This window comes from Haemaphysalis longicornis, unplaced genomic scaffold (assembly GCF_048455015.1).
Source record: "Haemaphysalis longicornis isolate Haplotype H1 unplaced genomic scaffold, Haemaphysalis longicornis Haplotype H1 scaffold_7, whole genome shotgun sequence".
Taxonomy (NCBI): domain Eukaryota; kingdom Metazoa; phylum Arthropoda; class Arachnida; order Ixodida; family Ixodidae; genus Haemaphysalis; species Haemaphysalis longicornis.
This window is the reverse complement of record NW_027526422.1, coordinates 87,154,728-87,225,905: the sequence shown is the minus strand read 5'-3', so window position 1 is coordinate 87,225,905 and position 71,178 is coordinate 87,154,728. Positions and strand designations below refer to the sequence as shown.

General features: G+C 47.5%; 2 protein-coding genes across 3 annotated transcripts in view; one reads left to right on the top strand and one right to left on the bottom strand.

The window, feature by feature from the left end:
• L(3)80fj (lethal (3) 80Fj) overlaps window positions 1–21,035 on the top strand; it is a 140,807-nt gene extending 119,772 nt beyond the window's left edge. Inside the window, exons 45-53 of the mRNA XM_077677967.1 lie at window positions 1,706–1,849; window positions 3,665–4,162; window positions 4,748–4,888; window positions 7,038–7,231; window positions 9,871–10,082; window positions 11,031–11,179; window positions 12,407–12,514; window positions 17,334–17,585; window positions 20,805–21,035. Coding sequence (XP_077534093.1) covers window positions 1,706–1,849; window positions 3,665–4,162; window positions 4,748–4,888; window positions 7,038–7,231; window positions 9,871–10,082; window positions 11,031–11,179; window positions 12,407–12,514; window positions 17,334–17,585; window positions 20,805–20,933 — 1,827 coding nt within the window. The 3' untranslated portion in view covers window positions 20,934–21,035. The remainder of the gene's footprint in view (window positions 1–1,705; window positions 1,850–3,664; window positions 4,163–4,747; window positions 4,889–7,037; window positions 7,232–9,870; window positions 10,083–11,030; window positions 11,180–12,406; window positions 12,515–17,333; window positions 17,586–20,804) is intronic.
• A 3,381-nt stretch (window positions 21,036–24,416) lies between these two features.
• On the bottom strand, window positions 24,417–66,832 carry LOC144146043 (dermonecrotic toxin SPH-like). 2 transcript variants are annotated; one of them, XM_077677966.1, is made up of 6 exons: window positions 66,700–66,832; window positions 50,134–50,371; window positions 39,069–39,200; window positions 38,462–38,587; window positions 37,540–37,780; window positions 24,417–24,645 (listed from the first exon to the last, which is right to left on the bottom strand). In XM_077677966.1, exons 1-6 carry the CDS (start codon window positions 66,745–66,747, stop codon window positions 24,510–24,512), a joined length of 921 nt encoding a protein of 306 aa, XP_077534092.1. In that variant the 5' UTR covers window positions 66,748–66,832; the 3' UTR covers window positions 24,417–24,509. The 2 variants fall into 2 exon arrangements, with proteins under 2 accessions (XP_077534092.1, XP_077534091.1); XM_077677965.1 differs by lacking the exon at window positions 66,700–66,832 and adding an exon at window positions 65,652–65,811.
• Window positions 66,833–71,178: the final 4,346 nt, after the last annotated feature.

Sequence of the window (71,178 nt, the reverse complement as noted above, 5' to 3'; positions counted from 1 at the left end):
CGCACGCAACGTGAAAAAGCAGACGACGCGAGAGCGCCATCCACACTAGGAGCGGTTCGTCCCGCCGCCGCCAGGGGCCGACTGTGTTCGCGCTCGGGGCGAATATACACGCAAGTGCGCACATGCACAGAGGGTCAAGAAAAGGTTGATGCTGCTGTGCATACAATAATGCACTAAAAAGACGAGAAATCACAGGAAAAAGCATTTCCTAATATTAAGTACTCGTGAGTCGGCGCTTTGTGTTGTCCCTGTTTCTGTTGTCCTGTTCTTTTGCGCACTGTGTTGTTTTGTGGGAACCATCACTGCCCCTCAGTTTGTGTGTGTGTGTGTGGGTCTGGTAAAAGAAGTCCCCCCGCGCTCTCTCCCTGTTCTTCCCTTGCAGGAGAGCCCTGTGCGATCCCCTGAAGGAGGTGCGCGTGGCCGCAGCGAAGACCTTTGACAACCTGCACTCGACGGTTGGCTCCCGGGCTCTGGACGACATTCTGTCCCCGCTGCTGCTGCAGCTGGTGAGCCTCTCCGCCCTCTGCACTTCGAAGTGCTGCGGATCGGGACACCGCTCTTTTGTTTACACGGGCCCCCTCCTCCCCCTTCCCCCCCCCTTGACACGTTGCAGGGCCAGGGAGACGCCGCCCTGGCCGAGTACACCCTCGACGGTCTGCGCCAGGTGATGGCCATCAAGAGCCGAGTGGTGCTCCCCTACCTGATACCCCAGGTGAGGCTCCAAGGAGGAGTAGCCCGCCACCTAGAGTTGTTTCGTGCTTAATATTGCCGCTGTTAGTAGCTCGACTTGTTGTCACCTCGCCCTAAAGGCCAGCTCATGATGGTCGTCATCAGACCTTAATTTCAACTGGGTGATAGAAGAGGAGGATGTAGACTGAACGCGATCGGCGAGCACAACAGCCATTCCTCGCTTGGCATCAGCTTTCTGATCAATGAAATGTTTATTTATTTATTTAGTTGTTTGTTTGCTTGATAATTAATTAATTGACAATGTTTATAATTAACAGTGTACTTAAAAACCAATGTTTGTCACTTAATTAATTCATAATTTAATTAATAATTGGTTGGTTAATTATACTTCAGAAACCCCAGTGCAGGGTGTTACGTGAGAGGTGGGCTTTTGTACAGGGTTCCTTCGATGTGCGTTTTGAACAGAACGGGGCTGGAGTGATGCACGACATGGGGTGGGAGGTCATTCCAATCCTTGGCTGTTTGAGCAAAACATGAGCATTAAGTTCTCAGTGCTGTCCATGACGATATGTACTATAGGAAATCTGTGTCTAGTGTCTAGGCAAGCCATGCTGCAGCAAACGCGCCATCATGTACTGGGTAGAAATGTTCCATTGCTTCTTGGGGTAGTTCACCATCAGCCTCAAAAGTTGCCTTTTGCCGGAAAAAGAAAAACAAGTTATTGTAAAAGATAACTCAAGGTTGTTTTATTAATATAAAAGTGGAGCTTCAAAAAATTTATTTGTTAGATTATTTAGAAGCTTCATGCAAGATGCACAAGAAAAAAAAAATTTAACCTTTTTTTGTTGGGTGGGGGGGCTTCAAGGGCGAACAGAAGCCATGTGGCCAGCCAGGCCTAGTAGGAGAGGAAAGCTTTGGTGCTACGGTGGCGCCCATGATGGCACCTGATTGTGGCGACAGTGTTTGTATGAATGCGTGTTGTCCATGCTCTAGCATGTGCCCGTTCTCTGCGCAGCTGACGACGCCCCCAGTGAACACCAAGGCCCTGTCGCACCTGTCGGCCGTGGCCGGAGACTCCCTCTCACGGCACCTGCCCAAGATCTTGCCTGCCCTGCTGACCGCCTTCAGCGCCTCTCTGGACACGCCCAAGCAGCAAGAGGTGGGTTGGCCTGCCCACAGGTGTGGTCGTGAGCTCATGCGACATCCTGAATATCCGGGTTCTGTACAGCACCATTCAGACAGCCTACTTCAGTAATTATCAGGATTAAGGGAGTAATTTCATATCGAATTTGGCTTCAAAAACAATTTTCTTGGAAGTCCAGTAGGTGGTATAACTTTTGGATTTTTTTTGGCGTGTGTTGGTGGCAAAGTGGTGTCTCGAAAATGCGCGCGTATTTTTGCTTGTTCAGGGCTGAGAGCCCAATGTGCCGTGTCTGTTCTGACTGCACAATGGCAGTTTTTCGTAGAGTCATTGAGAGAGGGTGAGGTGAAGAGTGGTGCGGAATTGATGAGCCTAAAGCTCGGTAATTCAGCAGCTTGTTTGAACTGCAAGAGGTGTGTTCAAGCAGCTTACACTTGTATACTGACAAGTTGCACCTATGTCTTGCGACCATGAGTGTGACAAGGCAGTTAAGGTGAACCTAGAGTGACACAAGAGTCCGTAAGCGCATGCAGTTGGACCAGTTATCTCCATTTATGCAATTATAATGATTACAGGTGGAACTTCCGCTAAATCTGCATTTTTGTGGAAATGCAGGGGGTTACGCGGTCCTGGCTGTGGGGGTACTTGGCAAAGAATGCTATGCATTGAAAACGTTCAACGGGAGGAATTGCTCATCTGCGATGTGTGAATGCGAAGACGGCATGCAAACGTGTAGAACCATGGTGGGGATTCAAAATAACCAAGGGGAGGTGGTTACGAACTCTTCAATGATTATGTGCTCCTTTGCTGGTCATGAAAAAGTTGCGCGTAGCATATCGTTTGTTGGCCACATTGCCTGATAGGCGTGTTATTTCTCTGGCTATTTTTGGAGCATCTTTCCTTTTTAGGAACCATGAAGGCAACCTTTCATCTTGGTGGTCAAACCACTGGCAGAACAGGGACAAAAGAAGAAAGACGATTCAGTGCTAACTGGCTGTGTCATCTTCCTGCATTTGTCCCTGTTTTGTGAGTGCTTTTATGAGGAGGACATCCATCCATGAGGGATGGGGGAGTAGGTGGCGCCCAGAGGGTGTGGTGTGTGTGCGGTATGTGTGTGGTATGGGGAGACTCTGGACTCAGGGGAGTCACAGAGTGAACGAGCGTGTGAGTGGTTTTGTGTATAGGGACAGTCCGAATACGAATAAACCCTGACACTTTGATCACCAAAATGCCTGCCTACCAACTCTTCCAATTGTCTATTCTGCTGCAGGACAACCTTTGCCTTGTCCAGAAAGATTTGGCTGCAATTATTCTCTCTGACTCTGTTGTGATCCTCCACAGTGGCTCAGTGAAGGATGAGGGTTTGATTTCAGCCAGGGTGGCCGTTTTTCTGATGGAAGTGAAAAGTGAAAATACTGGTGTGTGGAGATTTTGGTGCACTAACGAAGATCCCCAGCTTGTTGAAATTAATCTGGAGCCTCCACCACTATGGTGCTCCTTATAGCCCCGCTGTAGCTTTGGCGCATTAAACCCCGCAATCAATCAACCAACACCATCGTGACGGCATCTCCTCCCTCCTCTATCCTCCTCGTTTCCTACGGCCATTACTGGAGGTGGAGACAACCTTTGCCATGTTTAAAAGATTGCACAGTTTCTGCCTGCTGTACCTTTTCTGGCCAGCAGGAGCCACAGGGTTTGTTGGCCACGTTGCCTGATGACTGCGCTGTTTCTTCGGCCACTTTCGGAGGAGCGTGTTTCGGGGCCCCTTTAAAGTGGTGGGCCGTAAAAGGTGACTCCGTTCGAAAGATTCCCCTTCCTTTCCGGGCACTGCAGGAGCTGGAGCACTGCCAGGCAGTGGTGCTGTCGGTGAGCGACGAGGCCGGCGTGCAGACAGTGGTGGAGCAGCTGCTGGCGGGCGCCCGGCAGCCGGAGCAGCGCCGGGCGGCCGTGGCCCTGCTGTGCGCCTTCTGCGGCGGGGCCAGCGGAGGCGGGGGGGCGCACGCGCGGGCGCCCCCCCTGGCACCGCACGTACCGCAGCTGCTGCGTGAGCTGCTGCGCCTGTTCGTGGACACGGACCGGCACGTGCTGCAGCTGGCGGCCGAGGCCCTGGGCGCGGTGACGCGCACGCTGGACGCCACCCAGCAGCTGGAGTGCGTGGGCGACGTGCGGCAGGCGGTGCGCTTTGCAGCCACCGACCTGCCCCGGGGCCAGGAGCACTTGCCGGGCTTCTGCCAGGAGAAGGGCATTGCACCCATCCTGCCCATCTTCCGCGAGGCCATCCTCACCGGCGTGCCCGAGCTCAAGGAGCAGGCCGCCCAGGGGCTCGGCGAGGTGAGCGCGTCTCTCTCTCTCTCTCTCTTTCTCTCTCTCTCTCTCTCTCTCTCTCTCTCTCTCTCTCTCTCTCTCTCTCTCTGTATGTGCCTGACTGGACTCACTCACTCACTCACTCACTCACTCACTCACTCACTCACTCACTCACTCACTCTCCCATATACTGTCAATACATTTGCTTTCTACGGGACGGAAATGGACGGCCCCATAAGACTCTAGTCCTTCCAAGTTCTGTTCGGTTCATCATTGCAAATCAGAAATTAATTTTGTTTCAACCAGTCCTTGATCTGTGCCTAGCTTTGCTGGTCATCCTTCTGCATGGAGTTGAAGGGAACTGAATTTTCTTAAGCGTTGTTTGTATCAAACATTTGTGCAAACCCCCTCGAAAATTCCACTTTCTAGCCAAGCCATAGATCCACTGTGTGCCAATGTGGTGCCAGCAGAGAAGGTGTAGTTTGTAGTCAGTACCAGAGACAACACACAGTGGCAGCAGTTGTGTCAACCAGAGGGACGGTAACCCGGACAATTTGTGACGCTCACCGCAGTGCGGGTGTGCTCAGGGGGAGCTGTGTTGTGGCCACGCAGGTGATCCGGCTGACAGACCCAGGCTCCCTGCGCCAGTCGGTGATCAGCATCACGGGTCCGCTGATCCGCATCCTGGGCGACCGCTTCAGCTTCAGCGTCAAGGTGGCCGTGCTCGAGACGCTGGCGCTGCTGCTGGCCAAGGTCAGTGGTGCTCAGCCAGGCCTTAAAGGGACGCGCAACTGATTTTGGTGGAGTTCTTCCTTTAGCTCGTATGAAGACCTGTGTTTTATATAGTGGGGTAATCGCAAGAAATTTCTGAATAAATTCGTTGGAATAATTGTAATTGTAAACATGTTTCACAACTAGAAACTTACACCACGTAGACAAAAACTGGCTGCATATTTGTGCTGAGGATGTTAAAGTACACTTACTGTGCAAATCTCAAGCCCGTAGGTTGAAAAATACAAAAATATCCTGAAGACCAGTGTCTCCCCTTAATGGGGGACAGCTCTTACAACTATTTCTTTTAATTTTTAAGTAAACTCTTTGAAGCTTGTCAGTCCTGCTGCTTTTTTCGCACTGATTTCAAATATGGCATTATTTTTTTCAGTTGTTGAATTAGTTCCCGAGATAATTAGAGATAATTAGCCATTTTTGGAGGAACAATACACAAAATATTGTTGTCCGTAGGACTGTAATCTTTACATTTTCCAATGGGCATTAACAATGGTTCCTTGCCACTGGTGCCACCAAAGTTTAATGAGCTGTAAAATTAGTTCCAAGCGGTGCATCGTAAAACCGATTCTCTTTTTGCACTCACCAGGGTTCATAGTGTTGGAAAATGTAAAGAGAACAGTCCTACGGACAACACTATTTCGTGTATTGTGACTCCAAAAATGGCTAATTATCTCTGATTATCTCGGGAACTAATCTACCAACTGAAAAAAATAATGCCATATTTGAAATCAGTGCGAAAAAAGCAGCAAGACTGAGAAGCTTTAGAGTTTACTTGAAAATTAAAAAAGTTTTTTTAAGAGCACTGGGACGTGCTGCTCGAAAACTTGTCCTCAAGGAATCGTGCAGTTGTTCAGTATTATATTTGCAGCTTGCGCTCCAGAGGTACTCAATATGCACCAGTTGTATCAACAACTGGTCTGCAGCTGGGCACAAAGAGGAGCCAGCATGGGGCAAGTTGACTAGCCTGCCTTTATTTGGTAGAAAGTTGAAGTAGTGCTCAAGTGCTTACGGCTGCTACCGTAAGTCATAAAAAAAAAAAACAGTGGGATTACAAGCAAACGTTGTCTAATTTAGTGTTTCCTAATTTGAAAAGGAAGCTTTATTTTATTGAAGGAGTACTGACATGAAGTTTTCGTGTTACGTTTTTTTTTTTTCCCCGCTGTTGTGGGTGCCTACCAGCCCAGTAATCATGGAATGGCACGATAGACGGTCGATCACAGCGTAAATAATTTTTTATAGCCTCGTTTATCCGTGCCCGTTTCTGTTTCGACTAAACGAACACCGAGGCGGCCGCCATGGCAGGAGGGCGCGCATGACGTCACCGTTCTCGTCACACCACTGCCAGTCAGGATGCGTGCATGTCCAGTCTGGCTTTGGTTTCCACCATCTCCGCGTGCCCGGGCAGCATGACGTCAGTCCCAAAACCGTGACCAGAACCACAGCCAGAAAGTGGGCCATGTCACAGGGGTCCTCATGTCGGCAGTTTGGGGCTAGAAGGAGTAGATGGCATCATACCTATGGTGATTGCAAAAGGGTATCCATTCTGAGGTTTCTCATGTGCGCAAAGATTAAAATGGACTTGTAATACGTTATACTGGACGGTTACTGTTGAAGCTTGCTGGGAGATATCTCCGTGTACAAAGGAAGCCTTTTACATACTTATGTAGGCTTTGAAATTTTATGTCGGTAAATGTTTGGCAAAGTCGAGCACTTGACCCCTAGGTATTCCGCCAGTACACCTTCCCCTCAGCTTCAGTGAAGCAGGGGTGCTCGCGCCAGCTGGGCTGTGAACTGAGGTTTCAAAACTGGTGTGTATCGGAGAACTGTGCTTTCGCTGTGGGTTGTACCACCGCACTCGCAGTGCAAAGTGCGAAAGCCTTGCCGTAACAGTGCTGAATTCGTGGTCAGAGTCCCCCCCCCGTTTTAGAGCGTCCCGTATGAAACCTTGTCCTTGTGGAATCATGGCTGTCGTTTAATGATACAGCGGCAGCTCTTGCTGTGGGTGTTGTACCGCTGCCGTGCTCGGGGTGTGCGTGAAAAGGAGCCTTGCTGGAGCAGTGTCTCATCTCTTCCCTCCCCTCCTCTCCCTGGGTGGTGGTGGTGGCTGCCGCAGGTGGGCGTGCTGCTGAAGCCGTTCCTGCCGCAGCTGCAGACGACCTTCCTGAAGGCGCTCAACGACGGCAACCGGCAGGTGCGGCTCAAGGCCTCGGTGGCCCTGAGCCACCTGATCGTCATCCACACGCGCTGCGACCCGGTCTTCCTCGAGCTCCACAACTCGGTCAAGGGGCAGGACGACCCCGCCGTCAGGTGCGGCTGCGGGCTCCTTCGCGCTGCAACAAAGGGAGCGTTCAGCTTCACGGGGGGATGCGAGTTTGGCTTCTTTAAGGGGTCACAGGCATTAAAGTTCAGAAAAATGTCCAAAACCCCGTTATTTTTTAAAGCAACATACAATTGATCCCATTACAGTTAAACCTCGATGTAACGAACTTCAATGTAACGAAACCCTCGATGTAACGAACCACGGAATTTTTCGTAACTTCAAGTGTATGCACACCATGTATTTTCACCCTCTGTGTAACGAAGTCCCGTTTGCCGAAATTTCAATGTAACGAAGTTTCACGGAGAACTAGGCACGAAATTTAAGTTGTAGAGGTATATTTTGGGAGACGCAAGCGCCGAAATGGGATCTCAATAAAACGCAAACGGCAACACGGGCCGCCCGATGCCGCGGATGCAGCGAGCCGCGGAGTCTGAGCGAGCCCCTTGCTTAAAAACTGTGTGGCGTGCATACACGGGTGGCGCACTGTTTCTGTCGGAGCCTAATCGTCTACGCGGGCATCAGCGTGAACGGCATGGGGCGTTTTCTCACCGCAAAAACGCGCCCCGCAAGCCATATGCGCGCTGACACAGTCGCGGAGACCACCCGCGCGATGTGGGGTAGCTGCAGCGGCGGCTTATAACCGCTCGCTGGAACGCAACTCAATGGGCAAACGAGAGGGGCACGCGAGAAAAAAAAAGCGTATAACGTGGGCGAAATTTTCACAGTAAAACCATAGTAAAACGTCATGCGCGCCTCTTACGAAAGCGCCCACCAAACATCCTCCGCGTGGTAAGCCTAATCGCCTCTTGCGGGGCCGCCGCCGCCGCATGCCGCCGCTTTGCCCTTCGTTCGAGTTCGCTCATGCTCGTTGGGTTTCATCGTTCCATCAAGCATTTGTGAAGCTTTATGAGCCTTGTGCGGGCGTTTTTTTTTTTTTTTTACACCCGCGTCTGCGATTGGGGAGGCGCGCACCCTATGGCGGGAGCTTCGAAGCGCTCGGGGATGCCGAGGATATTCGATTGGCGCTTTCATAAGCGGAGCGTAAGACGCTTTACAGTGAAAATTTTGCCCACGTTATCCGCTTTTTTTTTTTTCTCGCATGCCCCTCTCGTTTGACCCTCGAGTTGCGTTTCAGCGAGCGGAAGCGCTCGCTGGAGATACATCGCGCGGGTTGTCTCCGCGGCTGCGTCAGCGCGCCTGTGGCTTGCGGGGCGCGTTTTTGAGGGGAGGAAACGCTCCATGCGGTTCACTCTAATGCCCGCGTAGACGATTAAGCACCGATAGAAACAGAAATAATGCGCCAGCCGTGTATGCGCGCCACGTTTTCTTTTGCAGGAAATGCTTCACGGGATGAACACTTCATTAAAACCGCGAATTTCAATGTAGCGAAATTTCAATGTAACGAAGTAAATTACGAATTTTACCGACTTCGTTACATCGAGGTTTAACTGTATAACAAACGCAATTGTCACGGAGAATTTGTTTGTTATAGTTGAAATTTGTAACAAATGTAATAAGCTTTTTCTGCACGCAAACGTAAGCATCCCCTTAGTGCAGACAGTTTACGTTTTATACAATGCCTCTAAACAAAATGCTATCTAGTTCTAATTCCCCCCCCCCCCCCCCCATCTCTTTGTACTGTTTTTACTAATTAGCTGTCTTTTCTTCCCTTTTCCTTTTCCCCTTCAGGTAGAATAGCATGTCAGTGAACACATCTTGGCAGACCTCTCTATTTTCCTGTGTAATAAAGAGCCCCTCCCCCCCCCTCTTTTTCTCTCTCTCTCTGATTCCCTCTCTGAGCGATGGTGGAGTCATCTTTGTGGCCAACTGTCATATGATTGGTTTTGGCGAAGTTGTGATAAAACAAGGGTTACAGCATGTGCAGTAAAGTTGGCTTTGCCACAAGGCATTTTTGCTGTGCTCAAGACAAGCGAAGCTTCCCTTGAAAAAACCATCCTTTAAAGGGACCCAGAAAAGCTTTGTGAAGGTGGCAATTAAATGCATTCAGGTGGTAGAACACATAAAGGGGGATTTTTGAGCCAAGTGTGAGCCCCATACATTGTACGGATAATTTGTAAACAATTTTTGAAGATCGCCTTTCTCAGCCGATGAGTGCGCCGCCGCAGTGAGCCGACCGCGACTGACGCAACGCCGACCGCGGCTGACGCAACGGCGAGGCGCCCCCTTGATTCGGCCGATCGTCGGCCGCTGGCAACGTCACTGCCATTGGCTTCCGGCTGCTCTTCCTCCTTCCTGCGCGATCCCGAGGCAAAGGCGGGCCCGCAGCGATTGACGCGTGCCTAGGCGCAGGAATGTAGCTAGCGGAGAACGGAAGTCGAGCGTCGCGATGTCACATGGCTATTGCCAGTGTTTCCAGCTGCTTTGAAAGAAGCAGAGAGGGAGGAGGAATCGATCGGCAAGGGGGGAGAGGTGCACTTAATTGCTTCTAGCGCAGCTAATACTGAATGTAGATCAATACTTCCAACGGCATTGCATCACTATATCGATACTACGCGACAATAAAGGCCTTTTGTAACTTTTACAAAAGGCTTTTCTGGGTCCCTTTAAGGATGGAATGGAGCTGAGGGAGTCGCCAAAGGCCAGTTCCTTCCTGCCAACCCCGCAGGGAGACGATGCTGTACGCGCTGCACCGGGTGGTGGCGGTGGCGGGCAACAAGATGACAGACCTGATGCGGCGGAGCGTGACGGCCACCGTGAGCCTCTACCTGAGCTGCTCCGAGGACGGCTGCCGCACGGCCGCCGCCGGCTGCCTCGGCTCCCTCTGCCAGTGGCTGCCCCCAGAGGAGCTGGCCGTCTTCGCCCGCGACCACCTGCTCAGTGAGTCTCCCGCTGCTTTGTTGGCGCTGCCGGCGCTTCCCTAACGGGCGGCCGGGCCTCACGTCGCGAGCACTCGGCGCAGGGTACCGTGTAATGCGGAATGCAGGTCGAGCCAAAATATAGGTCGATCCCCTTACTTGGTAGCCAAAAAATGCAAAAAAATAATTCGGTACACAACATTGTTTTATTAAGGCTATAACTTGTTTCGTCTCAGGTTGCTCGTTATAGTTGTCTGAAATGTTATCGGACGACTGCTCCTTTCTGGCTGTCACCTACACGGCAAGTCGTCCTCGGTGCAGTCCAGGGGATTGCTTATGCAGCACTTCTTAAACACTCGCAAGACCATGTTATCGTGAAGCAAGCGCGAAGCATGGGGCATTCGTGTGGAGACCATAGCGAGAGCCAGTCTCTGCAGGCGGCCAGCAAACATCTTGGGGCATTCATTCGTAGAGACGTTGCACGGTGCTCGCTGATCGTATAAATTAAGGAGAACCCGACGTTTCAGGGCCAGCTCGGCTTCTTCTTCAAAGGTAACTGGAGCCACACTGTGCCCATTGTGGCCCCAGTCGCCCCTGAAGAAGGAGCCGAAACATCGGGTCTTCGTTCTCTCTACAATTGGCTGGAGTGTAATTATATTTCTCAGAAGAGAGAATGTCCTGCTCTTCACTAGGTTGAGTAGAGTGTTGACTGGACCAGCACCTCCTTTTCACTTTGAGGAAGAGTACATTAATCTGTTCTCTCTCTCTCATTGAGAGGGATTACAGTGTTCTCGTCCTTCTCAATGATTCTTTTTGAAGGGAAGTGACTCTGGATTTTTCTACTCCCCGTTTGCCTTTGTCTGGGTTGTTTTTGTCTGGAGCTGCTGTTGCCCCAGTTGTCCCTCATGTGCGGGACGGGGCGACTTGTTGGGATGCCGGGTATGATGGGATGGGGCCTCCTCCCCTGCAGGCGATGATCCGAGCGAGGACTGGATGCTGCGCCATGGCTGCAGCGTCACCCTCTCGGTGGCCCTGAAGCAGGCCCCCGAGCGCATCCTGACCGAGGAGTGGAGGGAGCGCGTCTTCAAGACCCTCGTCAAGTACATGACTGCCGACCGGGTAAGATCCGGCCACCTCTCGGTGGCGTGCTTTCGTGAGGAACACCCGTAAAGGCCAACGGCACTCAAAATTTCAAGCTCTTGCAAACGTTATTTCCGTATAATCTGCCTAAAAAGACTCCATGTTACGAAAGGGAAGCTGAAATACGAGTGTGTATCCGTGGCTGAAACGATCATCAAAAAGCAGAGATTTTGAAACTGAAATAGAGAAGAGCGCGGTCATCACAGCCAGGCTGAAGTGATGTTCTAGCCGGCCCAGCTGGCGATCGAGCGGCTGCACACGGCCGACCGGCCGGAGCAAACCTGTGCACAATGCTTCGTCCTCGCTGCAGCTTTAGGAGAAGCGTGGCCGGCAGAGCTCAACCGGTTCTCCTGGTTGGCCGTGGGAAAAAGCGCAGGGCCAGCCGCAATGTCACTTCCGCTTCATGGCTGTTTGCGCGATCCGCCGGCATGTGCAGTGTCGCCTGCGACGGAGCTATTTGAAACGTTTATAACTGATTAACAACACATCTTACGGGGCTACCAGTCATATTCCAGTTGGTTTGGTGGTATGTACTGTACGTGCAAAGAAAATTTGACCGAGGTCAAATTTGAGTTTGAATTTGAAATTTGAAATTTGGCCTTTGACCAGGTGTGTTGTGGGAAGTGTTTACAGCAAGTAGAGGGCATTCAGTTGAGTAAAGGAAGCAAACTGCGTGATAACGTTAACCCCAAAAATTGGTGTTGTTAATCTAGGGAGTTCACAAATTATGTGAGGATAAAAGTGACACGAAAAACGTGGCAGTTTAAATAATTTCTTAGCCCACCTGTCACATAACACAGTGGGACTGTTCTCGGTCTGGCTGGGCTGTGGACTCTCAGAGAGGCAATCCGGCGTTCGGTTTTCACACATATTTCTATGGCATGGGGAATCGCCTGACTATCCGCAGGCTTTCTGCGGTAAGTTTGAGACTAAGTGTAAGAGCGCCTGGTATGCTAGGTGGTATTTGCCCACAGCCCCCTCGTACAACGTTTTCGTGCGAGTGGCCAAGCTGTTATTTTACGTTAGTGTTGCTGCACACTTGTCATGCAGGATTCGATAGTCTCGTTGCAGTCTGCGACTTTGAGATCTCCTCCTGTGTATCCTAACCATGTGCTCAGCCTTCTGTGTACAATTAAGTCTTTTGACTTGGCTTGACTTGACTTGATGCCCCCCCTTTATGGAGTGCTCCCTCGTGCTGTGTTGCAGGTGCCCATTGTGATTGGTGGTGTGCGGGGCACTGGCCACTGCCTGCGCCACCTGCTCGCCACCGACACCAAGGAACTGCCCCAAGTCCTGCTGACAACATTTGCCAAGGTGCGTGGCCTGGCTGCCTGCCTGCCGAAGCACGACACAACACTGAATTGCCTTAAGCGGGGGGCCTTAATTTCACCCGCCGCAGTGGCTCAGTGGCTAAGACATGCTGCTGAGCCCAGGGACCCAGGTTCCGCTCCCAGCTACAGTGGCCACCTTCCAGATGGAGGAGGAAAACAAGAATGCTCACGTGTCGAGATTTTGGAGCACATTGTAGATCACCTGGTGGTCAAAATTAATCCAGAATCCTCCACTACGGAGCATTTCATAACCCAGTTGTAGCTTTTCAACGCAAGAACCCCAAGTTTTGAATATTAGATTTTCGATTTCAGGCGTAACACTTGTCTGGGAAGAAAAATTGCTGCAGAAGCGAAAGGGAGGTATGTTGTCACATCTGCGCCAAGAAATGAAGCGGCCGACGTGGATCAGACCCGAAGAAGGCGGCATTTACTTGCAGTCACAATGTGTGATGTAGATGCTGTTGTTGCTACTGAAATGTTAATCTATGTCATGAGGAATTTATGTGATTGATAATGCCAATCTCGAATGTGGTGAGGCCAGAGTGATGGGCGAGTAAACTAGAACTGCTGCACTAAAGTTTGCTCTTCAACCAGGCTAAGGAAACGGGTCCAGCATATGAGTCATAAACTATTTGATAAGTTTGTCTTCTTTTTAGCTGTCAAAGCCTGGCAAAATGTAGCAGGTCTTTCTAACTGGACCATAAAGGACTGGTGACTAACGAGAGAGGACTGGTACCTAAGTGCCATGGTAAGATGTGCGGGACAAAGTCCAACAAGTGAAGTTTGGTAGAATGCAGAGGTGATGCTGCAGCTACTTGCCATTCCACGCAGCAATGCTGAATGTGGAAGTATGTTTAGCGCCACGAGAGTCCTTCAAATCATTGAAGGACGCCGGCAAGGTTAAGAAAACTAGAACTGAATTTCGGTCCTCGCTTTTTAAGAAGGCTGTCCGAGACTTCTTACAGTAAACTGTCACCAAAGTGGACATTCTTTTGAGCAGATTTATCCTGACAAGTTTTTGAAGCTTGTGAAGTCCGCGACTTCCAGGTCTCTTCACAAGTAACGAAGTTGGCGCTCTCCATTTCAAGAACCAGGAGTAGAGTTTTTCATGATGCAAGAACTAAAATACACACCCTAAAAAACCACCTACCCCCCCACCCCAACCTTACCCCGCAGTCTCCAGAATTTTCACGTTGCTGGGATGGCAGGTCTGGAAGTATGATAACCCGTATTTACACAATTGTAAGTCGACTCAAATGTAGGTCGACCCCCACAAAATTGCATCTCAAAAAAAAAAAAAAATGTGAGCGCAGCCTAGAAAATCGTATCACGAAGAGAAGCTCTACCGTCAACCCACACGGCGTCTCTACTCTACCATCAATGATCGATGCTCCCACAAGAGCCGTGCGCTCGCGGTATGCGCGGTAGATGTTAAAAAAGAAAAGCTTTTGTAAAAGCACCCAGAATAACCATGCGCTGTGGGTTGAGCGGGAAGAGCACACCCGCTGTGAGATGACAACCATCGAAGCAACCGGCAGCAGCCACAGCCGCGCGATACCAAAACAAACAACATGGCGGCTGACGGAAGCGGCCGCGCCCGATTTACTAACCTTCCACCATCGCGTCGGCGTTGCGCGGGCAACTTTTTCACGCCGGCGTCGACGATTCCGCGCGTGCGGCAGCTTCTGCTGCTTTGAAGTTCTACCGTTCTACCTTGCTATGACACGTGACGAGCGCGGCAGTGGGAGCAGCCTGACAACTTGCCCCAGCTGGCTGGCGCCGCCGATGTTTAGGCTTACCACGGTGGCGGATATTTTATTGGCGCTGTCCTTAGAGGCTAGCGGCGCGGATAATGCTTTATAGTGTCGTTTTGGACCACATTATCAGCTCCTTTCCTGCACAAACGTCTTCGTTTGTGCCTTCAGTGATATCTTAAAGAGCGGTTAAAAGTAGGGGTGTGCGAATATCAATTTTTTAATTTCGAAGCGAATTCGAATAATAAAAACAAAGTTCGAATCGAATCGAATATTTTTCGAATATTTTTCGAATACGAATACTTATTGTTTTTTGTAAAATTAATGTTTTCACCGTCTAGAGACACAAAAACTGCAACTTTATTGCACAACAAATCACACAAAGTAAAATTAGGAATTACACAATACCATTGCACTCAACAGGTTAAGGTCTGCACTCACTTAAATGTTAACATGGAGAAAGGTTAACTGCTCAAAATGTTCGAGGAGCAGTGACAACCTCCTGCTCGTCACCACTTTACCAGATATCGAAAGCAGCCGCTCACTGAGACCCTAGTGGCTGGCATGCCCGAGCCCGTGCACATTGCCGCGCGCTGATACAGTAAAATCTTGATGATACTAATCTCGCGGGACTGCGAAAAATATTCGCATCATCCGAAATTCGTATGAGCCAACACAGACCAAAAAATTTAGCGCTGAAATAAGTTTTCGTTTATTTCTTTTCTTACTTTCGCGTGAAGAAATTCGTGATTTTTTCTGCTTTTTTTAACCCCCATGTCACAAAGCAGTTCTTTCTGGAGCACGTAAAGCTTCGCGCTCGTCTCCTCACTCGCTGTGCCCAAGCTCGCTACATGCCGCAACAGCCAAGCGTGAACCGCATGGTGCGTTTTTGCACGCGATTCGCTCGCCTCGGCTCTGCGAGCGCTGTATTTTCACGCCCACATCGACGATTTTGCGCCCGCAGTAGCGCCTACCTCGGTCAGAAAATGACGCACGACGCGCGCGGCAGAATGGAGGAGCCTGACTACTTGCGATGAGATCGAGACAGCCGGCTTGGCTCCGTCGGAGATGGTTAGGCTTAGCACCCCGGCAAATATTTTATGGGCGCTTTCACTAGCGGCGCGGATGATGTTTTATAGTACCGTTTTCGCATGCATTATCAGCTCCTTTACCGCACAAGCAACTTCGTGTCTCCCTTGAGCCGCATTTTAAAGAGCGGTTAGAAGCGGTCGCTCGAGCACCCGCGCTACTTCGTGGCTGGTGCCGACGCCATGTTGACGCCGCCGGCCGCGCCGCGCGCAGCGTGGGGGTGGTTTCGCGGCGGTGTCAGCGCGTTGGGCGTGCGCAGAGCGTTTTTGCGAGCAGAAAACGACAGCCCGGCCGTTTCTGGAGAAAGAGTGACAAACAGGGGAGCGAGAGCCGTCACTTGCTCGTTCGGCAGTCGGGTGCCTCGCCGGCTTGTTCGTATCTTCCGCCGGGCCGCGCAGGTCCGTTCGTAACAGCCGAAATTTTTCCCATTGCAAACGATGCAATTTCGCCGGACTTTTCGGAAATTCGTATCATCCCGAAATTCGCACCCCCGGAATCGTATCATCAAGAGTCCACTGTAAATAAACACCGATACAGACACGCTCTGAATTTTTTTTTTTTTTTTTTTTAGTTTTGGGTGGTTCGAATGTTTCGAACAATAAAAGTGTCGTTCGAATCGAATCGAATACCAAAAAATTCGAATCGAATATTCGAAGTTTCGAATATTCGCACACCCCTAGTTAAAAGCGCTCTCTGGAGCTACGCGCACCTCTTCGCGGCTGGTGACGCCGCCTTGTTGCCGCCGCCGATCGCATAGCGCGCAGCATGCGGGTGGAATTCGCGGCAGCTTCAGCGCGGCGCATTTCCGCGAGCAGAAAACGCCCCATGCGGTTCACACTTTAGACCATAACCACGGGAACGAGGGTGCAAAGCTGTCCCCACCTCGTAGCACCCCCGATTTCTCGTTTCTCTTGCTGCTACTAGTGGTAGATGGTTCGACTTCGATTCTAAGTCGACCCCCCAACATTGGTTGTCAAATTCGAAAAAAAGGGTCGACCTACAATCGTGTAAATACGGTATGCGGCGGGAACTATGAAGTGGTGACTGGGTAATTTCAACCTGTAACTTCTTAAGGCTTGTCGTAAGGACAATAAACTACTTCACAGCATTCCAAACTCCACATCTAAGGCTAGTCAAAACTGTTCGTCTACTTCTCGTATTGCTGTCTTTTGGTTCCGCGGGCTTCTGGGAAAAACGCATTTCTGGAGGGCTGAGCACCTGTGAGCGCTGTGCATCAAACGCATAGTCTGACTGAATGTTCAAGTGAGGATGTATACCGAGGCTGGTGATATTAAAACAATTTAAAATGGGTAGCCATGTCAGGCCTATCATTTGGGAGAATATTTCATCAGTGCTTTCGCTACCTACTCTAGTGACATTCTCTGATGATTTTTTTTTATGCATAATATTCACTTCTTTCATGGTTGTGGGGCTTTGTTTGCTGCACGAAGAGCGCAACTTAGGTGAGGAGTGCCGAGAGACACTTCGTAAAGCCAAACGCATGGTGCCGCTTGCATAGAACATTCTTCAAGAATTCTAGGGACAATTTTACATTTGCTTTTACACTGTGAATTTAGTGTAACTACTTTCCGGTCATTCCTTCCATTCTGGTCATGTTTTATGTGTTTTTTTTTTCCTTGCTACTTTAGTATACAATGTCAAGTACTGCAAACACCACGAAAGAAAACTGGAGTGTGAAATTGTGACCGCTTTGTTACAACCTGCTTTGTTATCTCTGGGCTCATCACAGTCTACGGCTATTCAGATTTCTCTCACCACTCAACAGGTTAGGCAATGGGGTTGACAATGTTACAGTGACAGTGCGCTCCTCCCATATTAAAGTCCTCGTCCTTTCCACCGCAACATTCCAGCCACAGCTGTCAGAGCCGGGATTGCAAAGTGTGAAAATCAAAAGCAGTGGTCTCAGTGTAGGCCCTTGCGGCACACCCCTGCACGCAGTGCCTGAACCATGGGAGCAACGAGGTGAAGCAGCTGGTGGCGCAGACGGTCCAGTGGCTGTCGCGCAGCAGCAGCGCCGCCTCGGAGGAGGGGGGCGGTGGCGGCAGCCTGGTGCCCCCCGCCCAGCTGCTAAGGGCGCTGGTGCCCCAGCTGGTGAATGGCACCAAGGAGAAGAACACCATGGTGCGCGCCAACAGCGAGTATGCCCTGGTGGCCCTGCTGCGGCTGCGCACCTCTACCCAGGGGCTCGAGGTGGGTGGACCTTCTTTTGGCTCGGAGGAATGGTGCGCAGGGAGCAGAAATTGCCTCGAGCAAAGACACAAAAGTTTGTGGAAGCAAGCAGTCTGGCAAGCAAGTTTGGGTGCAGCTCGTGTCTGAGGGCAGTCCCATGGTGATACAACCTGAAATTGGCAGGGTACGACCATGTGTAGCCTGTGAAAACAATCCTGTTGATTAGCTTGTCTTTTTTGTGCTGTCGGAGCCAGGCAACGTGTGACGGGTCTTTTTAATTGGAGAAGAAAAGAAACTGTCTCCTTGTCTCCACGTGTGGGTGTAGCTTAGTTGCTAAGACAACGGGCTCACGCTGCACTTCTCTTTTGGCTCAGGTTTGATCCCTGGTGGTGCCAGTAGTTTTTACTTAGCCTGGTTGGGAGTTTCTTGTGGCGCACACCATGACAAAACCGTTGGCTTGTTGAGGTAGAAAGCGTTGCTTTAAAACTGGTGGGCATCTGGCTCCTCTCTGGTCATCTTGCGTTTATTGCATGTTTCTTGCTGTGTGGCACTGATTTTTTAGTGCTCCAGCACAACTCCCTTGAAGGCACCGCCTCTGCCCACATCACAAGTAGAATGGGACTCTTCAGTAGCCGGGGCATTGGTAAAAGGGAGAATAATGAACACCCTGACTATTTCGAGGACTCATAAATACTGCGGCTGTGCCAGATGACCAGTGCCAATCAAAACGACCTAGCAAAGGCTTGCGGAGGTTTTCAGAACCGTGCAGTTTTCCACGGGTGCACATTGGGACTTTGTAGAGTGAGCTAGCAGGCACCTGAAGGTCTGTGCGAGTAGAACACATTGTTGGGCAAGTTGGTGCATGTTTGGTAAAAAGTTGTGTTTGTGTTTGTCGTCTTTCTATTGTCCTTGTTGTGGTCACGTTCTCATTTTTACCAAATAAGTCTGTGTGAGTGAAAACACGTCATTAGAACGAGAAGCCATAAGGCCTTGGGGGTAAGTAAGGAGGCAAGGGTAAGGTCCCAAATCACAATGAGGCAGTGTGCGCTGCGCAATTTGCTCAGTTTGGTAACCTAACCCTTTGGAAAATGGCAAACCTGAAGGTCTATGTGTCCAGATTTGGTACAAATTTTTACATCAGTTTTTGAAGGAAGCCGTTTTGTTCTTTGTCCACTTATGGGTTTACTTTGAAATATCGTGTGCACCCTGAATAGAGAAGCCTTAGGGTGACATGGCACTTGGGCATCAGAAAATTGGCGCAAAAATGCCAATTTTCAGTGTATTTGTTCATTTTTGTGATCCTAGCACCCTTTCAGTCCTGACTGCAAATTTTCAGTACTAGTTGTAAGGCATATTTTGGGAGTTCCATTAATGGAAAAGTTGGCCTTGCAGACTTCAAAAAAATACCCGAAGGGAGGGGGGGGGGGGTCGAATGTATGTCCTGTGCACTTTGTGGTGTCCTTTTAGTTGGACTTTTCCTTTTTTTAACTTTGAAGTATGCACTTCCTATGCTGCTACTTCAGTTGAAATTGAGGTAAAGCTTATACCCCTGTTGCCCAACGTGTTTGCAACTGCCCGTTCCTTGTGTGTTCCTAAATCTGGGTGGCTGCTGCATGCGTTCTTTCACTTGCGAGACAATTTGGCAGCGACCCAAGCAAGTTTGTCGCCACTCCTACTATTATCACGGCTGTCCAGGGGTCTTCCAAAAGGTGTAGAGAGCATATTGCGGCAGCAGAGCAGAGGTGTACTGAATCAACTAAATCACCTGAAAAGGATATGCTGAACACAGGCTGTACAAGCTGAAGTGGAAACGGCAAAAAAAAAAAAAAAACGATCTGCAATGCTGAGCTTGTGATTGGCCGGGCAGTAAAGTCCAAGGGCGGGTGAGCTTGAAAGTGGGCACTCACTTTTGGCAGAAGGCAAAAGCAGTCTTGCTTTCGCATTTGGCAAAACTCGCTTGTGCCATGAAAGGTTGTGCGACCTAGTTACCTGATGCAGCAAATTCATTTTGTTAGTTTCTTGCAGCACTTGCCTATTGCCTTTGTACACTGGTGGAATGTTTTTTTTTTTTTAAGGTTCTCATATGAGAAGATGTCCATAGCTTATTTTTTATTTGTTATTTTGTATTTCTATATGTATTTGTCTTTGTATTTATTTTTTGTTGCCATGCATTATTTGCAGTTTGTGCTTCATCTGTTTCTTTGTCATTTGACCAGTATCATGAGGATTTATTCTGAAATAAGTACGTCCGTTGCCGTGTATCTCATACACTTTGTGTATTTGCGTAATGATGAATTTGCGAATCTGGTCTTTTTTTTCTTTGCAAAGAGAATTGCAAAGAGAATACTCTCACTTCAAAAATTTTACGAATTTGATGCTGTGGTTCACTTACATTGGTGGTTATAACATAAACTAAACATTTTTATTCTTTTCACAAATGGTCATAACTTGCCATCACACTATGCGGCACGAGTGTGCCTGCTCCAAAAGCATGGTGACCTGCTACGAAACATAATTTTCGCTGCTCCAAAGTAGTTTGGGCCAATCACATCACTGAGCCCCTTGTATGACATCACTGCTGTTAGTTGCTGCAGTCACTTGGTAATAGTAATTTTTCTTCTTTTGGGCTTTATAAAATAAATACCACCTTATCAGCCAGATAAACAACGGAAAGTGTGTTTATTCGAGCCAGTCTACGCAATGCAAGCAAGAACAGGAGATTGACTAATTCACTTCAATGTCCCTTTAAGGTACTTAATTGCTATAACAATGTAAATGCGCATCATTGGCGAAACGAAATGAAGAAAAACTTTCAAACAAGAGAAGAATCCAACATCCTTGGCTGCTTGTAGCCAAATTTAGCCATGCAAATCTTGCAATGAAGACAAGCAGCGTTTTACGCTTCACACTAGTAGACTGTTCTCTCTGAATTTCCACAAATTTTTTCAACTGCGAAGGCGTCTCCTTGGAGTATAAGTTGTCTCAGCAGGTCCAGTTCTGTCCCTGCTCCCGGTTCCCTATCCACTTCCCAATTTCCCATTGCTAAATTTTGTAGCGCTGACACATACAAGCTCAATGCAAGGGGACACGCATGCCTTATCCTTGTATGTGTCAGCGCTACAAAATTTTGAATGCCATACCAAGGAACTCGTACTAGCGCTCTCCCTATTCCCGAGCTCCCGATTCCCCCATCTACCGACTGCCCTTGAACCACGTTGTGACTGTGGTGTATCCATGCAGGACTGTCTGGCCGTGCTCGACCCCGGAGCCCGGGAGTCGTTGCAGGACGTGTACACCAAGGTTCTGCGCAAGGTGGCCTCCCACCCCGAGCCAAAGGAGGAGGACCTGGACGACGGTGTTCTCTCCTGATCGCCCCCCTCCCCCCTGCTGCCACCCCCCCTCGTTCCCCCTCCCCCCTTCGTCAATGAAATGATGCACAGAATAAAAAGAACACGTGTAAAGTTTACTACACCCCCCGTGCCCCTGCTGGTGTCTGCATGAGTGTACCTATTTGCCACCGCTGCCAAGCTGTCACTAGGCGTAGGCACTCCTTCATTCTGCTACGCCTCGATGTTTGCCGATTGTTTCCTTCAGCTATGAGTCTGCGGGGGTAACCAATGCTGCAATTTGGAGCCAACAAGATGCTTCATGCCTGGGGACTCTGTCACCCATTGGGAACCAGTGAGCTTTGTTTTGGGTCTCACTGAGGCAGCGCTGGTCATTTAACGCTGCGAGTTACTACGCTAGAGTGTACTTTGCACTAAACAGTAGTGCAGCTTAGTGATCTCAGAAATGCTGGTTTGGGTTTGGCATGATGGTGCTTTATCCCTTATAAGTGCCCTCTAAGAAGGTACTGAAGAGGTTCTACTGTATCTAAATTTATTGCCAAATTCTGATATTCACCTGTCAGTACTCCTACCAGAATGATAAAAAAAGCTTCTTGTCTTTATGCATGACATGCTCTTGTCTGCAGCATTGACATAGCTGCTGTCGCTATTAACAGACAGCTGCCACAATGAATCCTCTGGACTTCTGTCAAGCAACCAACACGATTGTTGGCCTAGGAAGGAAGACAAAAATTGATAATGTATGGCCTCCACCACACCCTTTCTGGGCTTAGAGGTGGCTACGCAGACACAGCCGTTGGTCATGTGACCTTTCCTCTGCCTCCAATCAATGTAGGGACAAGGAAGAAAGGTACGTGGTGGAGTAAAAAGGTGCTTGCCGAGCAGGTGGGTGCAATTTTAGTATCCTTTTGACAGGCAAAGGAGCGGTCCACGGGAACTGACTGTTTGGGGGAATTCTTAAAAATATTTCCTAGGCCGAGCTGAAAAAGGGGCTGCCATCTTAAGGCAGAAGTTGGAGGCAATGATCTGCCTCTGTTGCACTAAAATACTGTATTTTTGCACCTATACCCACACCAGAAATGCGAAAATTTCACTGGCAAAGTAGGGGTGCGGATAACATGCGGGGTTTTTCCTTTAGTACAGCTTCACAGCAATGCGCATTGTGTTGTGAAGCTCCTACACAGTGACACTGACTAAGCCTTCCATGGCAGCGATTGCGCTACACGTACAAGGACAAGGAAGAAACAACAAGGACGGGCGCACTCTAACGACTGAATTTTATTATCTAATTGTGACTTTCGCCTTGCAGTCAGTGTATTCTACTTGCTAGATATATGCCTTTTCTGTCTACATAGTACGTGATGCATTGCTTGAGCAGTAGCTCTGGTGCAGCCTTTCCTGTATCAAATGTACGGGCAATATGCTTTTTTTTTCTTTTCCGGCGGGCTGACAGAGGGGGTGCGGATTATATGCAGGGGCGGGTTATACGTGCGAAAGTACGGTACATATAAAAAGCTGGCTTTCCTCGCGCGGGAATTTACTTTGACAAACGAATGTCATAAAATTTGCGACCTTGGCAAGGTCTTGCCAAAAGTGTAATTGAGTTGAGCACCAAGTTTTTTCTCCACCGCTAGTGTGGTTCTCTTGGTGGCTGTGGTGTGCATTTGTGGGGTATCAGCCATTGCATCGCTGACAACAAATTTACACTTGGGTGGTGTGCCACAAATTTGTTTTAGACCACCTGTGGCACTGTAACAATCTTGGGCACACTTATGGCACAGCGGGCGGCACTGCCAGATGATAGCACCAGCAAGTGGCCACACTGGGGGCACAGAAAGACCAAAAGAAAGCCGAGTTCACAAGTGCAAAGTAGCCAAAAAGGACGGAAACATTTTTTGTGTATGGATCTTGCAAGTTCAGACCTCACAACACTCTCTCTTTTTAGCTTTCATGACATAGCATGTGCACCTTGCCATTGAACATTGACATCAATATTGAAGGCCTTTCAATAGTCCAAGTCCAATATTTGAAAGGATTCGTTTTCTTGGCTGATTGGACCTCTTCTTGGCATGCCTTGAAATGCAGCAACGGATGGCAAAACACACTTCTGATGGTGGCTACCTAAAAGGAACAGTTTCCCGGCACAATGCTAGTTAGAGAGGAGGTGGATAGAGAAGGACAGTGCAGTAAACTACAGCCATCAACTTTTACAGGACATATTTCTATGCCTAAATGTTCGCAACAGCACTGCGTACCACACAGTTCATTGATATGTGGATAAGGGATAATGGCAACAGTGCGTGGTATTAATGGGCTCGCTTCTGGTGCCGCAAGAGTGGGGCTCACAAAGCTCCGCTTCGTGCTGCGCGCTTCTTGTTGATGGCGTGTTGTTTCACTCTGCTCATGTTAAGAAAGACTTCTTTGACTGGGTAGTACTTTTAGTGATATTCTGAATGTGATTCATGCCAATTTTAGATCCACTTCTGTGCAAGACATTTTGACAGCTCTGCTGGCATAGTAAAGAGAGGAGCTTTTTGGCTGATATTTGTGACCTACTGCGGGTGTAACACTAGTTTGACAACATTGGCTGGCAGGAGCAAGTTGAGGAGCGTTTGCCTATGACATGATGTTTGGTTGTTGGATGGCGATGGCGGCGGTCATCAGGCTTTGCTTGCCCTGCCTGCATTTCTCCATTTTGGTGAACATAGTTTCCCGCTTTTCAAAGTTCTCAAGACCCGATTTTGTCAATGTCTTTTACTACCATTGGGTTGTTGCTTGACTTCAGTGGGCTCTGTTTTGGATAAGGGTTTTGCTTGGTGTGCGTTGCAAGTCGGCCACGAGCACTGCTTCGGTCTCAGTTAGTGAAGGTGCTTGAACCCATCTGGCTGGATCGTAGCCAGGATGACGCAGCCTGCACTGCCTGTGATGATATACGGCAGCTTCACCAGTACCTCTAGGCCTACTCTGCACGTGGTGGTCAACCGCTGGATGAATGAACAGCAATGCACTGAAGACAAATCCAGTGCCTTGAAAGAAATTTTGGTCATTTCTCGAGAAATTTAAAGCCACCACTTACTTGTTTTGATGAACATGCATTCATAGAATCTAAAAATTATTTTCGGAGCACTAGCGGAGATTGTGACCAACTCCAAGGGTAGGGGGGGGAATGGCTAGGGGTGGAGAAGCGGGAATGGGCAGTTGAAAAGACGTGCAGGCCAAAGAAGGTGGATAGAGGGGATCGAGAGCGAAACGGATTGGGAAATGCTCAAGAAGGAAGTGTGGATGCGGGAGAGAGGTGAGGAAAGGGGAGAAGGGGAGTTACGTGCGGCAGAGGGAGCGGAAACACTATCATTTTTGTACGTCACTTGCAGCGAAGCAAACAGACAAGAGGCCAATTTATTTCTTTCTCTCCTTCTTGTCACCCCGGCAAGCGACTTCCAAGACGGCTAGTTTTTGTTGGACATGTCTGGCGTTTCGCACCAGTCCTCTTTTGCCAGCAGAAAGATTTTTTTCAGAACTTTTTTTATTTATTTATTTATTTAAGCTGTGAACCCGCATTGTTGGTACATTGTCATTGTTAGGTGGCGTTTTCCATCAGTCAGGAACCAGTAACGACTCGGGTCCAAGGGCTGTCCTGGGGACCAGCTGGTCTCACTAAGGGTGCAACGTCATCCTGTTTCATTACCTTGAGCACGTTCTCCGGCTTGTTTGTGATCATCCCATCCAGTCCGAGTCTGCCAAAGAAAGGAAAACTTTTCAAACAAGAAACTGTAAACTCTCGTCATTGCCAGACAATCTGGACGGGCGCTCCCCTCATTACTGGAATGAGCCGGCGCATTGGACTATGCAGCCTTCCGTTGTTTTTGTCGTCTTTGCTTCGGTGCTTTTAATTTTTAAGTGGTGTTGTGAGTGGATATGTGCGGTGAAACGTAAACTCGTCAGACGTTTCTTAGGTTGGGTATGTGCCTCATTGATATAGGCACTTTTTGCATCGCTGTACGCCTGGCTCCACCCAATTTAAGTCGGAATAGAATTATTAGTATTCATTTCTACCAGTTTAACTTATTTGCACTGGTTTTAATAACCACGGTTTCCACATCAGCCTTACCTTGATGTGTGTGCTTTGAAGAGAAAGGCGCTTATGTGCGAGTTCTATTACCGTGTGGCCATGGGAATGGCACAGCAGTTTACAATTTCTTTCTGTAACATGGAGCTTTGTGCCTACTGTTCCCATGAGTGACAGCATGGGAGCCTGGGAGCTGAAGAGAAACTCCAGCGTTTGTAGTTTTGGTGAATTTTATTGGTCATTTTATCGAGAGCCAAAGTAACTCACCACCTAACAGCCCAAGCTAAACCGTCCCCCCCCCCCCCCCCCTCCTCATTTTACCATCTGTGTGGAATAAAGGCTGGCACCGGTAAACGGCCAATGCGTTAAAAAATGTAGATGAGTGTTAACGTCACCCTGTGCATTTTAATGCGTAAGCATTCTTTGCCGAGTACCTCAAGGCAAACCGTGTAACCGTTTATTTCCAAGGGTGCAGTCAGTCTGGAACTCACCACGGTCCCTCCCAGGCGTAATCTCGCATTCGTTTTTCACATATACGTCTATATCTCACGGATGCAGCAGTCCTCGCACAACCAGCCCACGTACTACCTGCGAGTGAGGCCGAGAATGATCCGTTCTTCCCGCGCCTGCCCCAAAAATCGGTGGTTCTGTACCTTATTTTCCAATTCACTGAAGAATACAGAAACGTACCACAAACGTCAACACGACAATGCGGCACATACAACGTGCCACAACGTCGGGGCGCCGATAAAGCGAACGTACCCAAGTGCGCACGCGAGCGAAACCAAACGCAAGTTTTTCGCACCGGCTCTCAGCTGATAGGACCCTCGTTACACCGTTATGATGTAAAAGAAAAGTGGCGCGGTAACTCCCAGCAGAATGCAACGTTTAATCGCCACAGCAAACCGGCAAACACCACGCAGTCGTAGGCCACTCCGGGCTTGTGAATGTTTACGGACGCGCGTTCGAGCGATAAAACGTCAGAAGTCCAATTCAGCTTGCAGCTCGTGAGGGTGCTTCGGAGCATGCGATATTCGTCTCGCCAAAGTGTACTAGAAAAGTTCTAGTACACTTTAATCTCGCCTCGCTCTGAACAGCCACAGCGGCAGTACTTCCACGATAAGAGGCTGGGAGCTCGACACTCGGAGACTGGCGGGACCATGGAGGGGCGGGACCCACATTCTCGTACGGCGCCTTCGGCGACGCCGCTCGGCCCCTGGTCGCAGCTGCTCGCGGGACCCGCATTTCTTCATGTGAGGCATAAAATTTTAGTCTCTTCTTCCGGTCTAGATTCGCTTACAATCCGGAAGTCACGTGATGCAAGTGACGTTTATATTTTTGAGTAAAACAATATTAAATATCAAGAAAAGTTGTGCAATAGCAAAGTTAGAAAAAATTACATTTAAACTGCGAGACTATAAAACACTCAACTCAAGCTCTTTTCGCGAACAAGCAAGATATCACGTGACTGTGGTGATAAGCGTGATGTCGTCTGCTCAACTCAGCTACCACAAGGACCTTGCTCGAGAACAACGCTAATCAGTGCGCGTCATTTGCGACACCCATGGACGTTCTCACATATATTTCCACGCGGTAAGTACGTACCGGCACCTTGCCCTTTTCGCTCGTCTACTCCGCCTAAACGGTAAAAAAAAAAAAAAAAAAATCATTGCGTAAGCATTCTTTTGGGGTACCCCGTCGAATGGCGCGTGATGCGAGAAACGTACCGCCTCGTGTCCGCACAAAAATGTGTATTTGAGTCTGTAAGCGCCTACATTTATTATGCCGCAGGGCAAACTTCCGAATAAAAAAAAAAAGTCTTTTTCTTAAGGCCCGTTCACACTTGTGACGAAAGCGAGTGAAAGCGACGGGATTTCTGTCGCTAGTCTCCCGGCTATCGTCTCTGTCGTTTGGTTTCGACCAATTTTTGTCGCCGCGGCAGAAATCACGTCGCTTCGATTCGTCGCAAGTGTGAACGGGTCTTTAGCTTTCGCTTCTTCGTTTTATGGCGCGATTTACTTCGACTCGCTTATCTGCTGCATCGTGTTTTGTGTCTCTTTGTTCGGGTTTGTTTTTTCCTCTAACGGTGCGAATTACGTATTTGCGAATCTAATTTTGCGTTTCCAGTTCATAGTTGCGTGAATTTTGTGAAGCGGACGCATCAACCTCCTCGAGGCCCCGATTCCTGGCCAGGGATACACCAACCTAAAACACTCGAACAACATCCCCCCCCCCCCCCCCCTACCCCGCGAAGAAATTCGACGCCTCCCCAAAAAAGATTCCACAACCACAAGTACCAGGCACAGGGATCTTTCACCCCCCTCAGCAGTCCCCCGGCCAACACCCCCACAGGAGGATTTCGACCTCACCCCCCGCCCCCCAAATCGAAATTCTGGATAAACCACTGCTCGCCAGCGTTGCTTTATGCCTGTAATAAGACTTGGTTACTGAATGTTTTTTTTTTATTCAAAAAACGTCGGCCCGGTCAAGAGGCATGCTGGACTAAGGACGCTTCACCACCGCCATTTTCCCTTTCCCTTTTGCCCCAATAAACGTTCACTACTACTACTACTACTTCCTGAGTGGCTGAAGGACGACAGACAGAAGGGTGCCAAAAATCAGGCCTCGTTTTCACTAATTGCTGTGGTCACGGCCACCACAAGCTGCACCTACGCTTGAATAAACAGAAACTGCGTCGCTTTCGCTGCACCGAAACCGCTGTCACAAGTTGTATACTAACAAACAAAACCTACGGCATAAAAATGTTTGCAGAAATTTTGAGAATTGTCTGTTAATGCATAAAATTTCTTACGCGGTTTCTCTGGCTCACCAAACGCGCGTTTTCTCGGAGGCATTAAATATGTCTAAATCCAGGCAGCTAATCACGTGAGAGCACGGATCGGAATACACGTTGATTTCATCAGTTCGTTCTGTGGTGGTGGCAAAACGTCTAATGAGCCAAAGGGAAGGGGTAGAAGGGCGTGGTTAGCCTCATAAGTCCAGGAGGCCTCTTGTCCGGGCTGCCTCCAGTGCGCGCCGCACCAGGGCGACCTGGCGTTCCGGTGCGGAGCTGGTCAGCTCGGACTCCCACTGCTCAGGGGAAGGGGAGGGGTGGGGATGTGAGTGTTGGGGGCAGGAGAAGACGAGGTGGTAGGTGTTGAGAGGGATGTGACACAAACCGCTCGAGAAACGACGGCCGAGACTCTCTCGCCGCGAGATCTGTCTAGTTGCCCCGTACGGCGCTGTACCCTAAACCTCCGACGCGATCTTAACCTCTAACCTAGGGGGTTCACAAATCCCAAACTAGCTTTAACGGTCGAGACTCATTGTCCCGCCGGGAACTGCCCAGCTCGGCGCTCAGACAAGAACGATTTCCAACGGCCAAGTTCGGCCTTATAACACCTCGAGATCACACTCTCTCGGGAACGCCCCTGTAGCGTCGTACACGCGTAAGGGAGTGCCCGAATTCGCGTAGACAGCTGTCACTCAGCGCGCTACAGAATATTCAATGAGTCGCCGCCATCTTTGGGTCAACGGACCGCTCGCGGGCCAGCAGGCGCGTACGACCCCGAGGGGTGAGGACGAAAAGCGCGACTGTGCGTCGTGCTGACCGGGACGCGTTAACAATGGAGGCTCGCGCGGCGCTCGTCCCGACGTCGGTAATCACACCTTCCCGGCGCTTCTCGGAATCCGGCGGCGCCGTCTGCGTTTTCAATGGGGGATTATCCCCGTGGTATTCGGTCGGCCAGACAATCCGTCTCCCGTGCGCGCCGTGACGAATTGGTGACGGCTGCAGCGTAGAGTCCACCGTGCTGAGCCCCCAGACAGAGTGGCGGGTTCTCACGCGCAGCCCGGGCGCCTAGCCGCTGATCTCATAAGTGGACCTTACAGCTTTGTTAAGAAAATAAAAAATAAAAATAACTTGCGAGAACTTTGAGGCGCGAGAAAATGCCAAGCGCTCGTGAGCGCGTGCCTTGCGGCGACCGCTGAGTGTCCATGCCTCACGCAGTGGCTTTAAGAAAAAAAAAAATATCGCGAAAACCCCGAGGAGCGCCTTGCGTTGCCTAGCAACCAACAACTCCACAGCTGGCGCAACATCTGCTCCACGCGTAACCTCGATGCGACTCCAGGAGCGACGCGCATGCGTCGTGTACGTACGCGCCACCGCTGCGACCTAGCTGTTGTCAAGTGCTAACGCGCATGTCATGCTTGGCATGAGGAACATGGCAGTATCGATGCATATGACGATGAGTACTACTACTAGCACAGCGCAAAGCGTCGACGGAACATGTAAATAAACAATTTCGAACATGTACTGATGCGTGCCCGGGGATGTGTCCTTCAGTGCTCAGGTACAAAGAAATCTTGCAGCTTCGCTATGGTGCAAGCCTTGCGGGACTTAGTGCAAGATTCAGCAGTTTTTATTTTTATTTTCGTGCGTTTCCTATCCAAATGTGGGTGACTTTTGTTCTGTTTTGTTGTTTTTTTTAATTTAAAATATTTACAGTTACTAGCTCGTATAACCCTAAATGTATTTAATAGGACCTGAGCGGCAAAGTTGAAAAAATAAAATGATCATGTCCAAGAAAGTGCGGTGTGTTTTGGAAATAAAATAAAATACAAGGCGCGGAATCATTATATACTTTTGCACGGCGGTGTGAACTTAGACGCATCCAAAATCTCAATAAATGAAAATGTTTTCTCTGTCTCTGTCGTGCAGGGGTTTATCCAGAATTTCGATTTTGGGGGTGTGTTGAAGTCCTCCTAAGGGAGTGTTGGGGGAAGGAAGGAAGGAAGGAAGGAAGGAAGGAAGGAAGGAAGGAAGGAAGGGTGTAGAAGGAAGGCAGGAAAGTTAGCCTGGTTAGAGCCTAGTTTGCTATCCTTCACGCGGGAAAGGGAAAATAGGGAAAAAAGAGAAAAGAATGAAGAGAAGTTGGAGTAGACACGTATGCCCAGCGCTGAAGCACTGACACTGATAGACAGTGGAGGCGTTCAGTCTATAGTCTGGTGTTTAAGTTCGTCGCCCGAAGAAAGCGTAAAAGTTCCTTAGTCGCCTTCTGCGCGGATGACAGAGAGGGCCAGCAGCGCAGAATCTTCTTCTCCGAAAATGGCCGCCGAGAGTCCAGGTTCCTCAGTGCTGACGACAGCTTCTTTCTTTCAGGCGAGTAGCGTGGGCACTCGCATAAGACGTGCCGTATCGTCTCCGGCGTGCCACACGTTTCGCACTCCTCACATGCTGCCATTCCTATTGTGTATGAATAAGCATTTGTGAAAGCCACCCCCAGCCAGAGACGGCAAAGGAGAGTTGCTGGGATGCGTAATGATCTCGAGTGCTTTCAAGGACCGCCCCGTGCGATGACAGCGCCGAAATTGCGTCGTGGTGAGAGCGAACCTCCGGGCAGCAGAAGGACCACATCGTACCATGGTAAAGACTAAATTCGTTTCCAGTGATCCCTATGTTGTTGAAGTGACAACATGAGCACCTTAATGCAGCACTCGTGCATTGCTGCAGACTGCCTTTATGAGCGGTTTTGGTAGTCCACTAGCATGACAAAAGCATGCTAGGACGCTTCGTTGCGAGCATATCAATTTAGGACTTCGTGGGACAACAAACTGCATAAAAGAATGGGCGGAAAAGAGAAAGCAGGAGGTGCGCCTGATTGATTGAATGAACGAATCTCGATCTTTAAAGACCAGAGTCCTTCCGTGCACCCTGCTATTAGGGAAGTCCAGCGAAGCTGGCGCTCTGGTGGGATATATGTTGGGATTTAGATTTTCTATGTTGAGTCATAAGGACAGTGGCACTATCTACTCGCCACAGACTAAGAACACACTATTGGAGAGTAGGGACAATGATGTTTTATTCTAGGGCGGCTACACGGCTACACCGATCATGACGCCGGTTGTAGAACGCCGCACAGGTGGCCGCCGAAGAGTGCACGGCATATCGGATTCTGATTGTAGGGTTTAACGCGCCGACGCAACGCAGGCGATGAGGCGCGCCGTAGCAGAGGGCTTGGGATTAATTTTGACCACCTGGGGATTTTAACGTGCGCCGAAATCTCGTACACACGGGTGTTTTTGCTTTCCGCCTCCATCGAAAAGCGGCCGCCGCGGCCGGGAATCGAACGTTCCGCGTCCTCGTGCTCAGCAGCACAACGCCTTAGCCACTAAGAGTGCACGGCATATCGCGCAACGTCAAGGTTATAGAGGCGTCGCGCGTGGCGAGGTGTACACACGACTCGGGAAGGAGAAGAGCTTTAAGTGGAGTTGTAACCATACTCCATCCTTGGATGGCCATGCTTCACTATGCAACGCACAGTGCGGGAAAGCCAGCCTGCAAAGACCAAGCTATAGCTGACATCGACCCCCTTCAAGTCGGTTTCATGTCTAAACCAAAATGCTTGGCCGGAAATATATTTTTCTAGGCGCAATAAAAGCCGGAGCCCCTAGGACCTTCTTCTTTAATTTTTTTTTGAACAAATTTTTCGTACGCTGAAAATTTTGGTCTGCGCTCGGTTAGGACATGTATTCGGACTAGTTAGTGCATACTGAGTTCATCATCATCATAATCATTGCCACCTCCATCATCATCATAACCATCATCGTCATAATCCTGTCTACGCCCACTGCAGGTCAGAGCCCTCTCCCATAGATATACAGTTATCCCTGCCTTGTGCTATCTGCGGCCAATTTATCCTCGCAAACTTCTTGATCTCATCTGCCCATCTAACTTTCTGGCGCTCCCTGCCACGCTTGCCTTCTCCAGGGATCCACCCTCTTGCCCTTAACGACTAACGGTTATCTTTCCTTCGCATTACATGTCCTTAACACGCGTCCTTATATATGCGTGTTAATATGTCCGCGTGTTAATATGTGTTAAAGGAGCACTGACACCAATTTTCGGTGTTAATATTATTGCACAGTTCGCTTCATTCACTCAACAGAATACCCTGGCTGAAATATGAGCGGCCTGCGACGCGAAGAACTTAGTTCAATTGGATCTCGTTCATCGCGCCGACGGAGCAGCGCGCGGAGCGGCACTCAGCAAATGGACATCAGCGTGACATCACCCCGTGAAGTTAAAAGAAGTGACGCGGCAGCGCTCGTCAAAACTCGTGACGTCACTTCACGCGCGCGGCCCCACGAGCGGCGAGCGGGCGCAACACCATCTCAAGCGGGCGCCGATGACGCCCGCACAAAGCGGTGAGGTCAGGCAGGGATTCTGTCATATGCGCCGTTCGGAATGAAAGCGCGGGAATTTGAAAGAAACGATTTTCAGGCCGTTCAATGTAAATTAACTATCGCGCGCTGGAGTATTTGAAGTGCTGTTTCAGGTTCGCCAGATCATTAAGCACCGACAAAAGCAATAAAAGTGTAACATAAAATTTCCGTGTCAGTGCTCCTTTAATATGTCCTTAACACGCGTTTGTTCCCTAACCCACTCCGCTCTCTTCTTGTCCCTTAACGTCACACCTATAATCTTCTTTTCCATTGCTCGCTGAGTCGTCCTCAATTTAAGTTGAACGTTTTCAGTGAGCCTCCAAGTTTCTGTCCCGTAGGTGAGCACCGGTAAGATGCAGTCATACACTTCCTTCTTCAGGGACAATGGTATACGCTGCCATCAATTATCTGAGAATGCCGGCCGAATGCACTCCATCCCACTCTTATCCTTATAATTATCTCTGCCTCATAATTGGTATCCGGGGTCACTACTTGGCCTAAGTAGACATACTGAGTTCAAAACAGCTTTAATAGACGGGACGAGGTACGGCAACACACGGCGCTGTCTAGCAACTGGTGCTTTTATTCCGCGACCTGCGAACTATACCCCCTTCCTTCTTCTCCTTCGGTATATTTGGCAGGTCCACAATAAAACCACCAGTTGCTAGACAGCGGTGTGTGTTGTCGTTCCTCGTTCCATCTATTATCGCTGTCTTGAACCCAGATACTACGCTTGGTCTGTAACCGGAGGCGATCTGCTGGATCCTAGTCGGAGGCAGCTTCCCTGTAATAATCGAGCATCAGGTGCTGGTTTTAGGGCACCCTCCCACGGACGGCGTCCATAGTCCAGAATGCCCCGGCCGCAACTATGGGCCCTATTCACCAGATCTTACTGGGCTTCAAGACCGAGGCTGGCCAGGAATGCTATCGTATGCTCTAAGAAAAAGGTTATCTTGATTGGGAGGGAGGTCGGGTGTTTGTTGACACTCCCGTACTTGATGATACGGGTGCCGAGTTTAGGGCAGAAATTATAGGCGGAGTGGTATGCGGTGGTGTAAATGATGTAGAGTGGGGTGCTATGGGTACACGTATTAGTCTGTAATCTCCGAAAAAAAAGAAGCTTCTTCCGTTTCTTCCCTTGACGATTTCTTGTGCTATGCCGGGTAATTCTTTCCTGACGTTAATATTGGTTAATATTGGGAGCAGCATGCAGGCGAGGCTTGCCCCTTTTGGGTGAGAGTGTATGCTCTCGGGCAGCGGCATAGGCCGTTCGATTAACCTAGAGAGACTATCTGTATCTGCGTGCGTTGTTATTTTTTGTTTTTTCGGTCTGCATGAAAGCTTCTGTTTCACTTTCATTGTATGAGAGTGAGCTCTTTGCCTACGAGCCCGGCAAACCCGTCAAAGAAGGTGTGTTCGCATGCAGTGATCGCGTATGAAAGGACAAACGCAGTGCAAATGCCTGTTTTTAGTATAGGATGTATATGATCCAATAGTAACCAAGGGAATGCACTGTTAAGCCGCACAATCGCGATTCTGTTCCAGGGCAAAAGCAGCACTAGCCAACCTTCGCCGATTTCGCGCGAACTCGTTCACTCAACGGAGCTTCATTCGTATAGCCTCAGTTGTGAAGTCTCCGTATAGCTCCCTTGCGCAAGGCCTGATGTACAGCAGACAGAAGGGGCGAGGCCGGTATGCGACGGCCCGGAGTTAGGCCTATGCTTTGACGTCTAACGCCACCAACCTGCTCCCTCACCTTGGCATGCCATGATTATTACGTTGCTGGGCACATCGTAAAGGTCGATTGGAAGGTAACCTTTCACTGAAACATAGAAAGTTAGGCCTAACGCACATATTGAAACATTCTGAAGTCATCAACTGGCAGCGATTGGAAGAAGCACTCATTATACGTCAAGCCGGGGTTACTGGTTGGCGTTCCCTCAACCCCGCTTACTCAATGGCATGCTTTCCATCAGCGCGAGAAGAGCTGCCCATTATGTGAACAGCAAGGTACTTTTCGGAAGGAGATTGCGATTTCAGCCAAGAAAATCAACGTGCACCTATCCCAATTTTCTGTCCTAATAATCGCTGTTTTTCCCTTAGCGAGCGATGGGAGCTGTTGCTGTCCGGCCCTGCCTTGGGCGATCAGCTACGGCTGGTTATCAGGAGCCAGGTGGCAAAGGCAGCATATGAACCCCTATCACCCTATGAAGTGTTCGGAGCCGCTCTCAACCAACGTGTTTCGCGCTGACATGCTGTAGTATAAAAGTGTTTTTCTCCTCCCCTTCTTAAGGCTTAAAAGTGAAACGGGAGGCCTAGCTGTCGTATATAACCGGCAGTTTTTATTGACCGAGTAACACAGTGTCTAGAGTACCGTCGAACGACATTCGAATTTTTAAGACAGGGCTGAGGCAGGCCAGAGCGTCTGCCGTAACGTAGAGGTTCCTTCTTACCATCCTGCAACTGAGGCCGGTGGTTCGAGAGCGGCTCCTGCCATCTTAATTTTTTTACGTCTGAAGTTTTAATTATAATTTTTATGGCTTAGGTTATTTTTGGGTGCTTTAAATAATTTGCTTTCAGTTCCTTAGGTTATGTTGTAATATATAGGTTAGTTTACGTTAGCGTTTACGTTACGCTCGGAAGGGTGAGGTGTAGTGACCACCGCTTGGTAAGATCTCGAATATGGCTAGATTTGAGGAGGAACCATAACAAGCTAGTACGAAAGAAGCGGATAGATGAGCTAACAGTAAGACGGAAAGTTGAAGAATTCAGGAACGCGCTGTAGAATCGATATTCAGCTCTAATTGAGGAAGCAGAATTAACGACAGAGGAAGCCAGCGACAATCTTACACGCATTATCACGGAGTGTAGTTGAAGTCGGAGGTACGATCGCTAGACAGGATACTGGTAAACTTTCCCAGGAGACGAAAGATTTAATAGGAAACGGCAAAGCATAACAATCTCCACCACAACTGACAGAATAGAACTAGCGGAGCTTTCGTAGTTAATCAGTAAGCGTAAGACAGCTGACATACAGAATTATAATATGGAGAGGATCGAGCATGCTGTAAAGAACAGAGGCTGCCTGAAAGCAGTGAAGAGGTGTCTAGGCATGGGAAAAAAATCAGATGTATGCACTTAAAGACAAGCAAGATAATGTCATCACAAATAGGGATAAAATAGTTATAGTAGCCGAGGAGTTCTATAGAGATCTATACAGTATCCGCGACATCCAGGATAATACCGAACGAGGAAGTAGTTCAGAGGAGATAGACATCCAACCAGTAACGACAGAAGAAGCAAAGAAGGCTTTGAAAGAAATGCAAGGGGGCAAAGCACCTGGTGAAGATAAGATAACAGCAGACCTCTTGAAGGATGGCGGGCAAATTGTACTTGAAAAACTGGAAAGCCTGTATAATGAACGAATGACCGCAAGTGTACCGGAATCTTGGAAGAACGCGAACATCATCCTAATCCGTAAGAAAGGTGACGAAAAACTTGAAAAATTACAGGCCGATCAGATTACTGTCAGTCGTCTACAAGGTACTTACCAAGGTAATCGCTAACAGAATTTGTAACCTTAGATTTCAGTCAACCTAATAAACAAGCAGGGTTTCGTAAATGGTATTCAACAATGGACCATGTTCACGATCAGTCAGGTAATAGCGAGGTGCGCGGAGTATACGCAACCCCTATACATAGCCTTCATAGATTATGAGAAAGCATTTGACTCGATCGAAACCTCAGCAGTCATTCAGGCATTGCGGAATCAGGGTGTAGACGAACATTACGTAAGAATACTAGATGATTTCTACAATGGGCCCACAGCTACCATCGTCCTCCATAACGCGAGCAATAACATACCTATAAGGAAGGGCGTCAGACAAGGAGACACAATTTCTTCAATGTTATTCACAGCAGGTTTACAAGAGGTGTTTAGAACGTTAGATTGGGACAAGGTGGGAGCAAGGGTTAAGGAGAATACCTGAGTAACCTCAGATTTGCTGATGATGTTGCCTTGCTAAGTAACTCGGGGGGACGAATTGCAAAGCATGCTGTCCGCACTGGACAAACAGAGTAGAACCGTGGGCCTGAAAATTAATATGCAGAAAACCAAAGCAATGATCAATAACCTCGGGACAGCACAGCGGTTTGAGATAGGTGGCGAGGCAGTGGAAGTGGTAAGCGAATATATCTACTTAGGCCAAGTTGTGACCCCGGATCCCAACCATGAGGCAGAGATAATTCGAAGGATAAGAATGGGGTGGAGTGCATTCGGCAGGCATTCTCAGATAATGAATGGCAGCCTACCATTGTCCCTGAAGAAGAAAGTGTATGACAGCTGCATCTTGCGGTACTCACCTACAGGGCAGGAACGTGGGGGCTCACTAAGAGGGTTCAACTTAAATTAAGAACGACTCAGGGGGCAAGGGGAGAGCGGAGTGGGTCAGGGAACAAACGCGTGTTAAGGACATATTAGTAGAAATTAAGAAGAAGTGGGTGTGGGCGGGGCATATAATGTGAAGGCAAGATAAGAGTTGATCATTGGGTAACAGTGGATCCCTAGAGAAGGCAAGCGTGGCAGGGGGCGGAAGAAGGTTAGATGGGCAGATGAGATCAAGAAGTTTGCGGGGATAAATTGGTCGCAGTTGGCACATGACCGGGATAATTGGAGATTAACGGGAGAGGCATTTGACCTGCAGTGGGTGTAGATAGGATGATGATGATGATGATGTTGATGAAGTTACATTACAGTAATTGAGGGGAAGTAGTGCCACACGCGGCATTTTTTCATCGAAACGCCGATGGACGTCGCTTTAGTGGAACGGTTATAGTACCGTCGTTCGGCGCTCTAGACTCAGACATCGAGTAAATTGATGCATACCCGCATACACACACACACATCCGCAGTGGCGTATTGGAACGCGTGCGCTGTATAAGAAGGAATGTATGCAGTTGCAGCGCGTTGTTACAGACGCGGCCGCCCGTGGTGCATGCTGAGGCACGCACCAAGCAATCAAATGAGCGCAAGTGCTAGGAGGGTTGACAACAAGCAATCTGTCTCCCTAACTCTGAATCCTACGTGCTTATAGGCTGTCCTTTAAAAGATCGGCGGAGTTGGGGTAGTAAACGAACAAGAAGCTGTGGAAATGGGAGGCCGAGGGGACGACGAGCCATAGTCATCAAATATACGGGATTTTTCAATACAATAACCGATGATCCGCAAGACCTTCGGGCGGCCCACCCGTGCTATGCATGACACAACGGTAAAAATGCACCAGTCATGACGGCTGCGGGACGGTTGAAAACGGGTCAATGTTCGTCACAGTCGGCTCACTTGATCATTGTTTCAATGGTGTGGGGTGTGTCGACCGTCCAGGCGTACGCCTTGTCAACGTAGTCGCAATCGGTGCTCTGGCCATCCCGGCAGGCGATGATCTCCGGCAGCTTAAAATCTCCCAAAAAATCGACGAGGCAGTTTGTGACTCCGTCTCCTTGCCACCGGTGTCCATCGATGCCGAGCTCAGCGAAAGCTTCTTCGTTTTCTGAGGGTGACTTAAAGTCACCAAACTCAAATCCTGCGAGATAGCATGTCTACTTTCAGACAACTACAAAAAGATGCTCTTCCGACCAGCGTTTGCACGTGTAATTTGGAAAGTAGAAAAACAAAGCATGCAGGAATCGGGGTTTTGCCTACAAGGTCGTTGGGATGACATTTTGTAAATGTAGAACCAAGGTATTTGTCCTATCTGCCCTGACGCCGTCAGTTACATAACTAAAAACGGTATTCTAACGTCGTATACGTCACTGCAGGCTAACAGAGGCTCCAACAAAGAGAGCACTGTGATTGGCTGAACGAAAAACAGTGACGCTGCCAGACCGCAAAAGAGCAAGCAAAAGAGCACTTGGCCAAACAGCGGAAACATAGCTACCTACCTCAGGAGGCTGAAGCACCCAAGCAATCCGAACAACGCACCGGCACGCGTACAGAACTACTCGGAAAGCGGACAGAAAGGGCCACAGGCTTGAAATGCTATACAGAGCCATTTCCGGGGAGGTATGGACTATTTCGCAGACGTCTGCTGCTGCATAAAGTTTGTTCAACTCGAGCCCAGTCACTCGACAGTGACTGGCTGCATTGCTTCAGTACCATATGCACCATTATCTTGCGTGTAAAGTAGGCACCAAAATCGTCAAAAATACTATGTATTATTTTGGAGGAAGAGAGCACTGCGTATTATCAAAGTTGACAGGCTCACCGACACGTTCCATCCAAGATTCCGCTTCAGGCAAGGCAGCGATGGTGTCTAGGGCTCCCGCGAAAATATCCCGTTTCTCCACGCTGCCCACGTATAACAGCACATTTAACGCTTCGGTTGGGGTGACTACCAGATAATAAGAAAGAAAGAAAGAGGGAAAGAAAGGAAAGAAGAAGGTAAAAATATGTAAGCTGGCGATGTTGTTACACTGCACGGATACTTTACGTTTGTAAAATGAGTAAATCGCTTAAAGCTGAGGCGTTCTCGGCAGCCTATTCGAAAAAAAAGTAACAGATTTAATTTGTGGGAGGAGTCTGTGCTAATACTGGGTGAAGCTGTGAAAAAAAAAAACAACAAAAAGAACTGGACGTTGCCTGCGCAATTAGGTACCTGAGGCTTTGTTTGAATCTTGAAATTCCCCACCTGTTTTGAAGATAAAGTTGCTGGCAACATACCCGTTGAATAGGTCCAACTTCTGTTGCAGCAAAAAATCTATTACCGTTAGGTTTCTTAATTACTCGGTAAGATAGCTGTAATCATGCGGGAAAGAACGTCTGCGTACTTTTCGAAAATTTTCGATCGCGCTAGAGGAAAGCGCTTGGCTCACCATTTCTCCAAAGATGCTCCGTTAGCTTGGTGGAGAGGTCTACGCCGGCCTGGTATTTGTAGGCTTCGTCTATGTCCGACGTTTTCAAGTCCAGGAACAGAAATGATAACTTGCCCTTGAATTTCGCTTCATCTGCCAAAAGTTAAAATTTTAGAAATTGACACATGAATGTGTATATTCACAATAAACAAATTCAGGGAAGCTGGCACTCGCGTACAAGACTTGAATGGCGAAGCTGTTGTAGGTGAGCATTGCCGGAAACATAGTTAAGTTTTAGTATCATTGTTTGCAAAGTGAAGGTGCTTGTAATCGTCGTCATGTGCATCGAAGAGGTCCTCGTCTTCTTTATCTGACTAGATTTGCAGACGCCTGCCCATTGCGCCATCAAGAAACACACACTCTGTACCACACCACATGGGAATGCCTAAGCACAACGGCTGTCAACAAAATCAGAAACTCTAATCCGGAGCAATGGGAGGCACTGCTGGCCAGCGCCTGCTGTAAAGACCTTATCGGTCTGATTCTGCGGGCACAAAAAGCAGCAGAGACCGTTGGAGCCCTGGACCAAGGGTACCACCCCTGCTGAAACCGTCGGGAACTGTCGCACGTGACACGAGCCCTCAGTGGAGTGCCACTCAACCATTAAAAAATATAAACGTTTTCCCCTCCTTCCCGCCCTCGCGGCGAATGGTGGTTGCAAAGTCATCCTCAGCATTGTAGACTTCCACGAAAAAGCGTTCCGAGCCCTGCTGGACTTTTTAAAAGACACGGGACTCTCGGACCGGCTATGATGCCGTCAGTACTGTCCATGCTGCGCGGCTTGTGAACCGTTGTCTTATTCTCCTTTTCTACCTTTTTCTGTCCACCCTCTTTCCTTTCTATCCCCCTCCTAGACTCAGTCTTGATTGAGGTGCCCTCAACCCGAGAGGCAGTTATCGGCTGAGTCGACTTTCGTTTCTCTTCTAATAAAGCAACTCTCTCTCTCTCTCTCTCTCTCTCTCTCTCTCTCTCTCTCTCTCTCTCCACCGGCTCAACTGAAAAGCTTGCAATAAGTCGCGCAAGGCTTCAACCATTCCGAAGCTGCAGGATTTCTTTATTCGTGGGCACTGAAGGACACATCACAACACATTTGTAAAAATTGGAAATTGTTTATTTACATGTTCCGTCGTTGCTTTGCACTGTGCTAGTAGTTTATATAGCCATCGTTACATTCATCGATATCGTCGTGTTCCTCATGGCAAGCATTTCATGCTTGGTAGAGCTTGATGGCAACGCCGGAGTTTTCTTCTCTTTTTACTAAAGCCACTGCGCGTACCGGGAACGCTCGGCGGTCGCCGCAAGGCACGCGCTCGCGAGCGCTCGGCATTTTGTTGTACCTTTTCCTGCAACGGCGACCCTGCGGCTTGTACAACAGCTCCGCTGTTAAAACGCTTTTCGACAGAGGTCTCATTGGTCGCCCTTTCCACTATCGAAGGCTGCCCTGTACACGCGCCCTCTCCACTCTATTTCCATTGAGTGCTCTTCTGTCGCCCGCTCTCTTGGCAAAGCGAAGCGAAAATTTTGCCCAAATGCCCCATCTTTTGCTCACGAAATAATAACCGCATGCAAATACAACGACAACAACAGCACGTACACGCACGCAGAGAAACATAGAGAGAATGCATGGTTATTGATGTACACACACACACATATATATATATATATATATATATATACAAGAGAAGAAAAACTTCGAACAAGGTAAAAGCACGATTGTGGCCTACGTTTGTGGCCTACGTGGCCCACAATCGTGCTTTTACCTTGTTCGAAGTTTTTCTTCTCTTGTGTTCTCTACCATCTTCAAAGTTCTACTACTCCATATATATATATATATATATATATATATATATATATATATATATATATATATATATGTATATATATATTAATAGACAGAGAGAGGAAGAGGGAGATTAACGTTGCTGGAATGCTGGAATGATGAGGAAGACAGATCCTGCACTTTTCTCGATGTTTTCTCCTTTTACTCAACAAAAAACTAATTGCCCAAAGAATCGACCTGTGTGGCAGAAATTTTATTTCACCCAGCATTTTCCGTGAGAGTATTGAAGCTTTTCCGGAGTAAATGTAAACGCACACTTAGATGTGGTAACTATAATGGGATATTTTAAAATTGCAGAATGACAATACAATAAAATTGGGGGAAGTGGGTAATTATATGATCGCATGTTCTAGGTAAAAAAACGCCCAAAGCACTCGCTACATGCACAGAAACGCATAAAAACGTGCATGCATAAATATTTAAGCAAGTAAGAAAGTAATGGAACAGAGAGATGGCGTGTCGATTTCCTATGCTTCATTTTTTACATTTATTAAACGCGAGCGAACTACTCCTTTAAAGCGGAATTCACACGACGGAGAAACCCTCTCTTTTTGGCCCGCGGGACCCGCTCACGTGACGGGTTTTAGGCTCCGCCCCTCGGTGGGGATAGCCCGCGGTGGCTCCGCGAAAGAAAATGCCTCCGCATGTTTTCGCTCGACGGCGGTGGCCCTCGGCGGGGAATGGAACCTGTTCCTGGGCGCTGTCGTCTGCTAGTCAATCGGCGTAGCTCCGCACGTGGGGATGCGCCACCAGGCCGGATAATCCGGTCACGTGCTGTTGACGTCACATATCCGTCCGCCTCCGTGAGAGGGTTTCTCCGTCGTGTGAATCCCGCTTAAGCGACGAAGCACAGAAAGTGCAGGGGATAATTCCAACATTAAAATCCTTTTAACCAAAGCGGCACGAACGAGTTCGTTTCGTGAGTAACTTCAATGCGCAACATAAATAGTTGCGCATTGACCAAAAAAAGCAGTTATATAGTTCGGAAGAGTTTTCCCTTGTGCCATCAACACTATCAAGTGGCAAAGAACTGTTTATCCGTCTGCGAAACACAGGGTACAATGCAAATAAAATTAGCGTTTTCCATGGTATACTCTTAGCAAATAATGGTAGCAAACAATTTATTATAATTTATTATTTACAAGTGTACTTCAAGTGTACTTCAAAACTCATAGTTGTGCCGGCTGTATACTTACAGGGCCGTGAGGTGCGCAGCGGTGGCTCAGAACCTTCTTGAACATACGGTAATCTTGCGGTATTTAAGATTAGACTAGTTCTAGTAAAGTTAGTTAAAAAATTCTCACAAATAATTTGTATACTACAATTTGCACTTATTTACAGCATGGCTAATATTTTTCAATTTAAATTATTTTATTTCACGCATTTGTACAGAAAAAGACACTGGTACGTCAAAAACATCTGGGCCCTTAGCAAAGCTATTGGACGCTTGCAATTTCTGAGTAGAGCAACACCACCTAAGGTTAAAGGGAAAAACTAAATGTGCATGATTCACTAAATACTATATATGGGTATGTTCCACAAAAGGTAGAAACTAGTTTGGTTACCACAAAATATACGTTATTTATGCAATTAAGGCATCAGGCCTGGAATATTTACAGGGAATGATTCTACAAAAGGTAAAAATTCATTTTATCCATTATGTTTTTTAACGCAGAACATAAATTAGGGCTCTGCGTTACAATGATGAAAACACTATTCCATATTTTCGTGCCAATGTAGTTTATTGTGCGCTTACCATGAAAATTTTTGTCAGGTGGAATGTGTAAGTTTATGTTGGCTTGGTGTCTGGTTTCCTTTAGTGGGGCCGTGAATGATTAATTTGGGAGAGGGTTGTTATTTTTCAGTTTTCCGTAGATAATCAGGCCATTTTGTAGTCTTTGTGGACTATGAACGGCATAATGCCTAGCTTTATAAAGACTGAAGCAGAATTCTCCGTACAATACGAAAAAGTGATAATTCAGACAGCTTTTTTTTTGTAATGGCATGACGGTGTTTAGATACGATGGATAAGTACGACTCTATGCCGTAAGTTACATGACAGAGAATTATACTGAAATACAATTAACGTTCTTAATGTTCGTATGGCGAAATGCTATCGCTCTACGCAGCTTAGAGCAGATGTTATTTATATGCGCTAAATAATGTATTACTTTTTACAAAGTTACATCAATGTAGTAGGAAGATTCAACTGCTGACACTCTACAGGATAATCTTAGATTTATTTTTGTAGTGTGTTTGTTTGGAGATAAAAATATAATATAGTTAGCTTTGGATACGTTTAATGCTAGTCTATTGTCCCAGAACCATTCTGCTTCGTTGCTCAGTGTCTTACTTGCAGATGATTCTATTTGCTTAATTTCCTTCTCTGAAACTAGTAACACTGTGTCCTTAGTGTATATTGTTGTTTGCGTGCTGCAAATACAAAGTGGAATATTATTTATGTACAGTGAAAATAAAATAGGGTCCAGTATGGAGCCCCGTGGGACGCCATGCGTTATGGAAAGAAAGTCGGACCACTCTGCGTCTGCCTGTACGCACTGTTGACGGGATTCTAGGAAACCCCGGAAAAAGTTTAGTGTATTGTTACGGAAACAGTAGCGTTCGAATTTGTTTGTCAGTATTTCATGATCTACACAATAAAAAGCTTCTTTACGTCGAAGAAAACACCGATAACAATTTTATGTTCATTCAAGCTATTGTTAATATTTGCAACGCAAGTCACCGTTATGCTAGTCGATTTGTTCGGGCAAAATTCGTGTTGTGTTTATGTTAAAAGATCCCATTTTTAAACACTCAATAATTCGCTTTGCTAATAGTTTTTCGGAACAAAAGTTAATTGCATATAAAAAGCAATGAGATTGATCGATAATTGCTTAACGGGTTCCGGTCGCCACGTTTGTAAACGGGTGTAATTTCGGCTTTCTTTAGCAAATCTGTGTATTTACTGGAGTGGTAAGCAGTATTGAATACTTTAGTTTAAAAAGAACAGATCATGTCGAGATTAGGTTTCAGTAGATTTAGTGATATCCTGTCGCAAGCTTCCGCCGTATCAGTTGGTAGTGTTAGCATTACATTGCTTACTTCCTTAGGAGTAACGCAAAAAAATGCAAAAAGAGTACTTGATATAGCGGAAGTCTTCCATTACAGCAGGAGGGTAGCTCAAGCGCCAAATTTCTAGCAATGTTGGTAAACGCTCATTAAACTTGTTCGGCAGACTTGAATTTCAGCCTCCGTATACGGAAATATCTGGAAACTTTGGGAGCTTAGTTTTATCTTTATTAACTGAATAAATTCTTTTTCACAGTTTCTTCGAACTCAGATTACTAGCTGCTATGATAAAACTGTAATACTCCTTTTTTGATCAACGTATCAACGCCAAAGATTTATTTCCATAATCCACGTGCTGATTCTTACAGAAGGCATTGAACATGTTTTGTTTATTCTTATGATACCTGTATTCTTTTGTGCGGAAAAGCTTTGGGGTGCTACGATCCATCCAATTAAGGATGCGCTGGTGATTTGTAGCTTCTACAGCTATACACTGGACAATACGTCATGAAATTGCCCATACATTTCGTTAGTGTCATCGCAAGGCATCATAGCATCTCTTATTGCTAAGAAAGCCGGTTTAAAAGACAAGTAATTTTAAAAAACTTAGAAAAGTTTTGAAAAGCTCTGAAGTTTCAAAAAGCTTTTTGAAAAAGTTTCGAGAAGTTTTGAGAAGTTTTGAAACACTCCTATTTTTAAAAGCAAACTATTCGAAATAGGGACATACTGCGGAAGTGCTAAATGCCGAAAAACAGGTATGTATGGCTTCCACACGTGAAGACGCCGCCGCCCTTTCTGACCCAGATTTCTGCTCAGTTCTGCTCAAGATAGGAGCGAAAGATAATCCCGCAGCCTTCAGCCGTGCACACAGTGCACCAACATGGCAGCTATACGCCTCGAGCGCGGCCTGTAGGGGCGCCACTGAAATCCTCCTAGCGGCCCGTTTCGAAAGCAGGCGCGGGAGTCTCCGTCCCGCTCCCCACTGTCGCCGCTGCTTTTGCGGCATGTTCACGACTGAGATTTATTGTTTGCGGGCGTTGGAAATCCATGTTTTTTGTGGAGCAGTCACTCTGTTCGCAAATTGGGTGTGTTCACGAGAGTGTAAATGTTTCTGACGCGATCTTAGTGTGGTATATTCGGTCTGTATAAGCGCCAGGTGTGGGTCACAGGCCAGCGCCGCGGAACCGGCGTCTGCATGGACCTGATTGTAGTTACACTACCCTGAATTTACTAGCAGCGTCTCCGTAACTACCGGTTCCTCAGATGTTCATGCTACGGGTATACACTACGATGTAAATCAATTTTGTGCGCTTACATATTCAGCGGAACACTGATACCTGACGCCACGCCAGTTACGTTTGCCCATATCATAACTCATATATTGGTGCCCACCATTTAGAATCCAGTGTTTGTTAATTGCGGGAATATTGAACTCAAGTACGACGGATAATGCAGAATTATACTCGGGGATCAGCACACGACAAAGAGTCGTCTTGTCGTGAGGTGAGGGCCCGCAAACATCCATGTGCTACGTATACCCTCTGCGAGCAGCGCGCAGACGGGCTTAGAATATAATCGGCGTACGCGACTAAACGCTTCTTCGAAATATCGTCACATGGCACAGGGAGTCTTCAGAATAAAGGAGAAACTGAAATCAGAGGGCCTTATCACATACCGCACTCTTCCAACGACACCTTTCATCGCTTGTGAACTGCCTTCCGGCCCTGTATACTTCCAAAAATGCGTCCGCCGAACGATCATCTGTTCGTTGAAGTCGAAAAACAAAACGACAGTGAACACGAGATTTGTGTGTGTGATTACTAAAACGTTCATTGCTTGATTCCGCTCTGCATTTGTACACAGCGTCCCCCTCCCCTACCCCCCCCCCCATGTCTTGCGAAATAGCAGTGTATTTCGCGTATAGTTGGTCTGGTGAGCCCTACCTGGCTTTAGTTTCGACGGACGTCTTTAGCATATCAGAAGCTGCAGTATGTTTTTTTCCCTTTCCGTTAGAGCTATTATGTTTCTTCCGCACTTGCACAGCATGTATTTCTCCGTGGTTTCATATTAGAGTGCCTTGGTTCTTGCTATGTGTGTGGACATATTTAATGACGTACAGGCTTGAAATATACCTAACATTTTCGCATGGTTTATATTCTTATAAAAGGCATAAGTTATTGTCCGTGATTGGTTAATAACGTCCCCGAAACATATTTTTCTGCGACGTATATATTCGAAACGAAGCCGCATTCGTTGTCCACGCTGAAAAATGAAGCCAACCTCTCCCTGTGCCAGTATCAGGTCTAAACGAGGCGACAGTACAATTCATTTGTGCCTGATGTATTTGGAGGGGACAGGGGTCATATGCTGTCTCCGACTCCCGGAATAGCGGCGACGATGCGCGCAGAACTCCGCCTCCGCGGGTGGCTCTTGCAGGCGATCGCGTGCTCTACGAAGACGCAGCTGCTTTTTAAGTGACCTAAACGTACTCTTTGATTATAGACGTCATCATAACAAGGTTTTTTAGGGCGCGGAAAGGCAAAAAGAAGCGAAACAGAACCAAAAAACTGCACGAGCCCCTATCAGCCACGCAGCGCACATCCCGTCAACGCCGCAGAGAAGCGGCGGCAGGCGGCGCAGCGATCGCGAAGCTCGAGGCGTATAGTGATGTCAGCGGAATCCGTGTATAGTTTCAGTGATGAACTTCTGTTTACAGTTGATGGCCTCTATACATGTCTCAATTACTTTGAAAAAGCCTAAATGCCTTGGTAAAAAGCGTTCCCAGTTTTTTCCACAAGTAATTCATATCTGAACTGCCAGCGCTTTATAGTATTGCACAAACAGGATCGTCGTGGATGAAGTTTAAAAAAGGCCGCCCAAAGTTTTGCGTCGCATGCTGGAAACTAGCTCAACACCGTCCATTACTAGGCAGTTTTCATGAGTCATAACGCTAATGTGTGTCGCTGGTTTGCCTTTACGCGTGTTTATTCAAAATGCGAATGATACGCACCTGCTTAGAGCGAAGTGTAACGAAAGAAGGTTTTTGCTTGTTAGCAGTCGCGGATGCCGCTTCTATATCACAGCAAATATATCAAACACCAATATACGGCCCCCATGGAAGTTCCACCAATTAACGGATACACGACCTGTTGCCCGTATTCATCCCCGGACAGTTGGTGCTCCGATTCCGCCTTCTATGGAGATTGGTAGCCCTTCGTCTACGCTGATGTTTGTCGACGCCAGTGCTTCCGATACCTTACTTCATACGGCTCTACTCTGCCCGACTGTGGCTCCCGATCCAGTGACCTGCACTTACATAACAACGGAGAAGTGGCCATCAACGCAGGCAGAACTCCTTGCAGTGCGGGATGCCCTGCTACACACATCGTTGCTAATCAACCACGCTTCACCACAGTGTACAATTTACACTGATTTGTCGGCAGCTGTTCGAGAGCTTCGTAAAACTTTCACGTCCAACGAACTTCTGCTAGAAATCCAGGACATAATGGACACTTATCCATGTCGTGTGCGCGTGTCATGGCGCCAACGGAATAGCCACCCCGCAATGCAGGCTGCAGATGCCGGCACACACCCCGTGCGTGTGCAATATCCAGCTCCTCTTGCACCTTCGCCAAACGGTGTTCGCCTTGCCAGTGCAAAAGAACGTCTACGGCGCACCGCGCGCGCTCTCTTACCCCCGCGCGGTACAAATCTCCCTGGCGGGTTGTCTCGCCAAGATGAGGTCCTGCTCAGACGTCTTCGCCTGGGAGTCGCCCTCATGCCAGCTGTGACAAGGTCCTGGCCTCCTCAATACCATGCTCCGTTCAACTCCACCTGTCCCTTTTGCCCCGCTCCAGTTGACCAGGCTACAGCAGAGCACCTGGTGTGGAGTTGCCCTGCTCTGCGAAGCCTACGCGATGTGCACATCGCCACCTGCGGCCCGCGCCCCGGACGTCCTCCAGACTTCATGGCGTGGATACAAGGACCACATCATGTCCCCCTGCTCCGATTCCTTCGGGAATCCGGGGTGTATCTATACATTTAATTTCCCCTTATGCTGAATAGCAAACTTCCGCAATAACAAAAAATATTTTGACATGTTTATTTAACGCAAACTTTTCTGAATGCTCCAACAGAGTACAAGCCACGTTTCTTTATCGCTGTCAAAGGGCCACCGTCACTTGGAGAGAGGTTACCGTCATTATCGAGAGCACGCACAGTTTGAGGTTAACGAGCTCCAATTTGTCCATCGCGTCCTCTTCGTCAGCGAACATACTTCGTCCGCTTTCCGTTGTTTTTGCAACGCATGCCAGGTGTTTTCGGTGAGGCAACGAGCGTATGCTGAGTAACCTACGGCTGCCAGCTGGTGTCCCGAGTATGCACGCTAAATTTGAGAGGACATAGCTTTGGTTATTGTGGTTTTCGGGAATGCCAGAGGAAGGAGGGGGAGGGCTGGTTCTAAGGATGGAGTCTTTTGCGCTGGAGGTCACGCGGCATCACCACAGGACACCTTACGCCCTTCATCTCTTGTTCCCTTCATCTCCTCTTCCCCCCGGGCCTTCAGAGAATCTCGTTTAACCCCTCCCTCCCCTCCTTCGGCTGTCACTTCACAGGAAGTATACCCCCTTTCTCGCTTGCTAATGCACTTCTTTCGAAGCGATCGTTACAGTCAAACCCATTTATAGCGAATTGCAATATGCACCGCGATTAGTTCGATATATCCAATAACCGTTCGATATAGCCGAACTCACCTATAACGAACTTATCGTTACAAGTTCGCCATCCGCGGGAGCCCCCCTCCCCCTCCTCAACTCCACCATCCCCGCATGCAAAAACGAACACAGTAAACTAGCCGTTACCATACCCAAAATAATCATTTTATTGCAAGTATTAAAGCTACTTTCCGCCTGAACTGCCAACTTTGCAAAGAAAAAAGCGGTGATTTTTGTTTTCACTTTCGTTTTGGCGGCTTAAACTAGCATAGCATTCTGCACACGAAACATTAGTGGCACCAGTTCGAGTCCGCGTCCTTCAAAATCTAAGAAGCATTGGCGGAGCACATTGACTGCCGAAAGCGCTTCATTATAAGCGTAGGACGGCTTTCACTCGCGAGATCATCGGGAGTGTAGGGGAGCTCTTCCTACAGTACACCGATGCTGCTGTCTTGGTCCGAACTCGCTGACTGCGCGGGTTCCGTCGTGAATCCCGCGCATCGGAAACAGTTACGGAAAGTGTCGGGCGCCATGTCGCTCCGTGCGAGGCGCAATGTCTAAGTCGCAACTCTTGCTCCGTGGTCGCGCCCATCCACATCCCAATCGCCGCTCCGAGACCATGCATTTCGGCGGCCATTCTAGGCACGCAGAGTTCGATATATCGGATGTGAACTTCGTTATAAGGAATATGTTTCCCATGTATTTCCGTAACTGAATTATTTTTGTTCGATATATAGCACAATTCGCTCTATCCGGGTTCGTTATAGCCAGGTTTGACTGTATCTGACACTCTGCTTCCCCATCGTCAACCCCTTCTCTCTCCAACTCATTTCATACTTTATACAGTGTACCGGAAAAGTTCCCTGATGCCTTTGCAAAGACAAGTCTGCTTCTTGAAACGTTGGCACTGGTCTGTTGCCTATAACCTTGCTCCAGCGTTTTGCATCTTGTCTTCACATCATTTTCAAATATATATATATATATATATATAGTCTGAAAAGATAAAAACTCACACAGAGCGCGAAAAAAATACGGTTAGTAGAGACAGAGACAAACGAGACTCTCCCTGAAACGTGAGTAAACTTATTTCTATTTTCTACGTCTTTCTAGTTTGTCTCTCTCTCTCTCTCTCTCTCTATATATATATATATATATATATAAAAGGTTCCGTCCTCTCCCTGAAACGTCAGTAAACGTTTATTTTTATTTTTGATGTCCTTCTCGTGTGTCTCTGTCTCTACTGACCTTATTTTTTCGCGCTCTGTGTGAGTTTTTGATTCCAGACTATATATATATATATATATATATATATATATATATATATATATATATATATATATATATATATATATATATATATATATATATATATATATATATATATATAACGTAGTAAGAAACTTACCAGTGCTGGTGACACTCCGCAAGTGCTCCAAGTATTCTGTGAATTCCGTCTCACGTGAGCAGTTCCGTAAACAGTCGCATGGAAAGCCGTGGTGGACACGTGTCACTGTTCCGTTTGCGGTGAATCGCACATCCGTTTCGACAGCGTTTGATCCCTTCTCCACAAAGCTGTCCACTTCATCCACCGAGTTCGCCATGTGGCCGATTACGAAGAAGGGGCGCTGTTCCGCAGCCACTGTCTGTTAAAGCGGGAGGTAACCGTTATGCTGCATGTTTCAATCAGCACAGTCACTGTTGATATCAACAATTTCGCCAAAACGACGGAAGTCATAAAAGGCCACTGCGAGCAGCAGGAGCAGCATAGCATTGAAAAGGTGCATCTTGCAACTTTTTATCTATAAATTAACCTATAAATTAGCTCAGATATGTATAAATTAAATAAATAAACTAAATAAATTAGCTCAAATATATATAAACTAGCTCAATCTGGGCATAGATATAGAAAGAAAAACAGGTGCAAATACTGCAAACAAGTAACACTAATGGAGCTTCCGAAAATTAATAAAGTTATTATTTCAAATAAGCTTGAATCTGGAGGACAAGAGCAAACACAAGATGGCGTAATCAAATTCGGAAGGGGACATTACGAAAAGTAAGGCCGTGTTAGTAGAATATTCTTTAAAAGAATTGTTTATAGAGCCTGGTGAATTTTAGTAGCTGTAGTCACATTTTAGGAAGAACGAGATCAATGAGAGGCAGGAACACAAAAACAAAAGATAAGTAACATAACGTTTAATCATATACAGTAAAAGAAAAGAAAAGAAATACGGAAACGTGGAGCCAACTCATTGTGGGCATTTCTGCCATTAATCTTTACAAGATAGAGTGTCCATACATTTATAAAGACTGAAGATAAATTATCGTACTTTAAAACAACGTGGGGAAATATGTACGTTGGTTATATTTCGAACCTTTTTAAGTTTCCCTGCCATAACTTAAAGTGCTACTAATAGCAGAAGAATTGTCTGAAATTGTAAGACCTGGTCAATCATGCCTCATTTTCTTATTTGTATCGGTTGCGTTATTGAAGATTACATATGTTAAAACGCAACGTATAGCCGGCCTTGCGAGGTATATGACGTGCTCGTGCACTTTGAGGTGGTTTTCCAGTTTAAACAGAACCAAGGAATTTAAACAGAGATTCCCTGAGTTGTTAACAGGGGATAGAAAAACGCATGAGATATTTTCATATCCTCAAAAATCAACACCTTCAGCTTCCGAAGCCGTAGACCACGTAACAAACCTACATGCAAACTTTGTATTATGATTTCCAGTGGTGAATCTACTTTTCAAAGCACTGCATCATCTTTTCTTTTGAGATTCAACGAAACTTTGCTTTTCAAAGTTCTACCATCGTTTATTTCCGGGTCCGGGACGGACAGTTCATCGAACGGCGTTTTATCGAACGCCATTTCATCGAAGCCGTTGAACGCCGTTTTATCTAATCGGCGAGGCCCGCTTCATTGAAAGCACGCACGTTTCATTGGTGCGTCGAAATGCTTGACATTTTTCTCGGCCATTTGCGGCTACTTTGAAACCACATGATGGCTTCATCCCTCACCACCTTCGGCGTGTGCAAAGTGGGAGGCAGCAGGCCACGGACCCTTGCGAAATTTCTGGGTTGGCGAGGGGAGGAAGATGCGACAACAATGACATTGACTCGGCTTGTTGTACAATTAAGACCACTAAAATTATGGTTAGTTCACAAGCAACAATTCAACCAACTTGCACAAATTGGATGTCTGCTCTCGACCCGGTCAGCCATAAAGCAATGGCGTTAAGAAAAAAAATTATTACACTGTCGCCTATACTGCACCCCGAATGAATGTAGAGATTTTTATTTTGACATTTTTTTCTCTTGAATTCTATCATGTGACCCAACAGCTTACTAGGAGGAGTGTGGATAAATGCCATGCATAGGGTTCTCTTTGTCATGGAAAGGATTGTACTGCCCTCTTATGTTGCTGTTGCGCCACACAAATAATTATTATTTTACGGCCAAACATAAAAACAAAATACGGCACGTTATTTGTATTCCGCGTGATGGCTGACTTGGAAACAGCCAAAAGTACTATTTTTTCAAAACCGCTTTAAACTGCGCGTCAAGCGAAACTACGCCTGCTGCCACTTCACGATGAAATTTTTGCCCTTTTCACGGCGACAGCAGCCGCGATCTTCAAGCTGTTACGTACTCACGCAGCTCGTCTTTGGTATTTTGAGAAATGGATGCGTCACCGGCGGTCCCGGGGCCGTCTATGCTGGGCCTGTGAGCCCGCTTGCGTGCATTCCGAACGTGAAGTGTCTGCTTTTCACCAGCGTCCCACCTTTTTTTGGTTTAAATAAATGAACTTCGTTATCCCTTTGCTTTTATATCAGCGCACACACACACACACACACACACACACACACACACACACACACACACACACACACACACACACACGCACGCACGCACGCACGCACGCACGCACGCACGCACGCACGCACGCACGCACGCACGGTGTCCCGAAATGACGGCTCGGGCCGTACACGTGGCTGCCTCTTCAACACAGGGGGAGCCGGCGGGTAGCCGGAATACGTAAGTCTTTCTGCGGCCTCACAGTGTGCTGTCGCGGCATGACCGGGACGATTGGTGGTCTTAAGACGGCTTCAGCAAAGGACCTGAGATGGCGTAAGCGTAGATTAGAGGCTCGGCAACAGGTAGCGTTCGCGCCGAGGTTGCCGAGGTCACGTGCGTTCGCGGAACAACAGCTGGTGGGGGTTGCGTGATGCCGGCACCGATGAGCGAACCGGCCCCAGGTGCGTGTTGGCAGGAGCATGGAATGGCATCAGTCACCTGCTGCTGGACAGTTCTGGCGAAGGGGCACCCTTCGCTGGGTGGTGTGCGATGTCGTCGTGTAAGGGACCCGACATATCCGGGCCAAATGATCGACGTGTTAGAGCTCCTCGGAGGTCTGGGACACCTACGTGGTTCGAAGATGTGCTTGATTTTGTCCTCTTCACTCATCCTGGCGCTGACCCTCTTGCACAAATCCACATCGTATTCGATAAAACTGGCGAAGTTCTCACCTGCGTGCTGTGCTCGTTCTCGCAAGCGCGGCTTCGCGCGGAGCTTCCGCACTGCAGGGTGACCAAAAACTTCCGAAAATGTCGGTTTGAATGTCGACCAGGTCGAGTATTGCTTTTCCTGGTTGCCGTACCAAAACTCCGCCACACCCGGCAGGTAAAATGCCACGTTGTTGGGTTTCACTTTCTCCTCCTAGTTGTCGTGGGTGCTTACTCTTTCGTACGTGGCGAGCCAGTCTTCCACATCCTGCTCATCTGTGCCAGCGAAGAATGGTGGATCCCGCTGAAGAATTGAACCGGAGCAGACGATGGGCGTCGAAATAGGCGCAGGCTGCGGCTCAGTCTCACCAGAAGGAGCAGCAGGTTATCGTCCTGGGGCGGAGTTTCAGCGGCTTTTAATGAGCGTGATCCAAGATGGAGCAAGTCCGGAGACGCGAGCCTGTCGTCTTCGTCGGCGGTGTTTTCGATTCAGCTGTCAATATCGACGCTGCTTTCGCGGCTGCTGAGTCCGGCCCACCGGTGTTTTGCTGTGTCTAGTGCATGCACCATTCTTCTCCTGTACAATATATATATTGGAAGGCGTGGACTCGGTCCCCTTTCTGTACGCATGTTTTTATCCACTTTCTTTCCCACATAACATTTAAATGGTTAACTTCACTAACCGCAGTAAACAAATGCTTAATTCCCTTGATACTTTAGACTGCCAGCTTTCCTTCTGTGCTTCCTCAACGAGCCCCTCAAATCAACCATATTATTTTGCAAAGCGCAGCGAGGGCCTCGGTTTCGGCAGGCTTAATGCGGAAAGGTAGCATAAGAGGATTTCTCGTCAGGATGAGATTTAAACCACCACAGCGCATGCGTAGGGCGTGGAAAAAATAACTTTTGGGCTTAAACGACTCGGCACTGAATAAAGGAAGCATAAAATTTGAAATTTCTCTTGTTTCAAGAATTTTCACAGCAACAATTTCCTCTTGCTTGAATTCACAGGAAGTGCTGTGTGTTTTCTGTTTTATTTTTCAGGCTGTAGACTGCTAGTTTCAAGCTGGCGCTGGAGGCTTGCACACGAGCCGAGCCGGCACGCAATGCTTTTGTCGGAAGTACAGCAGGCTTAGGGCCAGGCAAACAAACAAAAAAAGCACACGTCCCACTCTTTTCTTGCGCAAATGGAATAACGGCACATGTTTCTGCTACCTTTTCTGAGCTGTTGTTCGACTGTGGGTGCTTAACTCACGTGCGGAGTACGGCATTTTTTATTTGAACCAGTGAATAGAGGTCACCAGGAACTGAATACGGATACAGTAAAATTGCAGGAAGCTTGTCTAGTAAATAGAATAAGCAATTAATTTAGCTTCTTTTTTGGCCTTATTCTCTGAGAACTCAATACCGAAAACTCAGAATACAAAGCTGCTGAAAACCGATTTAATTAAAAATAACAGCAGACTCTTTGGAGTTCTTCTGTCCACGCTTTAGATTGGGAATTGCACATTTAATATCAATGCCCAGCAGATAGCTTATTAAAGCTTAACAGGCCTGTAACCTTGGTCATTTTTCAATTGAGACTCGATGTTGAGCGGCAAATGAAACTCGGCTGTGAATTTGCTATGGAGATTCAATACAGACTTTGTATTCATAGTCAATTGGGACTGAATACAATGTGAGTAGTTAATGCAGTGGAATTTTGATTTAACTTCATTAGGCGTTTTATGGGGGCGTGTTTATATCCTACGTTTATTTGCAACAAATACACTATTCTGCTCATAATACGTATAGTGGATTTAGTCTTTTTTTTGTGGGGAGGTGTACCACTAATGTCATTAAAACAAGTTCTGCAAACATCATGGTCGCGTTAATTCTTATATTAAAGCTACTTCGCACTTTTATCAGGGTGCTGTTGCTCCCGGCGCTAACCTCAATTACGTGAATTTTAAATATACTGGTCCAAATCACCGTGCATGTTGTTGGAAAAATGCGATAGCACGTGACTGTGACACTACATGCCGACTTCCTGCGTTTTCTTGTTTTTTTTTTGCTATTATAGCAGATACGTATTCTTAATGACCGTGCCCCAAAACTCCCAGCGCCAGAAAAGGTAACAGAGAAACACGTTTGGATTTGTGTAGCAATTCGAACTCTCCAAATCAGGAGCCGAGTGCGTTTCCTCGAAGCTATCCCGACGTGTTATAAGTAGTGGAACGATATAGGGAGCCTATTGTGCGCCGCGTGAGTAGAACGAGTTCACGCCTGTCACAGTAGAGATATTTGATTCTGGAGAGAGAGAGAGAGAGAGAGAGAGAGAGAGAGAGAGAGAGAGAGAGAGAGAGAGAGAGAGAGAGAGAGAGAGAGAGAGAGAGAGAGAGAGAGAGAGAGAGAGAGAGAGAGAGAGAGAGAGAATATAAGCATTTATTGATGAGCGTAAGTGCTGACAGCAGGACGCTGGCCCTGTGTAGGGCATCCCTACTCCGAGATACTCAGGCTGCAACTTGCCGTCCAAGCCCTGTTTATCAAGTCTTGCTGGTGTTCAAGGTCCGGATAGGCCAGAAGAGCCATCCACTGGTCAATGGATGTGAAGGGGATAGGTTGTAGGTGTGGAGTTTGTTGACACTCCCATACCTGGTGGTACAGGATGCCGGCCGTGGGACAGAAATTATAGAGGGAGGGGCAATGAGTGGGGTATATAGAATGAAGGAGTGTGCTGTGGGGATAGGAATTTGTCAGAAATCACCGAAGTTTGGTGGCTTCTTGTCTGGTTAAGCGTGGATGAGGTGGCGGGAATTTTCTTCTGCCAAGCCTATAATGTGCCAGGGTGTCTGAATACCGGAGAAGTGGGTCCGGTTTGATGACAGCGGAGAACGTTCCCTTTCGGGTAATGGCCGGGTGTATGTGCGCTGGCAGCGGCGTGAGCCTCCTCATTACCGCCGAGAGATTTACGCCGAGGAACCCAGGCTGTTTCCATCTCAGGCAGCTGTGAAATTGCTTTGAGAATGTTCAGTGCTTGTGTAGTAATGTGCCCCCGTTGGTAACTTCGGCATGCCGCTTGCGAGTCAGTCAGCATTGTAATGAAGTCATTGCTGGTCGTGGCAGCAAAGGCAATCGCAACTTCTTCTGCAGCTTCGGTAGAGGTTGTGCGTACAGTCAGAGCTGTCATTTCCTGACCAACCACGTTAATAACGCAAACGGCGTGTGCTGGTTGATTGGGATATACGGCTGCGTCACTGCATCATAATGTTGGGTTATTTCCACACTGTATTCATGAATATACCTCTAGCGATGCGGCATGCCTTGTTATGAACAGAGTGCATGTTTCGTGATATAGGTATAACTCGAATCTGCTGTCAAATCTGCAATGGACACGTGCCGTGTGGTCTTGCATGATCCTAGCTGTCTTAAAGCAGTATAGAGCTGAGAGGTGTGGTGCGCTTCCACTATCTCCTCCCAAGTATTATGTATTCCCAACTGGAGCAGCTTTTTTGTTGATGTCTTTGATGGTATTCTGAGGCGAGTTTGTAAAATTGCCGAATTATTCAATCTTTCCTTCTCCGTGGTTTTAAGGGCGAGATAGGGCGTACCATATGCGACTCCGCTGATGGATCTTGTATGATGCGTGGGGTATCCGACTCTAGCAAGCCAAACCTCCTATTTGACACACGATGTATGAGATGCAACAGCTGAATGAGAGTACGGTTGCGAGGAGCTATGGGATGCAGTCCTGAGCAATTTTTGAGAATCACAAGGCCTAAAATTCGGCGATGGGCACTTTGGGAACTGGTTTGCTGTATATTTTGAGTTCTGGCTCAGGGATGCTTTCCTTCGTCTGAGTGGTTTTTCCGGAGATTAATGTAAGCAGAGCTGATTTCTGTGCGGCGCATTGTAGGCCTCGGGCTTGATGGTATTCGTGCGTTTGGTCGATGGCTAACTGCAGGGCGTCTTGCTGATCCCATATCGGTCCCGTGGGATTCTAAAGGGTCAAGTCGTTCGTGGCGAAGCTGTCACGAGAAATATGGCCGGTCGGCCTGTCGAAGTAAGGCGCACTAAAAGACCAAGAAACAAAAGGTAATACAGAGATGCTAACACGTCGTAGCAGTACAAAATTCATATGTTTCACTAAACCTTCAAAAACACATCATCAGGCCTAAATGCCCGATGAGTATTTGATTGTAGGTCCTCTCAGAAGTATTAGTTCTCTGTTTACTGATACAGCTCCGCTTGTGTCTTGCCTTAACCAAGTGGAATTGTCCTGGTAATTACATTTTATTTGAAAAAAAAAACTGCGTTGTTGTTGTATTTATCCTGTGCAGCAAATGGCCGCTGCTCTTTAATGGACATTGAAGAGAATTTGCCAAACTTCTGTTTGTGTTTGCATGGCGCAGATGGGCTCAAATAAACACACTCCTTATAGTTTATCCGGTAGACAAAGCTGTATTCCATATGTGAAGCCCGAAATGAAGAAAAAATATGCGACATTTGCGGCGGCCGCAAAAACTAACAGCCGTGACGCATATCCCAGTTGCGATGTGGCTGGACAATGTGCACGAGTGGAATTCAAACCCGTTTCGGTTTCGGTTCCGTGAAACAACACGCTTGGTATGTGACGTCATTGTTGGTCGGGCATTCTCGATATCTCAGGAATCCGCATACCGCGCTGGTGCCGTGTTATCGGCTGTAGAATGCGTCAGATAAACCTGCCAGCAAGACTCGCAAAGTTCACTAGCTAACGAGAATTCGCCAGAGCGTGATCTGTCAGTGTGGACTCATTCTTCCAACTCGGCCGCGGAGCAATGAAGGAAGGTTGCAGCACTGAATGGGGAATTCAGTATATAAAACATTACCAAGTACAAAGACATTAGTGCCCTTCCATTACGTGAAGGTGGATGACCTGCGAAGGTGGACGCAATTGACGGAGTGCACGAAACAAACTACATTTGTAATTTGCGATTGAGCATACTACCAAGCCATTTAGCTGAATTAAAATATGAAGGACTCGAGCTTTATTCTAGCAAACAAACATGGGGCTGTCTGCTTCCGCCTCTAGTCCTAGGCATCTTACTGTCTGTGTAACGCACAACCAAATGCTCTCGCCCAGCGAAGACACCATTCCGCTCTTCGACGCACTCGTGTAAACATCCCACCAGAACAACGGACATGCCATCAGTGAGGGCATGAAACCTATAGCTTCGCGTGCAAGCCTCCCTTTACTTCCTCCACTGCCCACACGCGCCCGCATAAACCGGAAACCGTTTATGTGCGCGTGCTTAAACGTGAAACATACCGGCAAATAACAGTTGTGAAAGAGGGGACGGCGATGGCGAAAATGAACGTTGGAGCGGCGCCGAGCAAAGCGGCATAACCCGAATGAACACTAGGGGTGGGGGTGGGGGCAGTTTAAATATATACTGCATGTCAGTAAAAATAAATAGTACTGTCAGGTATTAAACTCGCTCATTGCGAAACAATGGAATTAGTCGGTGATGTTTCGTGCAGGGAATTCTGCCTTTTTCGAGGACCATAAAATCTGGGATTAGCGCTTTAAAGAACAGGACACACGTAAGAGAAAATGGACAGGACTGGCGCTACTTCAACTGATTTATTGACAAGCTACATCTTCGCATTTATACAATGACAGACTCGATCATGCGCAGCGAGAACTATTTGAAGGACAACTCCCAACCAATCATCGCAACAAATACAAAGATAACCGCAGCCATAAACACTAAGTCATACAAGATAAAAAATCCAACTCAGAGGAAAAAAGGGCAACGGAAGTGTCACTGACACAATCAGTACCAAATTTCTTGATGTAAAACGCCTCCAATATTTCACGCGCGTTTGCATCGTGGCTTCTGCCCAAAATGTTAATCTCACTTAGCCGTGCGACACAATCCTTACAGTTAGCGCAATGCGCAGGCAAGTGCGCTGTCCCCCCATTCTTAATTGCCAATTCATGTTCCCGTGCTCGATCATTAATACACCGGCCCGTCTGGCCGATATAGGCCTTCCCGCACGACAGCGGAATCTTGTACACCACGCCGGTGCAGCACTTCACAAAAGGCCTAGCGTGCTTCTTGTTGCAAGCTCGCTTCTGCGCGGCCGAAATGCGAGGGCAGAGGGCAGAGAGCTTCCTGGGAGCGGAAAAGACCACAGGGATGCCGTGTTTCGTTGCCACCTTCTTCATGTGGTGGGAAACCTTGTGCACGTAAGGCACCACTTCAGGCCTTACTGTCTTGCGCACCACATCCGCCCTTTCCTTTCTTCCGCCCCTTTTTATCTTCTGCAACAAGGACTCAGCAACCGCTGTAATAACCGAGCACGGAAAACCTGCTAAAATCAATCTTTCCACCTGTTTTTGGAAGGATTGGTGCATTTTATGAAAACACGACCTCGTGAGTGCAGACTCTAGGCATCGCACTTGCTTTCACCGGAACAAAGTTCTTCTTTACGGCCTGTGACGCTTTTTCCGAGAACGTCCCACTCGGCACGACAACAAAACCTCCCTCTTTGTCGGCTTGCATTAGCTGCAGGTTGTTGTCCTTACAGCGTGCTCGGTTATTACAGCGGTTGCTGAGTCCTTGTTGCAGAAGATAAAAAGGGGCGGAAGAAAGGAAAGGGCGGATGTGGTGCGCAAGACAGTAAGGCCTGAAGTGGTGCCTTACGTGCACAAGGTTTCCCACCACATGAAGAAGGTGGCAACGAAACACGGCATCCCTGTGGTCTTTTCCGCTCCCAGGAAGCTCTCTGCCCTCTGCCCTCGCATTTCGGCCGCGCAGAAGCGAGCTTGCAACAAGAAGCACGCTAGGCCTTTTGTGAAGTGCTGCACCGGCGTGGTGTACAAGATTCCGCTGTCGTGCGGGAAGGCCTATATCGGCCAGACGGGCCGGTGTATTAATGATCGAGCACGGGAACATGAATTGGCAATTAAGAATGGGGGGACAGCGCACTTGCCTGCGCATTGCGCTAACTGTAAGGATTGTGTCGCACGGCTAAGTGAGATTAACATTTTGGGCAGAAGCCACGATGCAAACGCGCGTGAAATATTGGAGGCGTTTTACATCAAGAAATTTGGTACTGATTGTGTCAGTGACACTTCCGTTGCCCTTTTTTCCTCTGAGTTGGATTTTTTATCTTGTATGACTTAGTGTTTATGGCTGCGGTTATCTTTGTATTTGTTGCGATGATTGGTTGGGAGTTGTCCTTCAAATAGTTCTCGCTGCGCATGATCGAGTCTGTCATTGTATAAATGCGAAGATGTAGCTTGTCAATAAATCAGTTGAAGTAGCGCCAGTCCTGTCCATTTTCTCTTACGTGTGTCCTGTTCTTTAAAGCGCTAATCCCAGTTTTTATGATCATGAACCAACTAGCCCAGCAACAAGTTTTACTAAGCTATCTTTTTCGAGGAATTTTCGGCTATAATTCTGGCCAAAAGAGAAAAAGAGAATCTTTAATAGATGTAGGGGATTAAGAGCCGTGGAGTAAGAAGGAAAAATATTATCAGTTAACTGGACTTCTCATCATTTATGTGTTTTCTTTTAAACAGTTCCTTTAATATTTTGTCAAGTTTATGTTCAAATATCCACAGTCGTGTTGCCGTAAACCACAAGCATCCAAGACCACATCCAATCCAGTTTACAAATAGGAGGGAGCATATGCGAAAGAATGGTGCACGAGAAAGCTAGTAAAGCGTGAAGCGGCAGCGGCTGATTGCATGTATTGCTGCGCGATATAAAAAAAAAGTATTTCAGGTGCGCCTTAATCCGCATACTGTCAACAAAAAATGACGCTAGCAGTCTCGGCGCTGAGCTAAAATTACCTGAATTACCCAACAATTTCTTGTTCATCATCATACGGCCAGTCTTACTTACAGCTTTACCGTGATCTTAAAGATGCAGTTTCGTATAAAACGTGAAATTCACAGTCAAATGCTACTGAGCGGGAGATTTAATGGAATTTAGTTCATGCTGAAGCTGATTCTCTAAACAGCGTCGGCGTCCGGAATGCTACGCAGAGTAGACGTAGGTGGCGCTGACTAACGCTCAAAATCGAAACAGGAATGCACTGAAAGATCTATGAGCTGGAAATTTTCAGAGAATTGTTCAGAAACCTGCAGGCAAAAAAACGCTAAAAATAGGGAATTTCTAACGAGAAATGGGAATTTTTCTCCCCATCGTGGAACATCACTGCACCCAGTGCTTCAGACCGCTCGTCCAAACAAGCAGCATTGTCGGGGCGAAAATACAAAATATATATCTTATAGCCTGTCTATTTTTTTTGTTTCAGCATTCCCATCAGCCTAAAATACTATTTCTCGAATAACGGTTAAGTAAGCGTTTCGCAAGTTCCCACGAATATCTTATCTCTAACGACTGCATTTCTTAGGCAGCAAAGAGATCGAAATTGTGTGGCTGTGCTGCTGAACGCTATGATAATGCACCCAGCGCAAAAATTGTTTTCCGCACCTTTGGTTTACACTTTAACATAAAAGTTTCGGTTGACTTTATTTTTTAGGGGCCCTATTCTAAACGGCGTAAATTCACCGTCAACTGTGAATTTGCCAGAAGCTTTGTCTGATTGGCTTTCAGCCTTGCTCACGTGCTTTCGGTTTATAAAGCAGTTGTGTCTGCTTTCGTCATTCTGGCGTTTCAAGACCTTTACAGGCACCAGTTCGAAAATTTGCCTGATTTCTCTCTACCGAAAGCGCACATTTCTTGGCCGGCAGTGAAAACTAGAAAAAATGCAGTGGAAATAACAACGTAGGCCTGTCTTTGCTATTCAACAATAATACGGCTTGCAGGTTACGCCCTCTCTGTGATCGGCTAAGAAGACGTGACGTAATGTAAAGAGTTGGCGGGAACGCTTACGCGACACACTGGCAAATTCAGCCTGCGTAAAAGGGACGTGCTGTTACGGAGCAGCTCGAAAATGACGGTTGCCGTCACCGTGAAATAGGGCAGAAAATTTCACCGAACATCGGCGCCGTGAAATCCTCGTGAATTTTCAGCTGGCGCAGTTTCGCACGAGGCGTGGTTTAAAAATGTGTTCTGGCTCGAGGAATAGTAGTTCTGACTGTTTCTAAGTAAGCGACAACGGAGCATAAAAATAACGTCTCGTATTTTGTTGTTAGATTTGGCAACAGAAGTGCAATTATTTGTTTGGCGTAACAGTAACATAGGAGTGCAGTACAAGCCTCTCCATTACAAAGAATTTAACGCATTGCATTCACACTCCTCCTAGTAAGATGATGGGTCACGTAATGAAATTTGAGAGAAAAATAACAAAGAAATCTGTTTTATTCATTAGAGCGATGATTGAGTTCGAGCTTGAAGAATGAGTGGATCGGTGGCATCGGTTGACTCCGCTGTTATCAGGCGTACCGTTTCGCTGTCCTTCAAGCGTCATACAACCCGATGGTCCCGGCAGCCTAGTCTGTGATCACTCCATAAACTTGTAACATAGCAGCAGACGATAGCGTGGGGAGGGTTACGGTCGGGGAGTTGATAACGTGAGAAAGCTTGCATTGAAGCACAGAGCTCGACTATGTTACTAAAAGCGATTGAAAGAAATAAGTAGACACGGTAAGAAAGATTGTGTGATGTTCTTTAGCTCAACACCCGCCTTTCGCTCGCTTTTGGATCACCCCTACAAAGTTAAACGCGTAAACTGTAAGTCATCTGCTTTTGCCCGGTCGTTCATTCCACGTACCACAATCGATTGGAATAATCTACCATCGCACATTAACGCAGACGACGACGCCACGAAATTTCAAGAACTAATTCAAAATACTGACACCATCTAACTTATGCTCTTTTAATTGTTTCCCCCCCTCTTTTCTGGAATGTGCAGAGCAAATATGTACTATTTTTACCTTGATTCAGCTTGTTTGTGGTGTGACGAGGGAGTGTATATTTTTTATTTGTTTTTGAGTGTATGCTTTCTTTGTTTTCTTTTCATTATTAAGTGTATTGATTATTTTTCCTTGCATTTTCATAGGCTGTTCACTGCATACTTGTCGGTATTCGAACGATTTGTTGCCTATTCGTTGCTTTATTTTTGCTGTCATTACCAAATACTTGTTATAATATATACTTCAACCTTAGTCTGTATTTGATCTGAAATTTTATCCCTTTTTTCGTTTTTGGCGTTCATTGTTTGTACTTTTGTTTATGTAACCCCCCCGACGTAATACCCTCTCACAAATAAATAAATAAATAAATAAATAAATAAATAAATAAATAAATAAAAAAATAAAAAAATAAATAAACCAACAGTACTTGATGGCTTTCTGGTGTTTACGCCAATTTTTACCCGAAGAAATGTGTTTCTCTTGCGAGCCTCAGCTGCCATCCCAATTTTTATAATACATGCCAAGTGTTTTTATATTTTTTACGCACATTCCTTGAGAGTTTGGTTGTGGTCTTTATAAGCTAAGCGTCAAATTACACTGCACGTCGTCAAGCTATACGTGCATCACGTCACTGATTGCTTATGTTTTTCTTGAGCAAAAAAAAAAAAAAAACATGGCGAATTCACCGTGAATGTGTGAAGTCGAGAATAGACCCTAGTACCTATATTAACTTCGCTGACTCTTCTCCCGCCTTTGACTGGCCTTAGGTTTTCTACTTGCACAACAGTCAGCAAGCGTCACATGTGAGCTTGTGTGGAGCTACTTTGACTTTATAGACTTTACTAAGCTTGATACAGCATATATATTAATAAACTAAAGACGCATTCATCCAGACACAAATCGTGTCGTGGCTTAGTTTTAACTGAGTGAACAAATTGCGACTACCCGCCGGTTGCCGGCCGACTTACTTTACCGGAGGGCCGGTGAGCCGCGCTGTAGCGCAGTCAAGCCAGGCCGCCTCGAGTGAGCGTCATACGAAACGTCATGGGAAATCCGCAAGGAGGATGCAGAGAGGAGGACGGCACTTTCAATTTGATCTTTTATACTAAATAACGTCGCATAAATGCAATGAGAGGGGTCAAAACATGGCCTCGAGACTCCAGGCTACATTTTGCGCAAGTAAACACAGAATGCTTACAAATCACTTTCATGTCCCGTTAAAAACCGAAGGAAGCCCACACTAACGCGCAAGACTGGAAGGTAGCGAAGCTGTATACGCAACCATCACGACCATCGCGAAGGATCAAGTCCACGATTGCAGCCGATTTGCTCCTTCTTTGCTGCCGCAACGACCTTTACTCCATTAGTATTGCTATAGGTGCGAGCTTTATTTTTTTTTGGAAGGGATAATCATTCAACATCACCTTAGAGGACCGTACGCTATGACGTGTTTTTGTCGTTCCGAGCAAATGTCGTCACGATTACGGCAAACGCTGGAGTTTTTCTTTTTTTTTGGGCTAATCTTGGCCAATCTGCCCTCACTGGGCATTCTTGGATTGAGAAACGTGCAAAGGGGACGCTGGGCGATCGTCGCGAGGCACGCGCACACGAGCGCTCGGCAATTTCTTGGTTTTTTTAACTTCGCTGTTAAAAGAATAAGTAAAAACAAACTGTTGGCCCGCGTCCCCAGAGCAGGTTACTTGTGGGTTACCACCGCTCTAGCTCAGCTCTTTGCGAGTGGCGGAACAAGAGTTTGAGAAGTACGGGCGGCGCTGACGTCATATCGCATGAAAGGTGAACGTGTAGGCACGCGAGTAGAACAGGTGCAAAGGGCCGCAAAGAACTATGATTCCGGTGAAGTCATGGTGTGAAAGGCCACCCCCGTCTGCTCGTCAAAATATTTCGCTTCAAAAGACGAAGAAAGAGTCACAAGCATCACGTAGCAATAAAAAAATCCTTGATAAGTATGGCCAAATGAAGTTGCAATTTTTTGCCTTTAAAAACATGTAAACAGGCTTAATGACCCCGAGAATGTTTTTTTAATTGCTGGAAAGTAATTGCCGAATGCACTCCAGCCCGTAAGAATTTTACAATGTTCAACTATCATCATCAACAGCCTAACCAGGTTCCCTGCTGGGCGAAGGCCTCTCCCAATCAGCGCCAACCAGTCCTGTTCTGCGGCGCTCTAGTCCACTGTTGGCCACCGAATTCACCTATTTCATCCCTCCATCGTGTGATTGGCCTTCCCTTTCTTCTAGAGCCATCTCTCGGGATCCACTCTGTTACCTTAATTGTCAAGAATGCGTGGTCTTCGGGATATGTAAAGGATGGCGCTCTGTTACTGGCGCCAAGAACAATCCTAATCCTCATAGAAAGAACAACCTAGAAGATGCATGCTATTACGCCTCGTTTTTTCTTTGTTTCGTTCTCCGCTTCCCAAGGCGTAATAAGTGACATGGATGAGTTTGCATTGCAGTTATCTCACACCGTGGACGTCATGTGTTGAGGAACGAACAAACAAATTCTCGCGACAACAAGATGCAGAAAGTACAGAAGCTTACCATTGGAACTGCTGTTTGGAGTAGTGTAAGACACATTAGAGCATTCCAAGAGCATATTTTTCCCGTTCGTAAGGCAGCCATCGCTCCACGAAGTTTGTGCGCTAAGTACACGCGATAGAAAGAGCGAAATGCTTGGGCTGTATTTGCCGCAGAGCTAGCTTTAAAATATTTCCCAACAAGGCACACCTGCCTTGTTAATAAAAAACAATATATCTATGACAAAAAACATCATAGCGCCGCTCCGTCGTCCCTTTATCGTAGATGACGAGGTAAGCGCATTGTATGAAATCGAGCTTCCGTTTCCTTTTTTTGCTCTTTTCACGCACGCATGCATCTCTACATCTACCCTTGGCATACAAGTACCGGTGAAACTAAAATCTAAACCGGAGTGAACGTGGTTCAAAAACTAAAATGAAGTTCGCTCAAAAGTTGATGCCGCCGCTTTACGCCCCGACAAACTCAACCTTTCTAAAACGACAAATTTAACCGTTTCTATCCATCAAACGGAGCCCCAGAGGAAAACCAGGGGCGGTGCTCTTATTCCGCTTGCACGACTAATTCGAAATAAATAAAAATTCCCCCGCATTTCCCCGAGGGGGAGAATGTGAAAGTGCGAATGCATGGTTGTCGGCCCGCTTGCGGTGCTTGCGCTCGGCCCCCGCAGCCCACCGCCTCGCCGCCTTCTCTTCCATCTCTTCCATCGGGTTTGTAGTATCACGTGTACACCACGCAGTTATCAAGCCGCTATAACGCCGCTGAGTCGCCAACGCACGCCGCTGACGACGTAGTTTGAATGCGTTAAAGATATAAGGAGCGTTACTGACACCGATATCAGCGTCGCGTCCGTGGCTTATTCGGTAGAGCGTTGGGCTGCGGCCCGCAAAATCCTCGGATCGAAACCTGGCGCCGGATGCTGTTTCTTTTTTAAATATACAGGAGCACTGCGGACGCCGCCGCCGCCGCCGCCGGCGGTGGATGGTTTGGGGTCGCTCATAAAGTGCATTCGCACTTAAAAAAAAACTCGGGGCATATAACTTTGCTTACTCACTTTGAAGGCGAAACGCAGGATCTTTTTGCTGCAACATCGCATTTGCATCACTTCCTTCGTATTTGTTTCTGAGTCTTTTGGTGCGAATTACTGCAACCACCATCTCTCCTGCTACGCCCCCAAAGCACCGCCTTCATCGCTTTCTTTCTTAGTCTCATGGCATGAATTACGTCAGCAAGCAAACTGGCACACGCCACAGCTTCCCTAGAATCATTTGATTGATTGTAGGGTTTAACGCGCCGACGCAACGCAGCCGATGAGGCGCGCCGTAGTGGACGGCTACGGATTAATTTTGAGCACCTGGGGATCTTTACCGTGCGCCGAAATCTCGTACACAAGGGCGTTTTTGCTCTTCGACTCCATCAGAAAAGCGGCCGCCGTGGCCGACACTATCCAGGTATGCGACTTTTTTTTTTTGAAGCAAATAATGAAATGCTACAAGGAGGCACGTTTAGTGTGTTGGTCTTCGCCGTTGCGCAGTGTAGCAGTCTTGCGGCCAGATTGCTCCTCTACTGTTGCAGCGAAGCACGGGCAGAGTCGATGTTTCATATCGCCTGTAAGACGCGGAAAGTGGGTCCTTCTTTCGTTCGCTCAGCCCCTTGCACTCTACATGCGGATCAGCACAAACATAGCATTGCAAAAACGGTGCCCAGCCCTTTTCCTATGTTGCGACCACGCATATAGCATTGATAGTGTTTTGGCTGCTTTGAAGGGAAAAAGCGCGCGAGATTTTACGAAGATGATTTTGCGTGAAAAGATAAGTCATCAACAATAACGGGTAGTCGAAGCGTTTCATCGTGAACCGGTAACCGTCTTTTATTTTTTCGGTTCAGTTCCGGTTAAGCTTCAGTGGGCTCAAAAAATAACGGTTCGGGTTCTCATACAGTTCCGGAAAAATATCTGTTCGGTGCCGAGCCGGAACCGAACCGATATTTTGGGGCTCGGCACCGTGGTTGTAAATACTTTAATGACTTAGTACCGCATGTGTGGATACTTTTATTTGTTTTTATTGTCAATTTCTGCGTATTTTACAACGGGAAAAGTCATTCGAAAGTGCCTTTTCCTCCGCACCATCCTCCCCGCCGATTTATTGACGCCGGCTATGACGACAACCTCGTAAAGCCCGTTTTACGTGGAACGAATTTCGCCCACGAATTGCCAGCTGCGGCGCCCTTCGTGCGACAAAACGACATTTTCTAACAGCAATACCGCTTAGAAACGCCTAACTTTTCGTGTCTACAGTTTAAAATACCAAGAAATAGCCAAACACGCGCACGTGAGCGCGGGCCGTGCAGCGACCGCCAGGCAGTTAACAAAACCACAAAAAATGCCGAGCGCTCGTGTGTTCGCACCTCGCGACGACCGCCCCACGCTTCGCGCACATGTTTGCAAGTCAAGCATACCCACTTAAGAAGATTGGCCAACATTGGCAAAAAAAATCCCAGCGTTCGTAGTAATCGTGGCATCTTGTTTGTAATCGTAATCGTAGTAATCTTGTTCGGAACGAGAAATAAATGTTATAGTTTACACCACTCTGTGGTGACCTCCAATAACTATCACTTCCAAAAAAATTAAGGAAGTTCACACTTATAGCAACAATTGGTCTCTTTTTTTTGCCTGCTCAAAGCAGCTCTGAGCAGCTCCAAGCAGCTCCGTATTTTATTTGCCCATAGAACATCTATGGCGGGAGCAGCTTTGGGCTGCTTGGAACTGCTCAGAGCTGCTCGGAGCAGGCAAAAAAAAAGAGACTTAATGATGGAGTAAAGGTCGTTGCGGCAGTGAAGAAGAAGCTAATCAGCTGCAATCACGGAGTTAAACTTCGTGATGCTCTTGAAAAATGCCTGAAGCTTTGCCACCTTAAAGTCTTACTCGTTAGTGTGCGCTTCCCTCATTTTTTCTATTTTTACTCTGCGACATGCTGCCAAATGCCAAGCGGCGTGCACAGGAGACGCTGGACTGTACAAAACATTTGAAAATTTGCCAGAGCAACGAGAAGAGATCGTTTTGCCGCATAAGAGATGCTGCAGATGCGAATTCGAAGGCAAAATTCGCACTATGAAAAACTGGTTCAGGTCAACATTGGAAAATTTGGCCGAATGCTAGCACGTTTAACCTGTTTGGGAGACTTCCCGTAATCTGCGTGACGCATGGCCTACAGCAGATGGACGTAAAGGCTGGAGCTGCAACAGCTCCGCTGTTAAAACGGGCGAAAATCAATATTTTGAGGGCTTGGAAGCCTGGAAGCCCGTTTCAAACCGGTGTGACCTTCCCTGAAGCAGTTGGAACGACGACCACGAATGGCACCTAGGGGTTTGTCTCCTGCCGCCGAATACAGATTGCTTATAGCTCTAGATTTCCGCTAAATGGTCATGTTATACTGAATACACGGGTTAAACTACAATATGCAACCTTAAATAAGGTTTTGATTGACTGACTTGAGTAAAGCGCTTCTCTGAAAAACAAAAAAAAAAAACAAAAAAATTAGATCCTGTAAATGGACATTATATTCAGGTAGGTGGCAATGTTTGTTGAAGGCATTTTTCTGAAAGGAGACAAGCTGTGGCTTTTTGAAGATTGCACGTTGTCTCACTACCATAGCATAAGCATTGATGCTTGTTTGTGTGTTGTTGTATTGCCTTATGGATTTAGTTCTGTCAAATGATTAATGTAAGTTCAACGATCTTGTATGTATTCGTGAGAGCGTTACACCCATTGTGCCTTCACTCTGCCAGCCTATACATTAGAGTACAGCGAGCGGTAAAAAGGGGATTTTATCAGCAAAAACGGCGAGGCTAGTAAACTTACCAAAATCACTTGCCCTTTTTGCTATTCATACTTGCTACGCCTCCCTCTAGGAAGCAGCACAGCACATAATTGTGATGACGAAAACTTGCATTAAGCAGAGCGGAAAGTGTTGTAGCCGCTTGCCGGTGCGAGGACTCCGAAGTCCAGGTATTCTTACTCCCTATATGCCAGACGCGCCCTGGAGGTCAGGCTCGTCTTGTCTTTAGGGGGCTGGTCAGCACGTTTTTCCACTGCTCTAGGGTTGGGAGAGATGAGGGGTTGGGGGACGGCTGGTGTGTTTCTGCTCTCTCACCTGGGTCGGTGCTGTCGGGCGAGCTGTCGCTGCTTGCCGGCTCTGGTCGTCGCACTCTGCGACGCTCTATGTAAGCTACGTGGCGAAAATAACGTAGTGATAAAACAGGACGTAGATTTGCCAGCTTGAATTATGTTTCAAACGAAGCGTAATTGTTCGCCGTAATAAAGCCAAAAAAGCTACGAAAGTAGGATTGTTCGGTAAAAACAAAACAAAAAGAAAGCCTGGTCACCCGGGCTGTTCGTACAGCGGAAGTCGATGGTGTCCCGGACAATGGACGCCAACTACCCAGGTTGATATCTTCAAGACCAACGCAGAAGGTCATACCCCCGTTCCCTCACCCACTAGTCGTCAATAACCTTTTATGCTACTATAACTAGCTTTGTGTATTTCGTTAAGTCGGACCGCTTGAACACGTCACCTTGTTCGTGGACTGTTATAAATTGCGGTTCACCTGTACATGAACTTAGGTGCAGTGAAATACTCAGCCTGTACCTGAACCAGAACCAGTTCAAAAGAACATTGTTTTTTCTTCCGGACAGACTGCGTATAACCTTTTTTATTGCCTAGTAGGATTAGGATTAGGAAAAACTATTTTTGCCTGCAAAATGACGGTTTTTAAGCGCCGTGACGCGGGCCCGGCTTCGTCCTAGGGTTTGCCATTACTAAGCGCAGCGCCAACGCTTCCCGTTGCCGGGTCACTTGGTCTGCGTTTTTCGAGAGCACCCCGGACTTGCCGGACGGCCCAGAGTTGAGTGTCTTTGTCGCTACTGCGTGCAGTGTGCTGGAGCTGCGGCGGATAAGTTCTTGATTGAGCTTCGTTTGGAAACCGGGCACAGTTCCCGAAAATGTGCCACTGGTCTGCAAGACCCACACCACACACTTGACGCACGCCCGTCGAATAAAGTTCTAGATGGAACCTGTGCAGCGTTGCCGGAGCGAGGATGGACCCGGTCTGGAGCTGCCGTAGCAGAACTGCCTCCTCCCGGCTCAGGCCCTGGTGGGGGGTGGCATGACCCGTCGAGCCAGACGGTAGGCCTTGGTGATCTCGTTGTAGCTCACGAGGCGATCTTTGTTTGCAAACCACCGCGGATGGTCGGTCTCGGAGGAGCGGAGGGTAAGTGCTCACGCCTCCGAGTGTGTCGTCTCGTTGTGGTTGGCTGCAGTTGCGCATTCGCCCATGTGCGCCAGAAACCACTTGACACGAACTTTTCTGCCCTGAAGCCTGGCGTCGCCGATGGTGGCGGCCGCCTTGGCGCAAACCCGACCTTTAGCGCAGTTGCGTACGGCCATTCTCGAGACACAGAGCACTGTGCGGCACTCAACCTCGGAGATGACCAGGGCGATGGTGACCTCCTGGGCGTCCGTAGCGTCGGTACACC

Excerpts from the sequence above, each read along its gene's own strand:
- LOC144146043 (XM_077677965.1), bottom strand. The coding sequence starts at position 65,732 with ATGGCTGCCTTACGAACGGGAAAAATATGCTCTTGGAATGCTCTAATG. Across the intron at positions 50,372-65,651 it reads TCCAAACAGCAGTTCCAATG|ACAGTGGCTGCGGAACAGCG; the intron begins GTAAGCTTCTGT and ends CCGCTTTAACAG. Across the intron at positions 24,646-37,539 it reads ACCATTGAAACAATGATCAA|ACTCGGACTGGATGGGATGA; the intron begins GTGAGCCGACTG and ends TTTCTTTGGCAG.